Below are 72,089 nucleotides of genomic sequence, written 5' to 3'. Positions count from 1 at the left end.
TTGCATGTTAAATGTGACCTATTCCTAGATATTAAGTGGAAAGGGAAAATGCCATTTTCCTGTTTTGGAAAAGGAGAACTGAGATTTTCCCTGCTCATAGTCTTTTAACATAGGCTATTTTATTTATAATAATATGCCATTCTGTATTTACTGAGATCCACTGTGTGTAAAATTCATTTCTAGCTATTTTGGAGAACTGTAAAAAGTAGTAGTAAAGTCTCTGAACACGAAGAATTTATTTTATAATGGGAAAGAATGAACAATTTCATGTATCTAACATGCATGTGAAAGCATATGTGTTCTAAATTATATTCATACCTCAGTGTACATGTCTTACCTACACATCCACTGTTCCAATGATTTAGTAGGGAAGGTGGCAAACTATGGCCAAAAGACCAAATCTAGGAATAGGTCTGCTTTTGTTAAAGCTCTTAAACTAAGAATGGTTTTTACATTTTAAAAGGGTGGTGAAAAAGATAAAAAAGAGGGATATGTAATAGAGACAGTATCTGGTCCAGAAATTCTAAAATATTCATTTTTTGGCCCTTTAGAGAAAAATTTTCACTGACTCTTGATTTAGAGTAATCCATAAAACCATGAAGTTTTGCTAAATTACAGAGATGGTAACTGTCTGGGATTAGTGTGAGATTAATTGCAGGATGACCTCTAATGACATGGGGTGAAGCTTGAATAGAAATCTCTCATATCTGCACTGGCCCTCAAAGGCCTTTCTGTGTTTACATAAAAAATATGTATTTTGGGGCTGGCACTGTGGTGTAGCGAATAAAATGGCTGCCTGCAACACCAGCATCCCATATGGGCACTGGTTCAAGTACCAGTTGCTCCACTGCTATCGTGCCTGGGAAAATCAGCAGAGGATAGCACAAATAGCTGGGTCCCTGCCACCCATGTGGGATACCCAAAAGAAGCTTCTGGCTCCTGGTTTTGGCCTGCCCTGGCCCTGGCCTTTGTGGGAATAAGCAAGTGTATAGAAGATCTCTCTTTCTCTTTCTCTACATGTCTCTCAATTTGTCTCTGTAACTTTGAATTTCAAATTAATAAATCTTTTTTTTAAAGTACTTAATTAATACTCATTACTACAGGGCTTTTCATCTGTTTGATTTTCCAAGCAGGTGCATAATATCTCTGTCATTTCTGATAGTACAAACTACTCAAATTGAAGGAGCTGAGACAAATATACCAAATTGGTTTATTGATTCCAACTGAAATTACTTGAGGAGCTGTAGCTTCAAAAAGGGCCATTTGTCCTGTATTTTCCTACATACAGCAAGCCATAAAGATTCTTCTGGGAGGGCTGACCTCCACATACCCAGTACAGGATGGAGCCTTGGTCACCAAAGACTGGTAACTGGGGCTACAATGAATCTGAATAAATAAACTCATCTGAGTTATCCTTATCTTCTACTAGCTTCTACCTACCCCATATATATCTCTTAGTAATGTCCTAAGAACTAATAACCCCAGTCCTGATGTCCATTTGTGCTGTCATCCCTTCACAAATTTATTGTTCTTTGTCTAAAAAGTACAGAAAAACAGCATGCTTTGGTCATCTCTTTGAAGATCCTCATATACATATGAATTTAATAAAATGTTTATGCCTTTTTCTTGTTAGGAAGCTCTTCTATTAATTGGGTTCTTAGATCCAGCCCAAAGAGCCATGACGGACAGAAGTGTTCCATCTCTTCATCTCTTGCTTACAAAGTCAAATAACTAAACCTAGGTCTCCATTCTCTCTTCCTCAACACCATGCTAGTTTTCAATGTTTTAGCATTCTATTTATAAAACATGCCAATAGGACCTTGGGTTGCTTACTCAGTGGCATTTAACCTTCTATACTCAATTTTGTGGCTAGCACTGATTGAAGTTGCCATTGAATGTGACTGAAAAGGCACATATTTTCCCAAATGTTCTTTGATGTGTGAACCAGAAAACTGTCTTTTAATTCAGTGTAGCAGCTGGAATTTTGAGTATGGGACTCAACCATTTGGTTCATTTTCTTTCCAAAGCCTTTGCTGGGAAGCACGATTTCATTTATGCCTCAAAAGCATTCTTTGTGGGAATTTCTACTGGGTTGTCTGTGTGTGTCTGTGTATGTATGTGTGGTTTCATTTTCTCTATACCACTAGCACTCGCATCTCTAAACTGCTTGCCCAAGTACCTGTGGCAGGCTGGTATATTGGTTCTGTGAACATGGACAGAGAGTAGCATATATGAAGAGTCCTAAGGAGAACAAACATAGTACATTAATAAGACAGTGAGATAAGCAGCCTTGCTGGGCAGAGATTACTAATACGTCAATATAAGCAATTGCTGCCAGTCCATGGATTTGCTATTAGAGACAAGAGCAACCACTTAGATTTAAATCAGTTCACTGGCCTAAACATGTCCTCCAAATCACTGATTCAGGCATCTATTAGGCACTTGATCAAATCTCTGTTCAAAACAAACCTGTATGCTTTCAGTGACAATTTAAAGAATGTCTTTCATAGTCCAGTGTTTAAGACAGTCTCTGGCAAATTGAATGTACCAAATGCTTGTGAATCATTAAATGAATACTCTGTCAAATAGATAATAATTATGACAGCAATGGTATTAACATTTATTGAAAGTTTACTGTGTACCAAGCACTGAGTAAAATCATATTAGACCAACTTTTTCATTTATCCCAACACACCTAGTATTATTTAACACACCAAAGGCTAGGTTCTACTATTGTTCATGTTTACCAAATGAGGAAAGCAAGGCATAAAGAGTTTAAAGATAACTATATGCAGTTTTTGCCTACTTTTGGCTACTTGGTCATTTAGTGTTGAATGAAACAAAGAGCCTCATAAATCCTTTTTTTAACATTTATTTAATAAATATAAATTTCCAAAGTATAGCTTATGGATTACAGTGGCTTTTTCCCCTCATAACTTCCCTCCCACCCGCAACCATCCCATCTCCCGCTCGCTCTCCCATTCCATTCACATCAAGATGCATTTTCAATTCTCTTTATATACAGAAGATCAGTTTAGCATATATTAATTAAAGATTTCAACAGTTTTCACCCACACAGATACACAAAGTATTAAGTACTGTTTCAGTACTAGTTATACCGTTAATTCACAACACATTAAGGACAGAGATCCTACATGGAGAGTAAGTGCACAGTGATTCCTGTTGTTGATTTAACAATTGACACTCTTATTTATGGCGTCAGTAATAACCCTAGGCTCTTGTCATGAGTTGCCAAGGCTATGGAAGCCAACTCTGATCTTAGTTAGACAAGGTCATAGTCAAAGTGGAAGTTCTCTCCTCACTTCAGAGAAAGGCACCTCCTTCTTTGATGACCTGTTCTTTCCACTGGGATCTCACTCACAGAGATCTTTCATTTAGGTCATTTTTTTTTTGTCACAGTGTCTTGGCTTTCCATGCCAAAAATACTCTCATGGGCTCTTCAGCCAGATCCGAATGCCTCAAGGGCTGATTCTGAGGCTTGAGTGCTGTTTAGAACATCTGCCACTCTATAAGTCTGCTGTGTATCCCTCTTCCCATGTTGGATCGTTCTCTCCTTTTCAATTCTATCAGTTAGCTGCAAGATTTATACATGGGTATGTACTTGGAAATGGGATTTTCCAGAGAATCATTCCACTAGCCCTGAATTGTAACCAGTGACTAGAAATGGAAAACTCATCAAGAATTTGTGTGAAAACACACACACACAGAGATCATAAATCATAGGTAAAATCCATACTATATGACAGAATTGGGAGCTGCTGCCAAGGCAGTTGTAGACTCTAGATACTGGTATGTTCCTACAAAAAGTATCTTTTTTCTAGTTTACTAGGCAGTTAACTCAAATGGACTCAAACGTCATACTCTGCATCTCCTGTAATGAGCAGCAACTGAAATCTTTATCAAGATATTTTTGCCTTAGGTGGGTTGCTTGAACTCTGCCTCACACATGCATGGTTCAGACATTAGCCAGAGATTTGGGCCGAGTTACATGCAAAATTCAGAGTTCCTCTTATTGCACTTCTCCATCCTGTTTTTTTTTTTTTTAAATTTCCTTACTTAACAGCCACCATGGTCACTTAACCTCTGTTCCTTCTTTCATGAAGCCCGTGTTTTCTAACCCAGGTTTAGCCCCTGTTTTCACTGGACTGACTGTAGCCTATCCTGAGCAAAAAGCTGTAAAAGGAGAAACTTACCCCATCCCAGTTCCTACTTGCAGGTGTAGACTCTCCTTTACTATCTTTAGTATCTAGCATAGCCGGTAGTGTGTGTGTGTGTGTGTGTATACACAAATTTATATCTGTACATATTTATATCATGCTTGTCACATGTATTTAATGTAGCAGAGAGTGGGTGGGGATTTCTGCTACAGAGTAAAGAAACCTAACCTGAATTAAATTCCCATCATCCTGCCAGTAAGAAGTCTGCTTAAGTCCCAAACATATAAGGCAAGAAAAAATTGGCATGTTCTTTGAATTCCAAGTATACCCATGTAAACACTGAAGAAGAGAAAAAAATACTTTGAAACCACAGTACTTCTATTTTTTAATTAAAAAAACTTCTTTAGGGGCTGGCATTGTGGCCCAGTGGGTAAAGCTGCCACCTGCAGTGCTAGCACCCCATATGGATAACTGTTCATGTCCCAGCTGCTCCACTTCCAATACAGCTCTCTGCTATAACCTGGGAAAGCAGAAGATGGCTTTTTTTGGGCCCCTGCATCCACATGGGAGACCTGGAGGAAGCTCTTGGCTCCTGGCTTTGGATTGGCCCAGCTCCAGTTGTGGCAATTTGGGGAATGAACCAGCAGATGAGACTCTTTTTCTGTCTCTGCTCTCTGCCTCTGCCTCTCTGTAATTCTACATTTCAAATAAATAAATAAAAAATCTTTTAGAAAAAGAACTTCTTTATTGAAATATAATTCACATATTATGCAATTCATCACTTTCAAGCATACAACCCCATGGTTTTTAGTATGTTCAGAGTTGTACAACCATCATAATCAATGTTAGAAAATTTCTTCATCCCGAATAAGAAACACCATAACCATTACTAGTCATTCCACATTTCTTCACCCCTCCCCATTCTATTAGTTCTCAGTATACAACTGTTTTAAATGAACATCACTGCTTTTTTTTTTTTATCAAAGCTACTCATTGTCTAGAACGAATAAGACTCAACAGACAAGAACTGAAAAACAAGAGTGGTGTTCCGAATGAATGCTTTTACATATTCAAAGCTTGTTTGCCTGTAATTAGTCCATAAACTCACTGTCATCAAGGAAAAATTTATGTGAACTTTCTCTTCTCACATAAAATTCTACCTTTATGACTATTATGACTTCTTTGCCTCTTTCATGCCTTTCCCCGAAGTCCTTTGAAATCATGTAAGTGTATTTCCTCTATGGAAAGAGAGAGAGAGAGAGAGAGAGAGAGAGAGCGAGCGAGCACACAAGCACCTTTGATTTGTGGGATGTCTGATGTCGGGGAAGAGATTAGAGATCTGGAAAAAACCTTTGCTGGGTGAGTCAACAGTAGACAGAGGACCTGTGTGTGACTTGCTTCAGCCAATGCGGTCTGAATAATGGGAAGTGATCACAAAATCCCTCTATTTGTCCCCAAATCACAAGTTTATTAAGTAAAGCCAGAGATCTTTCCTTCACAAGTATTAGGGAATACATGTTTCTATTTACTTTATGCAACTTTGACTACAACTTTGTCTCCTGTATGATTTTCTATTTTTGTAACAGGAGTTTGTTAATTATTGAGGAGCACTGACTGCATTTCAATCCTCTCTCAATCTGAGTGATACTAATGAAAACAGAACAAACAGCACTGTAATCTATTTGGAAGGGTAAGGGATTATTGAAAAAATATTATATCAAAGCCAGGCAGGACTGGATATGATGTCTGATGAATAGTTTTATGCAAGCCAAAACAGATTCTGAAAGTACTGACCTTTTATATTAAAAATTATTGGTTTTTTTATTTCCTAGCAATCAAAGCTTTTTGCTTATTCCAAATAAATTGAATTGCTTCTTAAAATTCATGGTACTTATTGTATGTTTATCTTTCTTTGTATGCCTGAAGGAGAGATTGTCTCAGAATAATAATATAACTTTATCAGTGCTGGTCAAAGGAAGTTTATCATGCGGAAGGCTTTGACACGCATTTGTCAATAGATGGTAGTGCTCACAGTGATAGAGACTTGTCTACATCTTTCAATAAAGAGGTATAAATTAAATTACCAACACAGTAATGCATCAGTGACCGAATGTAGACAATTAGAGGTATTGAAAATCATGACAAATTGCTTTTGCAAAGGGTGTGCTGTTCTCCATTACTGTGAAGTTAGTAATTTTAAGTTCCTCACATCTGAACTTTCCTACTTATATGGGAAATGACCATATTGTTAATATTTTCAGATATGTGAAACTAACAGCCTTGAAAAAATTTAGTCAAAAAGGTAACTTATAAACTATTCTTTAAATGACTTCTATAAATTTAAGAAATTAAAATAACTTTTTTGCATACAAAAGGATGAAAGCCTTATTTTTATTTTCAGGAAATCATAAGAAATCATGAAGACATAAAATTATAGAATGTCAATTTCAATAAGGATAATATACTAAACAGAGTCAGAACTATTGATGTTTGCAGATTCACCTTTTAGACACACTTGGCAGAAATGAAAATATCAAGGTCACTTGATTTTCTCTATTTTATTAAAATGATTTAGCCAGATTTTTATCTTGGTAAACAATTTAAAAGTGAGATGATGTGTATAATTGAAATAAAAGCAATGAAGATAGAAGCAACATTTTCTCAATATCTCATCTTAAAATCACATTATGGATATGGAACGATAAGCTGCTTTTTTTTTTTTGACAGGCAGAGTTAGACAGAGAGAGAGAGAGAGACAGAGAGAAAAGTCTTCCTTTTCTGTTGGTTCACCCCCCAAGTGGCCGCTAAGGCTGGCTTTGTGCGGATCCAAAACCAGGAGCCAGGTGCCTCCTCCTGGTCTCCCATGCGGGTGCAGGGCCCAAGCACTTGGGCCATCCTCCATTGCCCTCCCGGGCCACAGCAGAGAGCTGGACTGGAAGAGGAGCAACTGGGACAGAATCTGGCACCCCAACTGGGACTAGAACCTGGAGTGCCGAGGCCGGCGCCGCGGCTCAATAAGCTAATCCTCTGCCTGTGGCGCTGGCACACTGGGTCTAGTCCCGATCGGGGCGCCGGATTCTGTCCCGGTTGCTCCTCTTCCAGGCCAGCTCTCTGCTATGGCCCGGGAGTGCAGTGGAGGATGGCCCAAGTGCTTGAGCCCTGCACCCCATGGGAGACCAGGATAAGCACCTGGCTCCTGCCTTCCGATCAGCGCAGTGCGCCGGCAGCAGCGCGCCGGCTATGGCAGCCATTGGAGGGTGAATCAACGGCAAAAGGAAGACATTTCTCTCTGTCTCTCTCTCTCACTATCCACTCTGCCTGTCAATAATAATAATAATAATAAACAACGATGTATTTATGTGTTTATCTGAAAGACAGAGAGAGAGAGAGAGAATCTTCCATCTGCTAGTTTACTCCCCAAATGCCCACAAGAGCGAAAGCTGGGCCAGGCTGAAGCCAGGATCAGAGGTGGCTGGACCACAATCACTAGGACCATCACCTGCTTCCTCCTGGTTACATTAGCAGGAAGCTGGATCAGAAGCATGTAGCAGCAGGGACTTGAACCCAGCACTCTGACATGGAATGTGGGTATCCCAAGGGAGGGTTGAACCTGCTGTGCAACAATGCCTGCCCCAGATAAGTTACTAAAAAAAGGCCTGGGCAACTGCTTGGTTCAGCAGTTAGGTCAATGCTTTGGATGGCGGCATCCCATATTGGAGTGCCTGATTTGAGTCCCAACTCCTCCGTTTCCAACAGAGCTTCCTGTTGATGCCTACCCTGGAAGGCAGCAGATGGTGGCTCCAGCACTTGGGACCCTAGCACCCACATGGGAAACATAGCTTGAGTTCTTGGCTCCTGACATTGGCCTGGCCCAGCTCTTGCTATTGCAGGCATTTGGGGGAATGAACCAGAGGATATAAGATCTTTTTCTGTATATATGCCTTTCAAATAAATAGATGGAAATAAATAAACAAAAATGTAAAAAAGTTTGACTATTTGGAGTGAATTCTATACTTATATTAATTAAAATTTTTTTAAAGATATGGCTATTTTTTGACAGGCAGAGTTATAGAGGGAGAGGCAGAGACAGAATGAAAGAGATATCTTCCAGCCATGGCTCACTCCTCAGATGGCCACAAGGACCAGGGCTGGGCCAGGTTGAAGACAGGAGCTTCAACCTTGTCTCCTAAGTGGATGCAGGGGAACAAGGATTTAGGCCATCAGCTGCTTCTTTTTCAGGTACATTGACAGGGAGCTGTATCAGAAATGGAGAAGCTGGGTCTCAAACCAGTGACCATATGGGATGAATAACCCACTGCATCACAGCGCCAGCCCCATAAAACTTCCTTCTCAGTATGGGACGTTGATTCCCCACAAACCATAAATGAAATGTATCCTGTGTGAGTAGAATATTTTTAACAGATGTGCATTTAGTTGAAAAAGTCCAACAGCACAAATAAAAACAAAAATGTTCTGGTTTTTAAAATTTACATCTTATACAGGTTTAAAATTTTAAAAATATTTAAAAGATACTAGTTATTAGTACTCAAACAGTACTTTATACTTTATGTATCTGTGTGGGTGCAAACTGTTGAAATCTTTACTTAGTATATATTAAGTTGATCTTCCTTATTTAAAGATAATTGAAAATGAATCTTTATGAAGAATGGAATGGGAGAGGGAGTAGGAGATGGGATGGTTGCGGGTAGGAGGGAGGTTATGGCGGGAAAAGCTGCTATAATCCAAAAGTTGTACTTTCAAAATTTATATTTATTAAATAAAAGTTTAAAAAGATACTAGTTATCAACCTATGCAATAAAGGGAATAGGTATACTAATTCTTCAAGATAAAAAACTGAAACTTAGAAAAGTTAAGTGATTTGCTCTAGGTCTAAATGCACATAAGAGAGATTCTTGGGGTTAAAATCCAAGATTCACTTCCCAAATTTCAGTGTCCTTCTATTAAAGTATTTAACTCATTTTTACAAATCATTATTTATGTATATGTCTATCTGTTGTATAAGACAGGGAACTCAATGATCGCATAATCCCCAGTGTTTAGGATAGCTCCTAGCTCATAGAAGGCACCCACCTTATGTTCACCGAGTTAGAATGGTAAGAATAAGAATTAAATTGATGAGCTGAAGATTATAACAAAATTATATCTCTGGAGCCGATGTTGCGGCACAGCAGGTTAATCTGCCACCTGCGATGCCAGCATCTCATATGAGCCCCAGTTCAAGTTTTAATTGCTCAGCTTCTGATCCAGCTCCCTGCTAATGAGCATGGGAAGACAGCAGAAGATGACCCAAGTACTTGGGCCCCTGCACCCACGTGGGAGGCCTAGACGGAGTTCTAGACTCCTGGATTCTGTCTGGCCCAGCCCTGGTTGTTGTGATCATTTTGGGGAGTGAACCAGCAGATGGAAGTTCATTCTCTCTCTCTACCTTTCAAATAAACAAATAAATATGTATCAAAAATATTTCTCATTTGTTAGCTGAAATTTATTTTAGTTGGGAAAATGCCAATTATATTTATCTGCATGGGCTTAGACTGTCCCAATACACGCTGATAAACCTAAAATATGCAGATCTATGCCTTCATGAAGCCATTGTAATTTCATTTTGCATATTATTGGCAATAGATGTTTTTCTGGTTTTCTTGTTCCTCATCCTCCTTATTCCCCTTTGGTGGGCTTCATGATCAATTTATTATCCTATCAGAAAATCATTCCTCTATTTGCATACTACAGTTCCACTTATTTTAGTGGGAAAGACTATCTAGTACTTTTCAAGCACAGGAGATAACTTATTATGTGTATATGAAAATCATTAGTCTTCCCTATAAACTGGCCCCTCGAAGCCACTTTAACTTTCATCACTAACTATAAGGTAGTCTTAGGTTGGTTGAGATTGAAACCTTTCATGTATGCTCACATTTACATCACATTGGTGGCCTCAAGAGAGTGAAATACACGCAATTCCATTTCCAAGGGTAAAAAGCTTTATCTAAAAAATAAAATCACAGTTCTAGCTACACAAATAGATGAGTCACAGCACACTGAGATACTGAAAAATACCAAAGAATGCTGTGGGAAGTTTTCTGCCTTCAAGGAAATAATGATCTGTTTAAAGAATTAAGATTCTCAAAATAATTAGCAAGCAATGCAGAACTGCACTAAATTATGTGGCACAGTATTCAAGTGCTACAGAAAATAAGGGCAAAGGAAGTTACTGCAGAGTACAGAAATCCCAGAAAAGAAGGTTTTTGCAGGACACCAGCTCCTACCCATGACCCTCTTTCCAACTCTAAACTGAACATATACAGACTACCCAGAATGCTTGCCTTAATAATTCATGAAGAAATAGTCATTTCAAGACCTTAGTCATTGTTGATGAGAAAGAAAATTATTATAGTCATCATGGAGAGCAGTATGGAGGTTCCTCAAAAAACTAATAGTTCTACCAATGACCTAGCTATCCCAGTTCTTTGTATATATCCCAAGGAAATGAAAACAGCATATGAAAGGAATACCTGCATTCTCACATTTATTGTAGCACTACTCATAATAGTCAAGATAGAGAGTCAACCTAGGTGTCCATCAATGGATGAGTGGATAAAGAAAACTTGGTATATATACACAATGAAATATTATCCAACAATAAAAAAGAATGGAATCCTGATATTTACAGAAAATGAATGGAACTGGAGGTCATGGAATTGCCTGAAGTGAGTCAAAAACAGAAGGACAAACACCTCTTATTCTCCCTCATATGTTGAAAATTTTTAAATCCATCTGAAAATTTATAATAGTAACTATTAGAAGCTGGGGAAAGGAGATGAGGAGTAGGGGAGGTGGAAGAGAGAGAATTTGGATAATGTGTACAGTTTGACAGAAGTAACAAGTTCTAGTGTTCCACAGTAAAGTGAGGGCAGCTATAGTTCACAGTAATGTATCACATACTGTACAAAGAACTGCCAGAGAGGAGTTGGTAGGCTCCAAACATAAAAAAGGCTAATTGCCTGATTTGATTTTTCTATGCTGCACATATATGTTGAAATATTGCACAGTGCCCTATAATAATGTTCACATTGAAAAGTATTACAAGGGGCCAGCGCTGTGATATAGAAGGTTAAGCTGCTGTCTGCAGTGTCAGTATGCTATGTGGGCACCAGTTCGAGTCCCAACTGCTCCACTTCTGATCCAGCTCCCTGCAGATGGCCTGGGAAAAGCACTGGAGGATGACCCAAGTGCTTGGGCCCCTGCTACCCATGTGGGAGACCCAGAAGATGCTCCTGGCTCCTAACTTTGGCCATTGCAGCCACCTGGGTGGCTCTCTCTCTCTCTCTTTCTCTCTCTCTCCTCTATTTCTGCCTTTCAAATAAATAAATATTTAAAAATTACTACATGTAAAATATTTAGAAAAATAAATCCCTTTCTCCTTGACCTTCCTTTGATTAACTCTTCTCACTTGAGTCTCTTTGATTTTCCCTTTCACAACAATACTTTTTTTAAATTTTTTTTGACAGGCAGAGTAGATAGTGAAAGAGAGAGACAGAGAGAAAGGTCTTCCTTTTTGCCATTGGTTCACCCTCCAATGGCCGCTGCGGCCAGTGCATCATGCTGATCTGAAGCCAGGAGCCAGGTGCTTCTCCTGGTCTCCCATGCAGGTACAGGGCCCAAGGACTTGGGCCATCCTCCACTGCCTTCCCGGGCCATAGCAGAGAGCAGGCCTGGAAGAGGGGCAACCAGGATAGAATCCGGCACCCCAACCGGGACTAGAACCCGGTGTGCTGGCACCGCAAGGCGGAGGATTAGCCTGTTAAGCCACGGCGCCGGCCACAACAATACATTTTTAGTACTCTGATTTTTTTGTTCATATACTTGTGTGACTGTGTATGTGCATGCGTGTGTGTATATTCCATTTTCAATTTGTTTAAGGTAGTAACACCTTTTTCCCTATTACATTTTCCACCACATTAATATCAGTCCTCCACAAATGAATCACTCCACTGGAGTCATTGGGACACAAAACTTCCTGCAACAGCCAGGCATTTGGGATTTGGAGAGAAAACCAGTAGATGGAAAATCAATCTCTCTCTCTCTCTCCCTCTCTCTCCTTCTCCTTCTCCTTCTTCTTCTTCCCACCCTCCCTTTCAAATAAGTAAATATTTAGAAAGCATATGCATATACATGTAAACACGTTGCCATAGATAGAGTTTGAAGCGTGTTAAAATAATTTTGTCTTTGTACAGCAATCCCTCAAAGTATAAATGAGGTTATATAAAGGATTTGTCCCCAAAATTAAACACTACCCAACCATTTTCTGTATCTCTTTTATTGATTAATTGTCATATTGATTCATTACTTTTTACATTTGAAAACAAAAGGCAAAAACTGTACTACATTTGAGAAAATGCTGTGTAGGGAGCAACCTACTGCAACTGAAAAATGCTTAATGCCTGTTATATTTTTTCTAGCGTTAGGGCAAAAAATATGTGAAGTAGTGAATTGTGTAATTAGCCTTTCAGTGAAACCTCGTATCTTTCATTAGTTGTGTGAACTTGGGCTAGTCACTTAGTTTCCTTAAGCTTCAGTTCCCTCATAAGTGAACATTGGATTAATAATGCATATTCCATCACTCAGGATTTGCACACATAGGCATATATCCAATAGAAATGCATACATTTATTTTCACAAAAATAAGGTACTAGAAACTTCATAGTAGCACTATTCCTAATAGCCCCAAACTGCAAACTGTTGAGTGTACACAGAAGAGTACATATTTTATGATTATATTACTGTAAAAATGTGAAAATCAGGAAACTAATATATATTAGAAGTAAGGATATTGGCTTCCTGGAATGGGGAGGGTTTGGGATGGAAAGGAAGAAAAAAAGATAGCTTTCTACAATGCTGATCATATTCTGTTTCTTGATCTGGCTGCTAGTTTCACAGATGCTTTCAGTTTGTGAAAATTCATAGAGATGTAGTTATATTTTTTTAAATTTTTAAAAGATTTATTTATTTATTTGAAAGAGTTTCACAGAGAGAGAAGGAGAAGCAGAGAGAAAGAGAGATCTTCCATCTGCTGGTTCACTCCCCAGTTGGCTGCAACAGGTGGAGCTGGGCTGATCCGAAGCCAGGAGCCAGGAGCTTCTTCCAGGTCTTCCATGCGGGTGCAGGGGCCCCAGGACTTGGGCCATCCTCCACTGCTTTCCCAGGCCATAGCAGAGAGCTGGATTGGAAGTGGATCAGCCAGGACTTGAACCAGCGCCCATACAGGATGCTGGCACTGCAGGAGGCAGCTTTACCCGCTACGCCACAGCGCCAGCCCCTATAGTTATAATATATTAATTTAACTGTATCTCAATTTTATTTTCATATTTTTTTAAAAAATCACTTAATATTTACCCCCAAATATTAACAAGAAAACTGAGTCAAATGACATTTATGAAAGTACTCAAGCAGATGCTATACTACATCAACATTCCTTCCCAATATGGTTTATACCTCCAAATATATTTCAAATGAGGCCTTTGTATCATCTGTATTACATTTTAATATAATGCAAGACATAATGAGGCTGTACACTAATATCTTTCCAAACATATTTGCCCTTTCTTCTGCTCCTATCCACAGACATTCACAAACAAAAAGGTGTACCTAATAGAGCTTCATCGTCAGGTTGCTATCAGTGAGTTGTTTCTTTCTGAAAATGCGTGCACACATAGCAACTATATAATAGTACCCATCATACACTAATAATGGGTGAACAGCAGCAGAATGGAGTTCATAATAGGACAAAAACAAAGTATAGTTCAGAACAGAAACCACTTTTTTTTTTCAACTGGCAAGAAAAATATTGCTTGAAATTGTGATTTGGCAGTCCATCTCAAAGAAAATAAGTTGAAATGACTTTGTGCACCATCAATTTACTGATCAGGGCCTAACGGATATAAACATTGTGCTGAGGAGTTATTTCCATCTCAGAGTGAACGGGGTATGCTGAGGGCTGATATAATCCGTAAGTCCTTTGAGTATTTACTGCAAATTGCCTTAAATTAAGGACTGAATAAATTTTAAAGAAAAGAATAAAACATGACTATTTTTATTTACCAGATCTTTATCTATTATAGTCAGTAGTTTCACTCTGACTTGGTCACTAATGGTAGGCAATATCTTTCTTATTGCATAACATCTATTGCTCCATCTAACTAGAGCACTGAAGCCAAAGGAAGGTCCTTGGATGACTGGGTTTTACAATAATAGCATTATTCACTGGAACTAAGCATTCTTAGTAATTATTATCATGCATACATAATTTAATGCTTGTGTATCCATGTCTTCGTAAAAATATTCATGGCAAAATTATTTTATGGTTCCTGGAATTACTTTATATTTACTTTTGTATAAATACAAATAACTACATTAAAGTTTGAAGATCAATGTTGAACCTGCTTTTTGAAATCTTAAATAATCAACTTTTCCCTACTGAAAGCAAAACTAGAAAGCATTAGAGGCCTATTATAATTGATTTTTCTTAGAACTGCAAAAATCTTTGTGGAGCAGCAAGAGAGACAAAGGGGGAAAAATCTAAAGTAATTATATATGACATTTCAGAAGATCAACTTCGGGCTGTCACTGTGGCATAGCTGGTAAAGCCACCGCCTGCAGTGCCAGCATACCATATGGGTGCCAGTTTGAGTCCTGGCTGCTCCAGTTCCAATCCAGCTCTCTGCTATGGCCTGGGAAAGTAGTAGAGGATGGCCTCCAAGTCCTTGGGGCTCTGCACCTGCACGGGAGACCTAGAAGAAGCTCCATGTTCCTGGCTTTGGGTCAACCCAGCTCTGGCCATTGCAGTCATTTTCAAGATTCTCTCTCTCTCTCTCTCTCTCTCTCTCTCTCTCTCTCTCTCTCCATGTTCCTGGCTTTGGGTCAACCCAGCTCTGGCCATTGCAGTCATTTTCAAGATTCTCTCTCTCTCTCTCTCTCTCTCTCTCTCTCTCTCCCCTCCCCCCCTCCCCCCCATCTCTTTGTAACTTTGCCTTTCAAATAAACAAATAAATCTTTAAAAAAGAAGATAGACTTGTTTATCTGGAGACAAAACACCAACTATGAAATCCTTCTTACCTAACTTGATGACAAAACTCTCTCAAGCAATAATACCATACTTTATGTCTATAAAATCAGACAATCATATTGAGTTAAATCCCAAAACAAGAAACAAATATTGATACTGATGAATTAAATGGAATTCAACATATTTGTACTACATTCCATGATCCTCCTAGACTAGCCTCGAGAACCTACATTTTCATATTATATTCTCCAATCATGGTTGATTTATTTATTTGTGTATTTATACATTCAAAAACAGAGAGAGGGAGAGAGAGAGAGATCTTTTGTCTGCTGGTTTACTCAAATGCCTACAATTGCTGGGGATGGGACAGGCTGAAGCCAGGAGACTGGAACTCAATCCAGGTCTCCCACTAGAGTTGCAGAACCCAAGAACCTGAGTCATCATTGCTACTTATCAAGGTGTGCATTAACAGAAAGCAGAAAGCAGAAGCAGACCAGGGACTCAAATCCAGGCACTGCAATATGGGATGCAGGTATCCCAAGTGGCATTTTAACCATTTGTGTCAAGTGCCCTCCTGTGGTTGATTTTATGAAGAATGTTAACAGCTGGAGAAGATACCCAATAACAGTTGTGATTCCCTTAAAAAGACTAATGTTTGTGAAGTGAGTGATGATATGGTTGGGCTCTTTATTTAAGGTTGTTCAAATGAATGTATACTAGGCAAAAACAAAGATCCTTCTCCTACAAGTAGAAGTGTTACAGATAACATAATTGAAGTCATGTAGTTCCAAAAGATTTGACACTTCAGAAATAATTATTCCTTCTATAATTCTACAGGAAGACATGCAATGTGGCCAGGGAGATTAGAGACAGAGTTTGTACTTTCTTCCCTATTTATTTTCACCACTCAAAAAGGACCTGGGCACATTACTAAGTGCAACCTTGGGACAACTGGTTTCTTCAGATCATATCCAATTTCTTTAACTCTTTCAATGAAATTGAGATTTTTTAGTAGCAGTACTTAACCATAGGTATATGAGTAGGTTTCACCTGGAATGTAAGATTGTAAATGTATGGTTTTTGTGTGTGTATACATCATCACCTAATTTCATATCAAGTGTGTCTCTGGTTTCATCAGATTATCAAAAGAATTCATGAATACCAGAGGTTTAAAATAAATCTGTTTTTGTGAGATTGAAAACATTGCCTAACTTATGCTTCTGGGATTTAAATCTATTGCATTCTCTCTACATCTTGATTTCTTCTCACTTTCTCTCCAAATGATCTTCTCTCTTTATTTGCCAATAGCATTCACTGTTAGATCCAATTCTCTGTATTTCTTTTCTTTAAGTAATATAAATTTATTACTTAGTATCTTCCTATCTTTGCTTTGAGAATCCAAATATAAAATTCTGGCCTCTGGTGTAGCGGGTTAAGCTGCTGCCTGTGATGCCAACATCCCATAAGGTTGCCAGTTTCTGTCCTGGCTGATCCACTTCTGATCCAGTTCCCTGCTATTGGCCTGGGAAAAGCAACAGCAGTGGGAGACCCAGAAGAAGATCCTGGCTCCAGGTTCCTGCCTTCAGTCTGGCCCAATCCCAGCCATTGCAGCCATCTGGGGACTGAACCAGTAATCAATCTCTCTCTCTCTCTCTCTCTCTCTCTCTCTCTGTAACTCTGGCTTTCAAGTAAATAAATAAATCTTTAAAAAGTCTCAAATAAGATAAAAATGCAGGAAACACGGAAGGCATTCAAAAACCAGTGTAATTAATTCCACCTTGTATTACTCACATATTTGACTTCAGGAGACCAAAGAAACAAAAATGGCTTACATTAAACTTCAGAATCTCAAGGAAAACATATTACTATATTTATCTTAATGATAATAGTTGAATCAATAAGTTCAGGTATAGAAATATACTATATTTTATAATATATATATATAATGTTTAAGACTAATAATGTGACTCCATTGCAATAGTTCTAGAAAGTTATCAGTTCACAAAATGTTATTGCTTCTGTAAATTTGTTATTTGAAGGAAAATTAAGAAAAAATGTCCTGGTTACTCCAATAGAGATATCTTCACAATTGAGAAAAATGTGGGTTTTTTTTTTGTTTTGTTTTGTTTTTTTTTTTTTTTTTGGCTTTCTGGAACTTGCTTTACAGAGGACCCAAAATCAAAAGTAAAACTCCACATCAAGTCCATGTTACCTAGAAAAGCCCTGATTAAATGGAGAAAAGAAGCAAAAAAACAAAGTGACGCCCAGTATACGTCTTGTTTCCTTTGAGAATCTCATTACCACAAGAGAACTATGATGCTCTATTGGCAAATGGGTAGCATGCACTCAAATTTGGTAGAGTATCATACTCAAATAATGAAAAAAAACTGGTAGAGTTTAGTGACAATATCTTTTAAAGTCTACTTAGTTATCTTAGGTTTCTATACCTGCCTCTGACTATTATTTAAAGAAGCACTTCAATTAATATTCCTTCTCAGCCATCTGCCACGTGTTTGGTCTGTGTGCACACCGGCAGTTGGTCAACCTCTGTGGATTTATTTTCGTCTGGCTGCAAGTTCGTACCCCATCTCCTCTCTGTTCTGTGCCTGTTTTCCTTACATTTTGGTGCCCTGTGTGAGTAGGGGAGCAGGGAATCAGCATCTTGCCCAAACCAGCCACTCCTGCATTCTCTGGGTAAGAGCTGTGATTCCCCATCCTTCCTCTGAACTTTCTTCTCTTCTCTGAACTTTCCTTTTTCACTGTCTCTGTCCACCTCTTACTTTCTCTTCCCTACAATCTCCTTTTCCCCTTCTGACCCGATGGCCCTTGGAGATGCCTCCCCACAACACTCACTCACTCCCACTTGCACTTTCTCCCTTCCCAACAAATTTATAGCCAAAGCCATTTACCAGATCTTATCACTGCATCCAACAACAGATCTCAGTCTCAACCCATCGGATTGGTAAGAGAAGACTCTGTCACCTCAAGCACGCTCGTAGGGCCTGGGGTGTTCAGTCAGGCCAGTTCAAGCCCCCTCCCCCCCGCCCCCGTAGGGCCTGCAGTATTCAGTTAGTTTCTTCTCTCGCTATCTCCTCTTAGAGGACTCAAAACTTAGGTTCTCCATTGGGGTGATTCTTTCCAGGGTATGCCCTGTGAAAGGATGCTCTTCCCCCAGACCATAATTTGCTTAATCCATGCATTCCAAATTCTGACTCCTTTCTGGCCTGCCTCTTAAAAGATCTGCACAAGCTATGCCTGAAGGGGGAGATAAAGCAGAGACAATTAAATACCTCTGCACTAATTTGGCTTTTTTGTCTCAAAATTCTCGAAGATTTTAATAACTTTGCACAGAGAAATGGAAAATGGTCAGAGGTCCCCTATTCCAAGCCTTTTTCCTCCTTCAGGATCAACTTTCCTCACTTCAAGTTCTCATGGAGGAAGAAGGCCTGGAACCTCCCCACCACTCCCTTCTCCCTTCCCACCTGAGAAGCTGGAGTCTTGCGAACACAGCTTTTCACTCATTCCATTCCCCCTTTCTCTCTAGCTCCTCCTCCTCTTCCCTCTCGCCAGCAGCAGCAGGGGCAGTTGCTGCCCCTCCATCCTCCTCCCCTGAACTCTTTTATCCTGTTCTCCCGAAAGAAGAAAAAAATCCCTCTTGGCCCTCTACCCCACTGTTCCTCTACCTCATCCCATCTTCTCTGTGATAATGACCTTCCGCCTAACCCCCCAGAGCCTCCATCTGGTGATTCCTCTCTGGCAGACCCACCTGATTCTCTACATCTAAGCCTTTGTCCTCCTCCAAGGTCAGCTTTCCTCCTTCCAAGCCCTCGGGCAAAAGAAAGACCTGGCGCCTCCTTTTCAACCCTTGACTTTTCCTTCTTCCACTCTTGCTCTTCCTGCAGGGATGCTGCCACTTCAGGAACATGACCCTCTACTCACTCTGCCTCCCTATCTGACTCTTCCCCACTCCCCCCACCAGCAGCCAAAACTATCTCTCTTCTCTTCCCAACCCCTCCCCCTCCTTTGTCCTGCTGCTCTCTCTTCTGGGTGCAGGATACTGTAAAAGCTAGCAGAATGTCTATTGCTCCAGAAAGCCCTGCACCTGGGACATTCCAAACTCCTAAGACAATACACTGTAAGCTTCACCAAGGACCATTTTTCACATCTTCTGCCCACCTTGTTAGGGTCCATGCAATGCTCTGCATCTCCCCCAACAAGCAGCTTAAGAAGAGTCTCTGCTGATCAAATGCAATGAAGCCTGACTTCAACACTCCCACCCCCACCCTCTGTCCAGGCAGGCAGCTCAACCCCTACTCTCTACCACCCCCCTTACTGTCCTCCCTAAAATAAAGTCTTCTCTAACTAGCTGCCTCCTCTCCATGAACCCTAAAATTCTAAAACCTATCATAATGAAGCCACATCTCACAAGAAGACAAAACCTCTGTTTCAGCCATCTCTAGTAATATATTTGGCAGGGGAAAACTCAAGGACAGCGGTAAGTCCTGAGCAACTTTTCTTTAAAAAGTGCTGCATGCATAGCCTTCTTCTATATTTTCCCCTGCCTTGTCTAGTGGCAGCCAAAATCTCTTTGCTAATAACTGAAACTGTTTTGTTGTTCTCTTCTATAATGCATTACACATGTATACACTGTATGTCTACATGGGAAAATTTATTAACAGATCTATTTTAATTGGTTTACATTTGTGTTAGATATTCAGGAAATATTTCCAACTACATGTACTCTTTTCTTAATTTATAGAAGGCATTGGACTTTTTGGTAAATTTTTTTCATTTTCATAAGTTGTTATTTGACAGTTAAAATTGCTTGATATTAATTTATTGACACTAGCAATATGAGAAGTCTGACTTGTTCTCTCATTTCTCCTCTATTCTTTTCAAGATGGGAAAAGTGATTCTATTCTAAAGACTCTCCATCAAGATGTATAGTTTGACCTTTAGACCTTACAGATGACAGTTTGGATAAGGTGGTCTTTTTTTATTTTTAAAAATATTTTAATTTATTTATTTGAAAGACAGAGTTACAGAGTTACAGAGAGAGAGGTCTTCCATCCGCTAGTTCACTCCCCAGATGGCCACAATGGCTGGAACTGAGCTGATCCAAAGCCAGGAGCCAGGAGCTTCTTCCGCATCTTTCATGTGGGTGCAGGGTCCCAAGGACTTGGGCCATCTTCTACTGCTTTCCCAGGCCATAGCAGAGAGCTGGATCAGAAGAGGAGCAGCTGGGACTAGAACTGGGGCCCATATGGGATGCCCGAGCCTCAGGCCAGGGTTTTACCCCGCTGCGCCACAGTGCCATCCCCAAGGTGGTTTTAATATTTGATCTTACATAGAGGACATAGCTTTCCTTACGGGTATCATATTATCTCACAGGAAGAATGCTGTCATAACATGTTTATGACCATACATTTCTAGCTCAGGCCACCCAGATTAGGGACAGGATTGAGCACCCCCTTGGCTGACATTCCTAAAGGCTTTCTCTGTGTTCTACTTTAACAGAGACCAGGAGAAAGTGTAGTGAGTGAGGCAGCAGGAACAACGTAAGGATAGGTGGTAGGCCAATTAACGGCTGCCATCAAGAAGACCCAACAAGAACAGTCCACCCCTAAATGGTGCCTGTTTTTGATATGAGGAGTTGGGCCACTGGGCAAGCAGCTGGCAGCTCTGGCAGCTCTGCCAGGAGCCAGAGCACTGGAAACAGCACTGCCCTAGGGGCTGAATGATTCCTGGGTCAGAACTGTAGAGCCTGTTGGCCCCATGCTAAAAAGCCCTTCACTTGGCCCAGCTTCCAAAATAACCACCACCAACAGGGGGACAGCCTAGGGTTAGTGCCAATCAAGGCAGAGCTGTAAACTTTCTTTTAGAGATGTCACCTATTCCATACTAACCTCCTATGCAGATCAGCTCCTCCTCCCAGGCCAGCTAAGTAATCAAAGTCCACAGGGTGCCTTTCGCAAGGAGGTTCACACCTCCCTTAGGATATCTCATCAAGTATCACACGTGAAGAGATAGCTAGGTCTGGACATCAAATATACCTGTCTAAGTCTTAATGCCTACCTGATTATTTTCAAGCCCCTCCTGACAGTTTCTGTTTGCCTCTCAATGAGCTAGTGAGCTAGTGCTACAGCCCCCTCCAGAGCCAACCCTCTGCTGGAACCCTGTCTTGACCACAGGTCCCTACTCCGCCCTTACTCAGCTTGAAGAACTCAGCTTCAGTCCTCATCCAAACCCCTGACAGCAGCCAGGGTTTCCATAAGCAGAGGAGGGAAATGAGGGAGCCCAAGACTAGAAGCAGGCCAGACTAACTTCATCCCACAGCTGCCTGCAAGCAAGTACACACTCAACAAAACAGGAGTGTTCTCTTTGGCAACCAGGCATACAGATAGGACACTTGCTTTCCTATTTCCCCCTTTGTCCTCATTTTGGCCATCTTTTCCACCAAGGGGAGTGTTTCTAATTTCTGCTTTTATCCTCATAATCACAGTGCTCCTATTCCTACCATGTATCATTAACATTTCAAAAGTCCTTACAGGAGCATATGACTGCTATATCCCAAGCCATCATGCAAGGACAACATAAGACTGCTCTTCTTCAATCAATCCAATCCCAAGTACAGATCCTCACCCCACTTCTATGTACTGCATCAGCAGGAAATAGCCAGAAACTGGTATCCTATCTCCTTATCTATACACAGAGTTAGGATTGATGGAACAAGGACATAACCCTCAGCCATTTTAGGTTGTTGTTATCCCTGTCTTCTTTCAAGAAACCAGTTCAGTTTCATATCCTGCATTCTTCCCCAGGTTTGGAAGCCAGTGGGCCAAACTTGAAGAGGCAGTATGGAGAAGCTCACCCCTATCTACTGCCCCTCACCCCTACCCACTGCCCCTCACCCCTACCCCTAGCCCACAGAAGATATAAAAAGGCCTAGCCTGCTAGGATCTGGGCCCTGTGTCACCTGTTCAGTCTGTGTGCACACGGGCAGTTTTTTGTGGATTTATTTTCTTTGAATAAATTCAATCTGGCTGCAAAAAAAATTTATTCCTTCTAATGATTCTTTCCAGTTCTTGAAAGTAAATCAGGATATCATAAACTAATGTATGAAGTATCATACTCATATATATTTGCCATTTTTATGTCTTTTATTTACTTATGTATTTGAGAGGGGTGTGGAAGAGAGAAGGAGAGGGAGAGAGAGAGGGAGAGGGGGAATAGAGAGAGAGAGAAGGGGGGGAGGACTCCCATCTGCTAGTTGTCCCATCTGATAGAACTCACCAAATTCCCACAGTAACTGGGCCTGTGCCAGGGTCAAAGTCAGGAGTGGGGAACTCAACCCAAGATTCCCACATAAGTGGCAGAAACCCTACTATCTGAGCCATCATTGCTGCCTCCCAGGGTCTGCATTAGCAGGAAGCTACAGTCAGGAGCCAGAGTCTGGAGTCAAACACAGGTACTCTGATGTGGGATACAGGAGTCTTAACAACTAGGCTAAATACCCACTCCTTCATTCACCATTCTATATTGAATATTTATAGTATATTTATACACACAACATGAGTTTAATCCAGTCCATGCTCACACCTATTTCACACAATCTAGTAGAGGATACATACATGTAAACAAATAATGACAGACATATAACCAAAGCATAGATGGGACAAAAGAACAGAGTTATTTTAATGACAATTAAACAATGAAATCTGGGGTATTCTCTGGGAATATCTCTGCTGTCAGCGAAGTTAACCAGCCCCATTATGAACTCCAGCTCTAAACTATGTGCATGCTTCTATTAAAAAATTTTCAATGCTGAACATAACTGTTTTATACATCTGTTTTCTCCCATTTGATTGTAGGCTGCATATATGTAACTAACTTTATTGAACACAACCTGACACAGAAAGCCCTGGAAGAATGAAGGGATAAACAACCACTTTATATAATAATACAAATAGTAAACTCAGTTTTTATTTTTTATTTTTTAAAAGATCTATTTATTTTACTTCAAAGTCAAAGTTACAGAGAAAGGAGAGGCAAAGGCAGAGACAGAGAGAGAGGTCTTCCATCCATTGGTTCACTCCCCGGATGGCTGCAATGGTCGGAGCTGCGCCAATCAGAAGCCAGGAGCCAGAAGCTTCCTCCGGGTCTCCCACGTGGGTGCAGGGGCACAAGGACTTGGGCCATCTTCCACTGCTCTCCCAGGCCGTAGCAGAGAGCTGGATCAGAAGTGGAACAGCTGGGTCTCAAACTGGCGCCCATATGGGATGCTAGTGCCTCAGGCCAGGGCATCAACCCACTGTACCACAGCACCGGCCCCTAAACTCAGTTTTTAGTAAGTATTTATTAGAGGGCAGATACAGTCCTAAGGTTTTTCTTTTCTTGTAACTTTCTTTTATTTTTTTAAGGTTTTTCTTGCCTTGTAACTTTCACAATAACCCTATGCATTGAAATTACAGTGTCCCCATGTTATGAATGAAAAACCTGAAGATAATAAATTTGCCTAAAATTCAATGTGTGAATCAATGTAATGTGACTTCAGAGCTCTTTTACATGTATATATACCATACTGTCTATTTTACAGTTCAGTATATAATTTTGTTACTAATCATTGATCTGTTTAAGATCAAGGAGGCCTTTTAAAAATAATAACTAGCATTTATTGAAAGTAGTTTATATTACAAGATCTTTAAATTCTCATAAAAGCCTTATAAAATAGGTACTGTTATTATCCAGGCTTAGAGAGGCTGCATAAAATACTTATATGTACCCACTTACTGAGCACTGAGCTAAGATTCAAACTTATATCTGTATATCCAAATAATTTCAACATTTCATCACCATATTATACGGCCAGTAAAGGAACCATCACAGAGGTATCAATATTTAGTTTTACTGTCAGAAAAAAGTTTCTCCACTGAAAGAGATAAACACCCTTGTGAAAAGGTCCCCAAAGAGACTTCTTTCATTACTATTAATTGTAAAGGCATGTTTATGAAGATATAACATATATTTAATCTTGCATAAATAACTTATTTATTAATGGATATAGTTTCCCCATCATTCCATCTTTTGTATCCATTCTGCATGCATTAAATAATTTATTCATTCATTCACCAAATAATTAGTGAGATCATATCATATGTCAAGTACTGTGCAATTAAGCAGATTTTAAAAAGTTTTTTCTTTGGGGGAAAGAAATGTATGTCAACAATTGAGAAATCTCAAGTATTTGAGAGCTATAATTAACTAGAGGATATCTTCTTTTTGTAACACCTAAATCATGATTTTTCCCTTTTTTTTCCTCCTCAGGGCTATACAATTCTAGTTTTAAAGTGATTTATAAAATTCAAATTCAATTCTTAAAGATACTTGTTTAGAGTATTACATTTTAAAATCCATATAGAGAAAAATACTCTAACATGTTATCTAAGAATAGTTTATTATTCTAGTTCATGTAGAACTGAACATTCTTTGGGCAGAAAATATTACTCCTGTCCTTGCTGTGTGTATTATGTTCAGGACTCATCTTTATTAGGACGTTTACCTGATGGGCTTAAAAAGGTTCCAGCATCCAGACTCACTGGAGAGTATCATGCTCTGGCCATGTAAGTACAGAATGCTCGTATTTATTCTTCCTCATTGTCCCATGTCCATGTGTCCTTTTAATAGACATTTATGCAACGTTGAGGCAGTAAACCTCCTATCCAGATGGCAGATCACTCTTTGAAGGAATATTTTCAAAGGTCTGTGCCCAACTGACAACAGTTTATTCCTTCCTAACATGCTTATTTGCACCATTGAGCAATAGGAGGTACCTAATTTGGGCAGCATAAACTTGGCAATTTTTGGATAATTGTTGGCTGATACAGCCAGTGATATATTCAATTTTATGACAAACCTCACTTTTATACTCTTGCTCAGGAGTTTTCTGGTACCAAAATGTAAGCCAAAACTGCTTCCATGTTCATCAGTCATTATTCTGAGCCGGAGAGTCCTTATGCTTTCTCATAAACAACATGAACAAGAAACAACTGAACCAATGATTAAGCAACCCTGTGCAGACAATTTTAATTCTATTGAAAACATATTTTTAGATAAGTGTACAAATTATAGGTGCATACCTCAGTGACTCTTAATTAAGTGAACATATCTGTGTAACCAACATTCATCCCAAGACAGATTATTGCCTAGAAACCTCACTTGTATGACTTGCAGTCATAGTCCTGGTATTACTGACTTATACCATTTATACCTTCCTTGTATATAAGCTTTGAAGGAGAAAACAAAACAATGTGTAAGCTTTTATGTCACTCTTCATTTACTCATCATTTTGTTTTTGTTTTTGATATTTATCCTTGCACTTGTGAATAGTTATAATTTGTTCTCACTGCTCTGTAATACGCCATTGTGTGAACATACCATGAATATTCATCCATTATACTGTTGGTGGGCTATTACTAATAGGGCTGCTATGAACATTCTTATTGATATCTTTTGCTTATGTTTTTGATCTGTTTCCATCTTATTATAATTCGGAGAAAATTATGAAGTGAAAGGAAAACACCCATCTGAAAAAGATAACCTATGTTGCCCCTGTTATTTGGGACCTGCTATGTGACTAATTGTATTTGGAATATAAACAACTCCCTCTGCCACGGTGCTTATCCTCGGCAACCCAAACTCATTGAGTAACTTAGCAAAATGGCCCCAAGACACTCCTGTTCTCATTTGAAAATCAACCAAATTGCAGTAAAGGATGAAAACTTAGGATAAATACATGCAAGTTTAAAGCCATATAGAACAGTGCAGCCAAAATATTCATTAAAATTACTCATGGACAAGAGATTTGCACTAATTAAAATGCCTAGTCACTGTAGAATGGGTTTAGAAAGATGACTGACTTAGTACCAAAAGGCTTCATTTTATATCTTTACATCAAATTTTTGAAATATTTTCAGTTAAGTAAGTAAAAGATAGAAAAACAAACCTTATAGAGAAACAAATAAAATATCACAGACCTAAGGAGATCCATTATCTTTAGGGCAGCATTTTCTATTGTATTTACGAAGTGGGGGCAATTTTTATCACTCTTGTGAAGGGACACTGAGCAGGTGCCATTTTATGAGGTATTAATTCTGTAGTGATTCCCAAGTATAGAATACACACACAAGGGTCAATTATTATGAGTCTAATATAAATGCTGTGAATAGGAAAAATGCAAAGTAGCATTAATATCCCCATTGCTCCCTTGAGCAGAGTTCAACTGTCAATTTTAGCCCTGAGGAGCTTGGAGACCACCAACACGGCCAGTCGGGTTTCAGAGTTGTTACATTAGGACAGACTTAGCTGAATATTTTTAATATAAATTTGAAAAACCTGTTCTTAATTTTAAAATTACTAAAATATATAAAATAAAAGATTGTTAAATATGATTCCCATAATTAAAATATATTCTAGATATTTCAGCATATTATCCTGAGATTTTTAACCTTCAAATCAAACTCTTCGCCAGTTAAAACCCAACATCTTGATGCTCTGACATGTATTTCAGGACTAATCATGGGTGATTTCATTCAGATGATATAAGATTCATATTCTTCTTTCTCATGAGCCCAGAACAATCAAAAATTTCTCCAAAACTGAAACAATAAATGTAAAATACTTAGCAGTATCATTACACATTTTGTACTAAAAAATGTTAGGCTTCATCTATCCTATGTCTGTATGATATTCATATATAAGATCATTTGCCACATACAAATAGGGCTCCAGATATGGAAAGAAAGTGGAAGTAGACTAATATTTATTGATCATCTAATATACTGAAGGTAACAAGCTCAATATTTTATATGAAGTAGCTTATTTAATCCTTTCAATAATAGCTCAAGTTATGATTTATTAAACTCTACAGATTAGAAAGTTGACACTCAGAAAGGTTAAATACCTTGACCAGTGTCACCCCCTAGTGAATGGTGGATTCAAGAATCAAGGTCACTATAAGCAACAATGAACTGATCAGCTCCTGTCCGGACTTTAGATGTACAATGTAATACTTTATCCTTTTTAGTATTTGTTGTTGTTGTTGTTGTTCTAGTACTAGTGGTTGAACTCAGTAATTAACACACAATTATTCTTAGGTGTTTAAATTTTAACTGAAAAGTGATCCCTGTTAAATCTAAGAGTGGAAAAAGAGAGGGAGGAGATGAACAATTTGGAACATGCTCAATCGGACTGGCCGCAAATTGATTTAATGCTATAACTAGTACTCAAACAGTATGTTTCACTTTGTGTTTCTATGTGGGTGCAAACTGTTGAAATCTTTATACTAAATTGATCTTCTGTATATAAAGAGAATTGAAAATGAATCTTGATGCAAATGGAAGGGGAGAGGGAGCGGGAGAGGGGAGGGTTGCGGGTGGGAGGGAAGTTATGGGAGGGGGAAGCCATTGTAATCCATAAGCTGTACACTGGAAATTTATATTCATTAAATAAAAGTTAAAAAAAAAGAAATGTGCCAGGGGATTCCAACACAATCCCATCAAGATGGCATGTACCAATGCCATCGCACTAGTCCAAGTGATCAATTTCAGCTCACAATTGATAGCTCTGATAGGTCCAAGAGTCAAAGAGATCACACAAACAAGACAAGTATCTGCTAATACTAACTGATAGAATCAAAAAGGGAGAGAAAGATCCAACATGGGAAGTGGGATACACAGCAGACTCATAGGATGGCAGATGTCCTAAACAACACTCTGGCCTCAGAATCAGCCCTCAAGGCATTCGGATCTGGCTGAAGAGCCCATGAGAGTATAGCAGGCATGGAAAGCCAAGATATCATGGAAAAAAAAAAGACCTAAATGAATGATCTCTGTGAGTGAGATCCCAGTGGAAAGAACGGGGCCATCAAAGAAGGAGGTACCCTTCTCCGAAGGGAGGAGAGAACTTCCACTTTGACTATGACCCTATCGGAATAAGATCAAAGTCAGCGAACTCTAAAGGCTTCCATGGCCCTGGCAACTCATGACTAGAGCCTAGGGAGATTACTGACGCCATGAACAGGAGTGTCAAATTGTTAAATCAGCAACAGGAGTCACTGTGTACTTACACCCCATGTGGGATCTGTCCCTAATGTGTCGTCTAAAGCCAAGTGATGCTATAACTAGTACTGAAACAGTATTTTTATACTTTGCGTTTCTGTGTGGGCACAAACTGATGAGGTCTTTACTAATTATATACTGAAGTGATCTTCTGTATATAAAGAGAATTGGAAATGAAAAAAAAAAAAAAAACAACCTGGTGTTAAAATGGAAATGGCATAGAAAATTAATTAATTTGAAAAAAATTATGTGGGATCTCTGTCTTTAATGTGCTGTACATTGCTATTTAATGCTATAATTAGTAATCCAATGGTAGTTTTTTCACTTTATGTTGCTATATGGGCAAAATGTTGAAATCTTTACCTAATGTATACTAAACTGATCTTCTGTATACAAAGAGAATTGAAAATGAATCTTTACATGAATGGAGGGGGAGGGGGAGCGGGAGGGGGGAGGGTTGCGGGCGGGAGGGAGGTTGTGGGAGGGGGGAAGCCATTGTAACCCATAAGCTATACTTTGGAAATTTATATTCATTAAATAAAAGTTTAAAAAAAAAACAAAAAGATGAAAAATATACATTTGAAAAGCAGTAGATCCAAATAAAATTTTCTATCCCATATTATTTTCTCAACATAACCTAACTTTTACTACTATAATAGAGCACTCAGAACTTTCCTTCAGTTGAGTGTAGCAGCATATTTTAAATGGAAATATAACCTTTTTGTAATATTATATTCAAATTATGTACTGGTAAAGTGAGTAACTGGATATTAATGTATTTGTGTAGACTAGTATCATATAATAAATATTGGATAAGACCAAGAAAAAAAAAAGAATCAAGGTCACATCTACCTGCCACAATCTACAATGTTGTTTCAGTGCACTACTTGACCTTTACTTTTTTTTCTTTACCTTTTCATTGTAAGGACTGATTCTGTGATAGCTGAGATCTTTAATTGCCTATAAGAATACTTTAAATGAAAATGCTTATGCTTATCTGCCAGTGCACCAAGCAGTCCTCCAAGTTCAAGGTCTCTAGTCTGTGCTGTTAAAAAAATATATCTTAGTATGAGTAATTTATAAAAAATAGAAGTTAGTTTTCTCACAGTTCTGGCGATTGGAAAATCCAAAATCAAGATGCCAGATAGTCTAGGGAGGACTGCTCTCTGCTTCCAAGATGGTACCTTGTTGCTACATCCTCTGAACAGAGATAATGATGTTTTCTCAATGGCAGAAGGTGAAAGGCCAAGTAAGAGGGCATGAAGCCTCGATTACAAGGGCCTTAATCTTATTTATCTAATGACTTAATCACCTTTTTAAAGGTCTTACCTCTTAATACATTCCTTTTAGCTTTTGTTTATACAAAAGCTGCAGCGGCCATTAGGGGATGAACCAACGGAAAAGGAAGACCTTCCTCTCTATCTCTCTCTCTCTCACTGTCCACTCTGCCTGTCAAAAAAATTAAAATTAAAAAATTAATATGGGAGCCGACACTCTGGCACAGCAGATTAAAGAACCAGCCTGCAGTGTCAGAATCCCACGTGGGAGACCCGGAAGAAGCTGCTGGCTCCTGGCTTTGGATCAGCTCAGCTGTGGCCATTGTAGCCATTTGGGGAGTGAACTACCAGATGGAAGACCACTTTGTGTCTCTACCTCTCTCTGTAACTCTTTCAAATAAATAAAATAAATCTTTTTTTTTAAAGAAATCTGGCTCCCTTAAAAGTGGCTGAATCTTCACTTGAAGGGCACTGATGACAAAAACTGGATTCTCCATGCCACATTCAGGTTGACCCACAGGGCATGTTTGCCTGGGTGAGATGGGTTTCCCATAGTAGGCTGCATGTGATTTTAGAAACTTCAGTGGGAGGATGGACACTGGCTTTGGAGTTCATTGTTTTATTTAGAAAGCTTTTATTTAAAAAATATAAATTTCAAAGGTATAGCTTTTGGAATAGAGTGGTTCTTCCCCCCATATCCGCTCTCCCATACCCACTCCCACCTAAACTCCTACTCCCTCTCCCACCCCATTCTTCATTAAGATACATTTTTAATTATCTTTTTATACAGAAGATCAAATTAGTATATACTAAGTAAAGTTTTCAACAGTTTGCACCCAAACAGAAACAAAAATTATAAAGTACTGTTGGAAGAAAAGTTTTACCGTTAATTATCATAGTATAACTCATTAAGGACAGAGGTGCTACATGGGGAGTAGGTGCACAGTGACTCCCATTGTTGATTTAAAAATTGACACTCTATTTTTATTTATTTTATTTTAAACTTTTATTTAATACATATAAATTTTGAAAGTACAACTTTTGGATTATAGTGGCTTTTTGCCCCCATAACCTCCCTCCCACCTGCAACCCTCCCATCTCCCACTCCCTCTCCCCTTCCATTCACATCAAGATTCATTTTCAATTATCTTTATATACAGAAGATAAATTTAGTATATACTAAGCAAAGACTTCAAACATTTACACAGAAATACAAAGTATAAAGTACTGTTTGAGTACTAGGTATACCAATAATTCACATAGTACAACACATTAAGGACAGAGATCCTACATGGGGAGTAAGTGCACAGTGACTCCTGTTGTTGATTTAACAACTGACACTCTTATTTATGACGTCAATAATCACCCGAGGCTCTTGTCATGCGCTGCCAAGGCTATGGAAGCCTCTTGGGTTCAGAAGCTCCGATCTTATTTAGACAAGGTCATAGTCAAAGTGGAAGTTCTCTCCTCTTCAGAGAAAGATACCTTCTTTGATGGCCCGTTCTTTCCACGGGGATCTCACTCACAGAGATCTTTCATTTAGGTCCTTTTTTTGCCACAGTGTCTTGGCTTTCATACCTGAAATACTCTCATGGGCTTTTTAGCCAGATCCAAATGCCTTAAGGGCTGATTCTGAAGGCAGAGTGTTGTTTAGGACATCTGCCATTCTATGGGTCTTCCGTGTATCCCATTTCTCATGTTGGATTGTTCTTTCCTTTTTAATTCTATCAGTTAATATTAGCAGACACTAGTCTTGTTTATGTGACCCCTTTCACACTTAATCCTATCTAGTAAGGTGGCATTGGTACATGCTAACTTAATGGGATTTGGAACCCCATGGCACATTTCTAGCTCCACCATTAGGGGTAAGTCTGAGTGAGCGTGTGCCAAACTGTATATCGCCTCAATTTCTTATTCCTACTTTTATTTATAACAGGGATAAATTTTCAGTTAAATTTAAACACCTAAGAATAATTGCATTTTAATTAAAGAGTTCAACCAATGATATTAAGTAGAACAAGAAAATAGCAAAAAAATAAATTAGTAAGCTGTTCCTCGAAAAGAAAAAATCATGTTATCTGCAAATAGGGATAGTTTGACTTCTTCCTTTCCAATTTGTATCCCTTTACTTTCTTTTTCTTGCCTAATGGCTCTGGCTAAAACTTCCAGTACTATATTGAATAGCAATGGTGAGAGTAGGCATTTCTGTAGGTACCAGATCTCAGTGGGAATGCTTCCAACTTATCCCCATTCAATAGGATGCTGGTCGTGGGTTTTTCATAAACTGCCTTGATTGTGTTGAGGAATGTTCCTTCTATACCCAATTTGCTTAGAGTTTTCCTCATGAAAGGGTGTTGTATTTTAACAAATGCTTTCTCTGCATTGATTGGGATAATCATATGGTTTTTCTTCTGCATTTTGTTAATGTGATGTATCACACTGATTGATTAGCCAATGTTGAACCATCCCTGCATACCAGGGATAAATCCCACTTGGTCTGAGTGCACGATCTTTCTAATGTATTGTTGGATTCTATTGGCTAGAAATGTATTGAGGATTTCTGTATCTATGTTCATCTGGGAAACTGGTCTATAATTCTCTTTCTTTGTTCCATCTTTTTCAGGTTTAGGAATTAAGGTGATGCTGGCTTCATAGAAAAAAAATTGGGAGGGTTACCTCTCTTTCAATTGTTTTGAATAACTTGAAAAGAATTGGAGTTAGTTCTTCTTTAAATGTCGGGTAGAATCCAGCAGTGAATCCATCCAGTCCTGGGATTTTCTCTGTTGGGAGGACCTCTATTACTGATTCAATCTCCGTCTTGGTTATGGGTCTGTTTAGGTTTTCTGTCTTCAAGGCTCGATTTAGGTAGGTTGTATGTGCCCAGGAATCTATCCATTATTGCTATGTTTCCCAGTTTGCTGGCAAACAACTCTTTGTAGTAATTTCTGATGACTCTTTTTATTTCTGTGGTTATCTGTTGTTATATTCCCTTTTTCATCTCCAATTTTATTGATTTGTGTCTTCTCTCCTTTTTTGGTTAGTTGGGCCAATGGTGTGTCAATTTTGTTTATTTTTGCAAATAACCAGCTCTTCGTCTTGCTGAACTTTTGTAATTTTTTTGATCCTATTTTGTTGATTTCTTCTCAAATTTAATTATTTATTTTCTCCTATTAGTTTTAGGTTTGGTTTACTGTAGCTTTTCTAGCTCCTTGAGATGCACTGATACTTATATGCAAGGTGACTATTGAAAAGTAATGACTATGCCCTGCCATTTTTCTAAAAATATTCCCATTTTTAATTTGAATTTCCTTTGAACTTTTACTGAGAGATTTTATTTTCTTCCTTTACCTTCTTTCATAGTGATGACAATGTTTCTATGTGCAACACATCCTTAAGCATCTCTTGCACGGCTGGATGGGTGGTAACAAATTCTTTCAATTTCTGTTTGTTATGGAAGGTCTTTATTTAACCTTCATTCACAAATGAGAGCTTTGCAGGGTACAATATTCTGGGATGATTTTTTTTCTCTTAAGACTTGGACTATATCTTGCCATTCTCTCCTAGCCTGCAGGGTTTCTGATGTAAAGTCTACTGTGAGTCTAATTGGAGATCCTTTGAAAGTAATCTGGTGTTTCTCTCTTGCACATTTTAGAATCCTCTCTTCATGTTTCACTGTGGTGAGTTTGATTACAGTATGTTGTGGTGAGTATCATTTCTGGTCATTTGTATTGGGAGTTCTGTATATTTCCTGTACTTGAATGTCCCTTTCACTCTCCAAACGTGGGAAGTTTTCTGCTATTATTTCACTAAAAAGACCTTCTAATCATTTTTCTCTCTCCATTCCATCAGGATCTCCTAAAACCCATATGTTGGGGTTTTTATTTATAGTATCCTGTAGATTCCCAACAGTGTCTTTTAGTTTTCTAATTTCCTCTTCTTGTCTTTGGTTTGACTGTATAATTTCTTGCACTTTGTCTTCTATGCCTGACATTATCTCTTTTGCTTCACCCGATTCTGTTTTTAAGGCTCTCCACTGAATTTTTTATTGGTTCTATTGAATTATACATTCATTTTGATTTCTCTTGAAGATCTCAATTTCATGTTCTATTGAATTCTTCATTTCATTTTTATTTTTCTTTAGGATCTCAATTTCATGGGAGAAATTTTCTTTCATATCCTGCACAGATTTCAGTAGTTTGTGCATTTTCTTCTGATTACTTCTATGTAATCTTTTTCCCCCACAGGGGATGGCGCAAACGCAGTCCCCCGTTGCCACAAATTATGCAGTTGAGTTTCCCACATTTGTGGAAATTGCAGGGGTCAGCACTTCCACAGTGCAATGGAGAGCCTTGTCCTGGGAAAACCACCTGCATGATCATGGTGTCTCCCCTGCCAGGTAACTATACTTCTATGTAATCTTATGATCAATTTTTTGAGTTCCATTTCTTGCATTTCTTCTATCTCATCGTCTTCCCAGTCTAGTATTGAAGTGTTGTGTCCTTTTGGGGGTGTCACATTGTCTTCCTTATTTTTGTTTCTTGGATTTGTGCATTTGTTGTTCAGCATTTGTAGAGATACCCATTGGTTTCTTCTTTTTTTTCTCTTGTGGTGGCTTTGATCATCGTACTATGACTCTGTAGAGAAGTGGAATGCCTGCTTTCAGTGAATCTCTAGAGGCTTGTAGTGGGTGTGACAGACAGTTCTGTTCAGTTCTCAAGGGATAAGGGTGTGCCTAAGGTGACACACCCAGGTTTGGCATGGTAAATCTCTTTTTTTAATCAGAAGGGAGGTAAATTCAGCTCAGCTGAGCTCCTCTCCTCAATGACCAGCGCTTGAGCGTTAGCCCCAGTGGGTATAATATTCATCTGCCCTTTCCTAAGGACCACATAAAAGATCTGTGAAGTCCTCAGTATAAGTTCAGATTCCCCAGCAATGTCTCTCATCAAGTAACCAGGAACCCTCGCATTTGGATTCTACCAGTGAGACTGCTCAAAATCTCCACCACACTGTGAGTCCTCCCACACACCCTCAGTTTTTTTCACAGTCCCAGTTCAGAAGATTCACAGTCACAAGCTCCTTGCCCCCTGTTAGTTCTCCACACCAGAGTCAGAAACCTCCACTTGGCTGCTTTCCAGGTGCAGACACAGGCTGCCACAGCTGTTACATATGTCCAAAATGGCGCCTGCTCTATTGGCTTCTTACAGGACACTGATATAAAGTCATTGGGGAGAGAGTATCATGCCCATCCCATTCTTTTTTATTTTCTCCTCTAGTTTGGCCGATATACTTTCCCCAGGGGGCTCCAAGACTTGTTCCCTAGGCTCTTCCTGCCATTTTTTTGCCAGTGGCTTGGTATGCTGTGGTCTGATCACACCTCACTTTTCAGCTCAGGTGCATAGGTTCCCAGCTGTTGGAGTCCCAAGCCATGGGTGCCCACGCCCTCCACGTAGGTCCACTGTGTCCCTCTAATTTCAGTACAGTTTCCTCTGCCATTGTTTCCCTAACTCTTACCTGAGACTACACTATCTTCACTTTTTTTTAAACTATCTCCTCCTGGGTTAGAGCAGTAAGCTCTCTCCCTACTCTGCCACCTTAGAACCTCCTCCAAAATGTTTTCTGGAGTTCAGTTGTAGGGTACTAGCTTTTCCAAACTGGGGATCCAGAGTTCAGTTCTATCATGAGTGAGGATCTGCTACATGGAAAACAGTTTCAGGACTACCTCTATGCAGAATTCAGCACATATCCCATGTAGCACTTCTTTTCCTTCTGGACTCACTCTGCCATTCTTGCGAATTCTTTGTATGCTACTAAGTGAAATAAGAATAATTATCGAGGGGGCTAGTACTGTGGTGTATCAGGTAAAAAGCTGCCGCCTGCAGTGCAGGCATCCTATATGAATGCCTGTTCAAATCCTGGCTGCTCCACTTCTGATGCAGCTTTCTGCCATGGCCTGGGAAAGCAGTAGAAGAAGGCCCAAGTCCTTGGGGCCCTGCACCCACTTGGGATACCCGGAAGAAGCTCCTGGCTCCTGGCTCCTGGCTTCGGATCAGCGCAGCTCCGGCTATTGCAGCCATCTGGGGGGTGAACCAGTGGGTGGAAGACCTCTCTCTGCCTCTCTTGCTCCCTCTCTGTAACTCTTTCAAGTAAATAAATAATCTTTAAAAAATGATAATTATTGATCAAAGTCTAATATGCCATATTTCTCATCTAATTACATCTTCTTTAATATTAGAATAAAACAGTTGCTAAGGCGTGGGATTTAGAGTAAGGGAGATATGGCCAAGTTCTGGCTCTGCCACTCACTAGCTATTCCACCTAAGAAAAATTTAGCTCATGTTTTTGAGTTCAATTTCCTAATGGATACTATAAAAGCAATAATTCAGAGCCTTGTTGTGAAGATCAAATAAAATGTTAATGGATAATCATTAGCATGGAGATAGCATACCACAAAGTGGTATCTCTTACTGTTTTAATACTGTCTATACACGCAGACAAAGAATTCTTGGAAAAGACTCCAGAGGCACAGGCAATCAAAGCCAAAATTCACAAAAGGGATTACACCAAATTGAGAAGCTTCTGTGCCTCAGAAGAAATACTCAGGAAAGTAAAGAGGCAACCAAAAGAATAGGAGAAATCATTTACAAACTATATAACTGATAAAGGATTAATAACCAGAATACATAAAGAGACCAAGAAACTCAAAAACAACAAAACAAACAACCCAGTTAACAAATGGTCAAAGGACTTAAAGGGAAACTTTTCAAAAGAGGAAATCCATATGGCCAACAGACACATGAAAAAATGCTCAGGATCACTAGCCATCAGGGAAATGCAAATCAAAACAACAATGAGATTTCACCTCACCACAATTAGATTGGCTTTTATCTAGAAATCAACAAACAACAAATGCTGGCAAGTTTGTGGGGAAAAAAGTATCCTATTCCACCATTGGTAGGAATGTAAACTTGTAAAGCCACTATGTAGCACAGTGTGGAGATACCTCAGAGATCTGAATATAGACCTACCATATGACCCAGCCATCCCACTCCTGGGAATTTACCCAAGGGAAATGAAATCAGCAAATAGAAGAGTAATCCGCACCACCATATTTATTGCAACTCAATTCAAAATAGCTAAAACATGGAACCAACCTAAATGCCCATAAACTGAAGACTGGATAAAGGAATTATGGGCTATGTACACTATGGAATACTACACATAATTTAAAAAATGAAATCCAGTCATTTGCAACAAAATAGATGAATCTGGAAAATATCATACTTAGTGAAATAAGTCATTTCCAAGGGACAAATATCATATGTTCTTCCTGATCTAGGAGAATAAATAGAGCACCTAAAATGAAATCTGCAGAAGTGAAATTGACACTTCAAGAAGAGATGACTTGAACTATCCTTTTCTTGACGTGGAGGAACAGTTTTGGTGTTTTGTTTGTTTTTTCTTTTTTTTCTCCTCATACTAATTTTTCAACTCTTTAACTAACAAAGTTAATCATATGTGTATAAAGTCAATTGAGGAAGGGTCTCAATAAGAAATAAGAGTGGAAATAAGAGAGGGAGGAGGAAGTTTGTAACTGTAAAGCTGCATCGTTCTGCATACATCCCTAAGGACTAACTTCTAAGGATACAGTTTAAAACTTGTCATGGGACCCACAAATTCCATTAAGCTGGGTTATAAAAATGTCATCTTAAGTGTTAAAGTGATCATATCAAGCATTAAAGTGAACATATAGATAGGATTAAGTGTTAAAATGACCATATAAATAAGATCAAGTGTGGAATAGTTATAGTAGATAGAATTAAAAAGGAGAGAATGTTCCAACATGGGAAACAGTCTATACAGCAGACTCATAGAATGACAATTGCTTTAAGTAACACTCTGACCTCAGAATCAGCCCTTAAGGCTTCCTGGTCTGGCTGAAAAGACCGTGAGAGCATTTCAGGCATGGAAAGCCAAGATACTGTGGCAAAAACATATTCTACCTGAAGGATTTCTGTGAGTTAAATCCCAATGGAAAGAGGTAGTCATCAAAGAAGGAAGTACTTTTCTATAAAGGGAGAAGAGAACTTCCACTTTGCTTATGGCCTTTTCTAAATAGTGATGGAGTTTGTGGATTTAAAAGGCATACCATAGCCTAGGCAACTCATGTCAAGAGCTGCCTCAGGTGGTCACTGACATCATACATAAGAGCTAATTGTTGGCTGGCTCCACGGCTCACTTGGCTAATCCTCTGCCTGTGATGCCAGCACCCCGGGTTCTAGTCCCAGTTGGGGCGCCAGATTCTGTCCCAGTTGCTCCTCTTCCAGTCCAACTCTCTGCTGTGGCCTGGGAAGGCAGTGCAGGATGGCCCAAGTCCTTGGGCCCTGCACCCGCATGGGAGACCAGGAGGAGGCACCTGGCTACTGTTTTCGGATTGGCGCAGTGTGCCGGCCGCAGCACGCTGGCTGCAGCGGCCATTTAGGGGGTGAACCAATGGAAAAGGAAGACCTTTCTCTCTCTCTCTCTCTCTCTCTCTCTCTCTCTCTCTCTCTCTCATTGTATAACTCTGCCTGTCAAAAAAAAGAGTTAATTGTTAAATTAACAATAGGAGTCACTGTGCACTAACACCCCATGCAAGACCTGTCTCAATGAGTTTAATATAATAGTTAGCTGCGATACTTGTTCTCAAACAGTTTGTGTGTGTGCATGTGTGTGCAAATTGTTGAAATCTTTACTTTCTATAGAGTTGGTCTTCTGTGTACAAAGTTAATTGAAAATGAATCTTAATTGAGAATGGGGCTGGGAAGGGAGGAGGAGGGGGGTTGGGAGTATGGGTGGGAGACCGGGTATGGTGGGAAAAAATTATACTCCTGGCCGGCGCCGTGGCTCAACAGGCTAATCCTCCGCCTTGCGGCGCCGGCACACCGGGTTCTAGTCCCAGTCGGGGCACCGATCCTGTCCCGGTTGCCCCTCTTCCAGGCCAGCTCTCTGCTGTGGCCAGGGAGTGCAGTGGAGGATAGCCCAAGTGTTTGGGCTCTGCACCCCATGGGAGACCAGGATAAGCCCCTGGCTCCTGCCATCGGAACAGCGCGGTGCGCCGGCCGCAGCGCGCTACCGCGGCGGCCATTGGAGGGTGAACCAACGGCAAAAGGAAGACCTTTCTCTCTGTTTCTCTCTCTCACTGTCCACTCTGCCTGTCAAAAATAAAAAAAATAAAAATAAAAAAAAATAAAATTATACTCCTAAAGTTGTACATATGAAATTTGTATTCCTTAAAAATAAATTTATTAAAAAAGAATTAGTGAGTATAGATTTTCAGTGTTTAATGTCTTTTCCCAGTTTTTTCCTCAAACTCACTGTTTCTTCTTACTGTACTTTTTCATTAATTTAATTTGTACATCCCTTTTTCTGACTGATTAGTTACTGAAAATTTATAATAAAAGATAAAAGGTGAAAAAAATCTTATATTCACAGATGATAAAGGATATATGAAAAAATGTTATGCTTAACTCTGGCTAGTAGGCTATAGATAACTGTAAAATTCTCTTTTCTACATTGATGGGGCCAGTGTTGTGGTTCAGAACATTAAACCACTGCCTATAACTCTGGCATCCCGTATGGGAATGGCTCATGTTCTGGTTATTCCACTTCTGATCCAGCTTCCTACTAATGTGCCTGGGAAAACAGAAGAAGATGGCTTGAGCTCTTGGGCCTCTGCAAATCATGTGAGAAACCTGGATAAAACTCCTGGCTCTTGGTTTCAATCTGGCCAAGACCTGGCCTTGTGGCCATTTGGGAAGTAAACCAGTAGATAGAAGATCTCTCTCTCCCTCACTTCCTCGCTCCCTCTCTCTGTAACTTTGCCTTTCAAATAAATAAATAAATCTTTTAAAAGATTCTCTGCATTTAATGTCTTGTAGCTCATGATTAGAAATTTTAAAATATATTTTTTCAGAATAAAAATTGAATATATATGTAAATTTCAAAAAGTTTATGGGAAATAGAATTCAAACGTAAGTTTATTTTGCACCAAAATAATCTTCCTTTTTATTCACTTTTTCACAAACTTCTTGAGGGATGCTTATATGTACTGTCCAGTAACTCAACTACTATGAAAACTATGGCAGGTAGAATAATGGGTCCTCCAAAGATGCCCATACTCTAATCTTCAGAAACTTTCGATATGCTGCCTTATCTGGTAAAAGGGATTTTGAATATCTGATTAAGGGTTTATTAGCAACCCTGAGATGGTGTGATTATCCTGGATTATTCAGTGGACACAAAATAATCAAATAGGGCTGGCATTTTTATATGGGTTAAAGCATCAGCATCACTTGTGATGCTGGCATCCCATATCATAGTGCTGGTTCAAGTCCAAGCTGCTGTATTTACAATCCAGTTCCCTGCAAATACACTTGGGAAATCAGCAGCAGATGGTCCAAATACTGGGGCCTCTCCTTCTCAAGAGGGTATCCAGATGGAGTTCCAGGCATCTGGCTTCATCCTGACTCAGACCTGGCTGTTGCAGCCATAAGGGAAGTGAACCTGTGGATGGAAGATTTTCTCCCTCTCCCCCTCTCCTCTTTCCTTTTTCTCTCCCTCTCCCTCTCCACTTCTCTTTCTCCCTCTCTGTCACTCTACTTTTTCAATTAAAATAAATAAATAAACCTTTAAAAAGGGAGAGAACCAATAACCTTTCTATACATAAATAATATCATATCTCAGAAAGAACTTGTATGATAAATCCTATTCACAACAGCTACAAAAAATTAAATACCTTGGAATAAGTTTAACCAAAGATGTCAAAGATCTCTACAATGCAAATTAGAAAACATTAAAAAATATATGACACAAAAAATGGAAAATCTTCTATGTTCATGGATTGGTAGAATTAATATCATCAAAATTTCCATACTACTGAAAGCAATTTACAAATTCAATGCAACCACAATCAAAACACCGATGACATTCTTATATTTAGAAAACAAAGATGCTAAAATTAATATGGAAACACAACAGACTCCAAATAGCTAAAGCTATCTTAAACAACAAAAACAAATTCATAGGTATCACAATAACAGATTTCTAGACATATTACAGGGAAGTTATAATCAAAAGAGCCTGGTACTGGCACAAAATAGACATGTAGAACAATAGAACAGAACAGAAATCCCATTAATTCATGCATCTCTAACCAACTAATCTACGACAAACAAGCTGAAACCAATCCCTGGAGAAAGGACAGTCTCTTCAACAATGAACTAGATCTATGACCTGAAACCATCACATTACTAGAGGAAAGCATCAGGTAAACTCTACAAGACATTGGCACAGGCAAAGACTTGTTGGAAAACATCCCAGAAGCATAGATAATAAAGAGAAAAATAGACAAATGGGATTAAATCAAGCGAAGATGCTTCTGTACTGTAAAGGAAATATTCAACAAAGTGAAGACTACTGACAGAATGGGAGAAAATATTTGTGAACTATGAATGTGATGAAGTATTAATATTCAAGATTTATAAAGAACTCAAGAGACTCAACAACAACAAAACAAACAACCCAGTCATGAAATGAGCAAAGGACATGTACAGGCAATTGTCAAAGGATGAAATACAAATGGCAAATAGACACATGAAAAAATGCTCAGAATCACTAGCCAACAGAGAAATGCAAATAAAAAAACGTAATGAAGTATCACCTCATCCCAATTAGAATGGCTACCATCCAAAAATGAAAAACAATAAAGTTTATGAGGATGTGGGGGAAAAGGTACCCTAGTACACTGTTGGTGAGAATGTAAACTAGTACAACCATTATGGAAGAGAGAATGGAGATTCCTCAGATATCTGAAAATAGATCCACCATGTAATCCAACCATCGTATTGCTGGGAATTTATCCAAACAAAATGAAATCAGCATATGAAAGAGTTGTTTGTATTTCCATGATTATTTCAGCTCAATTCACAATAGCTAAGATATGGAATTAACCCTGATATCCATCAACTGATGACTGGATAAGGAAAATGTGGTGTATTTACACTAGGGAATACTATTCAATCATGAAAAAAGAACTCATTCCTATATTTTGCAACAAAATGGATGCAAGTGGAAACCATTATGTTTAGTGAAATAAACCAGTCTCAAAAAGACAAATTCATTTTTCTCTGATATGTGGCACTTAATATAGAATACCAAAAATGTATAGGAATGAAATGGTCATTGTGGGATATGACTGTCATTTTTAGTCCTTATTATTATACTCTAGTTCAATTGTGGTCTTCCCACTTTTTTCTTGTTGAATATTATGATTGGTGGCAAATTAAGCCTGTGAATATAGAGTAGATTAAAATTATGTCTCCATAAAAACTGATGAAGAGAGAAGAGGGAGGTAAGGTGATTGGGGGGAGGAGGGCAGTGATGGAAGTGTGGTTGTCTTCTTGAAACTGTACCTATATAATACATAAAACACGTTCTTTTTATATTAATAATTTTTGAAAAATAATCTCCATAGCCAGTAGTCAGAAAGAAATGTGATGATAGAAAGGTCAAAGAGACATGATATATGAATTACACAGGAAGAGAGGGGTTACCTCTTCCTGTGTCTCCTTCAACAGTGAGGAAAAGTTTTCCTAACACCCCTCAGTTATGTATGAAGTAATTCTGAGTATGAAATCTAGAACCAAACTGACTGGGATCCAATCACAATGCTACCACTTAGTGGCTGTATTTAACCTTTTTATGCCTAATTTTCCTCAACTATAAAATAAAAGAAGTACATTTTGCCTATTTCAGCAAATCCAGTCCAGATCAGCCAAGCCAGGCCACATCCCCATAGCCAACTCATAAAATTTTGAGATAAGCAAATGATTATATTTTGTATTTACTCAGTTTTAGAGTGGTATGTTAGGTACCAAATATCAGTTAAGACTAATGGACAGAGTAAGCACTCAATAATTAGGCATCAATCACCAACAGTTGGAAGATTAACTAAGCAATCCTAACTATGGCTAGTTAGATCAGAGGCTCTCAACCCTAGTTATCGTGAAGCATCAGCAAGTAGCAGAGATGATTCTAGTGTGCATCAAAACGCTGGGCACATTTGACTTGGAGTAATCACTGAGAACAAATGGATCTTTGATATAAACTGTTGTGAATACTACATACATGATCACACAGCTGGTCACTGGCAGAAAAGTAACATTGGCTAGTTCTCCTGAGACTCTGTCTGGTGTTTTTTGCTATCATTCCATGCTGTGGGAGATCATGATACCCTCAGGCACTCACAACAAGTTAATTATTGGGCATATTGTCCAACAGCAAAGAGAAAATTGTTCACATTTTATTTGAGCTGCACATATTCTAAGGTAAAATATAAAATTTCAGATATCATTACTGAGACTTTTTCCTTTTTTCCTGCACGCCCAGCAGCTGGTTAGTGTTCAACATCAGATATAAAAAGTTAAGCTGAATAAACTGGAGGAAAACATTCTAGGGAAAGCAAGCTCAGCTTTAAAAAAAAAAAATGCTAAGTTTGCCGACTCAAAAGCCCAGGACAGCTTAATAAAATTGAACAGAGAAAAACCAATTAAACACTTTAAACTGCTATTCTGGGGCTTACCAAAACAACACAAATCAAAAGAAGAAATATTCAATTATTAGTAGCAGCTGGATTTTTGTGAAAGTTTATTCTTTAAGTTAGTTAAACTAAGTCCTCCCTCTTGCTGCTGTTTCCCAGAAAGCCAAATGATTTTTCAATTGTACTACACTGTGGTCTTGCCCATCAGGCTATTCAAAGAAATTCTAATGGCTTAATACCTAACTCTGAGCATCCACTTCTCTTTTCAAAAAACCTTCATGGCTCCCCATGGCCATTCAATATCCTTAACCTGGGCTACAAAGCCTTTTGCAATACGACCCTACCTCAAAGCTGTCTTACTTTCTCTATTACTCTCCCTATATAGTAGCCTGAGTTCTTGGCAAACTGTGGGGCTCATTGTCCTGTGCTTTCCTGCCTCCTTGTACTTCTGCACTGCTCCACACCCCCCCTCTCCATATGATCTCTCTGGTTAAACAACCTATATTTCAAAGCCAATCTCAAATGCCAACTTCAGGAAATCTCCATATTTTGTCCAAACTCATCAACCACAGACCACCTCTTACACCTCTTACACCTCTTTTTTTTTTTGAAGCTTAAAAATTTCCAAGAGGAGTTTTATTGATGGCTCTGGTTCATTCCCTTCCAAAAGACCAAATGAACAGTGGTAACCTTTAGATTTTATTGTCTTCGTAACAAAACAGAAGATGAAGATTAGAACTGGATCACTTGCCCCTTTCTCTTCTTATCTCCTCCCAATTCAAAGTGTTTACATCTCTTATTAGCCAACATTCTCTTGGATCTGCAGTTGGGCTCCACACACTCAAGCCTCAGCACAATCTTCTTTGTAGTTTTAGCCTTTTTCCGGAAAATCGGCTTGGTCTGTCCCCCATAGCCACTCTGCTTCCTATCATAACGCCGCTTTCCCTGGGCATACAGAGAGTCTTTGCCCTTCTTGTACTGTGTCACCTTGTGGGGCTGGTGCTTGCCACACTTCTTACAGAAGGTCCGGCGGGGTTATTTAATTTGCTGCAGCATGGCAGAATGCATATCAGAGGAATTGTGAATATTTCAGCTTGTGCTGGATGATTCTAAGAAAAGGCTGAAGGAAGTGGGGGCCACTTCTGCATTGGGTCCTGTCAGGAAGCAATGACCACTTGCTAAGTAGATAGCTTTATACCCTTTATCTAACAAGCAATATTAGAGCTTTCATTGATGACAAAGCACATACTAATCAGAATAGGAAGCTGTTTAGTCACTTTGCTATGTCAGGCGCCCTTGCCTCGGGGGTCCTGTCTGATCATTGTTTATATACTCTGTGTATTTACATACTGCTTTCATGCCCTGGGTAGTATTGGGGTTCAGTTGAGAACATTCCAACTCTCAAGGCTGTTTCACGTTCTTACTCTACACCTGATTGTGGCCACCTTCTCCTCACAATCTCCATAGTACACAGGTAAGGAAAACATCCCACAGATATATCACCATGGACCCTTGTAGGTTATTGTTCTTTTGTGTCCAGTTAACTCTTTAATTTGTTATAATTCACATTTTTAAAAAAGCTTGTTTTAAAAACACAGCATGTCATGTAAAAGAGGAAAACTTGGCATGACCAGACCTTGAGATCTGCATTAAAGGAGATAAGAGGATGTATGCCTTCTAGATACTTCTAGATACACTTGTTACCTCCAATTGGCCACAGTCTCAGCCATTCACACAATATAGCTTTGTCCACTTACACTGATAGCTTCACTCATGTTCCTTACTGCTGGTCCCTAAAATCATTTGAGCTTGAGATCTCTTCTTATTCATTTTTCATAGCTAAACATTATAAAGAACAGTAGAAAGGATGGAACAGTACGAAGGATAGGTCAGTGGGCTGTAAAGGGCCATAAATGAAACATTTTAGGCATTGAGGCCCAGTTCCATTTTAAATACTCAATTCTGGCATTGTAGCAAGAAAGTAGTCAGACAGATACCATATGTTTTCCCTGATCCAAGGTAACTAACAGAGTACCTAAAATGTAATGTATTGGAGTGAAATGGACATTTTGAGTCTTGATGATTGTTTACAGCCCTTGTGTCTTCCACTGATGAACAGTGGGTTTTTTTGTTCACAGTGTTTTTTGAACTCTTTACTTAGTGTAGGGTTAATTTCATGATCATTAAGCAAACTAAAAGTAGATATTTGTAAAAATTAACAGTGGGGATGGGAGAGCGAGGAGGAAGAAGTGGTAGAAGCATGGGCAGGAGAGAGGGTAAGTTGGGAAGTATCACTATGTTCCTAAATCTGTATATATGAAATACATGAAACTTACATAACTTAAATTTAAAAAAAAGAAAAGAAAGTAGTCAGAAATAGTCCATAAATTAATGAACTGGGTCCCAATAAAACTTGATTTATAAAGAACACAAGTGGTGGGTATGATTTAGCCCATGTTAAGGCTTATTCCTGCTTTTTGATCAAAAGCCAATGACTGTTGTTGGGTTTGCATTCTAATCTGTAAAATGCTCAGACTAATATTTGCTTTACATGTAAGAATGAAATTGCATGTTATGTGAAAAACTTTTTCAAAAAATAGGGAGAAGTTAGACTTAAAAGATACTATTAAATTTTAATTATTTGGGGAGCAACACTGTTTGTTTTCCTGCAGCAGGATTGTGGTACATATGCAAATGTGCCACCCAGATCTCCCTTTAAGGAAGGAGTTGCTGCCAAGCTTTGAGGATTGTGGTTAGCAGGAGGCCTCCAGCTGACAACTCCTTCGGAATTAGCCCTAGCTGCCATGAGCTGCCTCACTGAAAAGCACACTTTTGTTCTGAGCAAACCTCATGGTGAGTGAATGGGGCAGTGAAATAAAGGCTCATCCATCTCCACCTCAACTCCAGCAGGCAATATTCATTGTAGAACTCCTTCCAAGACTGGCAGAGACTTTGTGGAACCCACAGATCAGTTTAGCTTCTCTCTTTTCCCAATCAGGCTTCTTCCCCCTCCCTTCCACAAATTGATCTTCAATAAACGAGTACTCTGTATCATCAACTCCATTTCAGGGTATGCTTCTGAAGAGCACAACCTGCAAAAAGGATAATTTGAGATGCTACTATGTTTTTGGTTTTGTTGTTATTGTTGTTGTACGTCTCCTTTCTCCATTCCAAGAACATTGCCTTAGGATCATTTGTGTTCTTTAAAGACAATTCCCTGGCCCGTGCCGCAGCTCAATAGGCTAAACCTCCACCTGCGGCGCCGGTACACCAGGCTCTAGTCGCAGTCGGGGTGCCGGATTCTGTCCCGGTTGCCCCTCTTCCAGGCCAGCTCTCTGCTGTGGCCTGGGAGTACAGTGGAGGATGGCCCAAGTCCTTGGGCCCTGCACCCGCATGGGAGACCAGGAGAAGCACCTGGCTCCTGGCTTCAGATCAGTGTGGTGCGCCGGCTGCAGCGGCCATTGGAGGGTGAACCAACTGCAAAGGAAGACCTTTCTCTCTCTCTCTCTCTCTCTCTCTCTCTCACTGTCCACTTTGCCTGTAAAAAAAAAATAATAATTCCCTGTTCTGGTCAAAAACCCTTATGGAAGTATCTTGGTCTTTCTAAGGGTCTAGGTGGAGAGAGGAGCTGAGGGGGAAGTTGTTGACCTTGAGGCATGGTATCATTTTAGGAAATTCTGTAGGCTGCAAGACCTGCCTACCATAAAGGTATATACATAACACCCAAGCAAGACCTCAGACTAGAAGAATTAATGCAACTCAGAGAGGCTGGAATTGAGAAACTGAAGTACGGATGCCAGCAAAATTACTGGGTCAACATGACCTCTTCAAAGGAATATGTAGGTTTATACCATGAATAGGTAGTGGCCTGACGAGAGCTGAGAATCAAACTGAATTTAAATTTGGAAAAGTAATGTGAAATATCTTATACATATCAATTATTTACTAAAATCCAATCTGCCACATTCCCTTAAAATGCTTTCTGAATAATTCAATGATTTTGAGAAAATCAAAAACAAACATGTTCAATAATGCATTGATTTAGCAAGTATATGTTAAGTACCTGCTACATTCCTGGCATTCATGGTGATGAACAAAGTACATGAGGTCTACAGGTAGTTTGCAGCCACTTTGTCTTCTGCTGCCATCACTGCCCTAAGGCCAGGTATATGACCTAAAAGGAAGTTAATAGGGCCTTTGGGAACTAAAGGAGTCAATGTGGCATCTTGCCACTTCCTAGAAACTCCAGTTCATGTCAAGGCAGAAAGAATACCTTAGAGTCTCCCTTACTGCCAGGACATGTATTGTCTATCTGAAGGCTTTCTCGTACTGAAAGAACATACTCATCGTATGAGGTTCTGGTGTGTGGCATGTGATGGGGGAATCAGTTTGGTGTGAAATCAGTCTCTGGGAGTAACTCTAAGCCATCAAAGATAGGAGTTGGTGGATAAACACCTTTGCTTGCTTGCCTTTGGATGGGAAATCTCTCAGATGTGTTCTACCTGGAGATCCTCAGTAAGACATAGTCACAGTTGCCCACAGTAATAACGTGTTCATTGATAGGATCAGTCTTGACTTCCTTCCCTTTTCTACCTCATCCCCAACCCCCACCCCATTCCACTCATTCTCAAGATCACTTAACAAATCAATGACTTTGCTTAAATCCTTTTCCTGGCATTTGATTCCTGGAGAACCTAAACTAAGATTCCTATCACTTTCAGACACAATTTAGGCAATGGAGTGAGGACACCATGTCCACCCGAGAAGTGTGCACAGAGAAACCCTCATTGATAAATGTGTTTGTGTGAAAAGCAGCAAACCTCTAAGCTTTCTGACATATGGCTGAAAACAGCACATAATTTTCCTTTTCTTCCTACTTAAGCCTATTCAGGCATATTTTGTGTTATTCCTTTTTCTGCCAGCACTGCACATAATATTACACACCATGTAAGTGTTCAATGATGGAAATGAATTTCCTGCTTTAGTGAATAAATTCTTACTTGTAGCTAAGCATGCTTTTTAGGATCCTAGTAGCCATCCTGGTTCACATGCTAGTCACTATTTTATTATTTAGAGTGTGAAGGAATGGACTGTGTGGCAGTCTCTTGCTTGAAATAATTAAATGCTTCTAGTATTTCCAGGAAGTCTTTGGGACTTTTTGTGGAAAAGTTCCTGGATAACACACTTAAGCAAAGTCTGATGCAAAGATCAGCAAACATTTTCTGTAAAGAGCCTGACACTAGACATTTTAGGTTTTATGGCCAGATAGTTTTCATTACTATCACTGAACTCTGTATTGTAGTGCTAAAGCAGCCAGTGTCAAAACATTAAGAAATGATCTGAGGTGCAATGGACAGTTCAACCAGACAGAAAATCAACAAGGAAACAGCAAATTTAATAAACAATATAGACCAAATGGACCTAACAGCTATCTACAGAACTTTTCATCCTACACTTCAAGAAAATACATTTTTCCCAGCAGTGCATGTAACTTTCTCTAGGATTGATCACATGCTAGGCCATAAAGCAAGTTTTAGAAAATTCAAAAGAATTCAAATGATACCATACATCTTCTCAGACCACAGTGGAATGAAGCCGGAAATTAGCAATTCAGGAATCCCTAGAGCATATGCTAACACATTGAGACTGAACAACATGCTACTGAATGAATACAGGGTCATAGAAAAAATCAAAAGAGAAATCAAAAAATTTCTGGAAGTAAATGAGGATAACAACACAACATATCAAAACTTATGGGATACAGCAAAAGCAGTGTTAAGAGGAAAGTTTATACCAATAGGTGCCTACATCAAGAAATCGGAAAGGCACCAAAAAATGACCTATGAATGCATCTCAAGATCTAGAAAAACTGAAGCAAAGCAGACCCAAAAGTAGTAGGAGAAGAGAAATAATTAAAATCAGAGAAGAAATCAACAGGATTGAATCCAAAAAAAATTACAAAAGATCACCAAAATGAAGAGATGGTTTTTTTGAAAAAATAAACAAAATTGACGCAACATTGGGAGCGGCAAGATGGCGGAATAGGAAGGGAGCACATTGATAGTTCAACAAGACACACAGGTTAATAAAAGTGGAGATACTGCAGGGTCAAGGAAGAGTAGAGGAAGAAACAGCAGCGGAAACTCTTCCGGAACTAGTGATTCACAGTGGACCTGCGTGGAGAGCGTGGGAGCCCAAGTTCGGGACACCAGCGGCAGACTCAACACACCAGCGCTGGAACGTGAGGTGAGCCAAACCTCAATAGCCCGAGACACCAGCGGGCAAGCGGAAAGAGGAGACTAGAGGGAACGAGGCTTGACACTCCGTGGGGAAAAATTCACCAGGCTAACTAGAAGAGAGAGAGGAAAAAAAAAAAGTGACCGATACGGACACGAGTTTCTCTCTCTCTGCTCGCCCCTCAAAGGAAAGCAAGACAAGGAGCAGGCGCCATTTTGGACATACGCCATAAGCAGGGCGACCTTAGGTCTGCACTGGCCCTGAGCCTAGCAGAAAAACCTGACTCTGGAGGGAGGGGTGAAATAACAGGAGATTAGGATCTAACTTGGCAATCCAGTGGGAGACTGCAGGAGAATTGGAGCCCACACCGAGGGCAGCAGAGATTCCCTGTGTGGTCCTTGGGAAAGAGCTTCCAATCTCTGGCTCCTGTGGGTATATCATTCGCCTGCTAACTACCTCCAATTACGTTCAGCTGTGCGGAATTACTTCCCATTTGAATCAAAAAAAAAAAAAAAGAGAGAGAGAGAGAGAGAGATTTACCACGCCTAACCTGGGAGTGTCATCTTTGACACACCCTCAACCCTGAGGAACCAAACACAGCTCTCAGTCCACACTTATCTCAAGCCTCTAAGGCAACACCGAAAGCAGACAGACCACTTAATATAGAGCCATAGTGTAACAAGAAAAAACACCACAGTGAAGAAACCAAATATCTCCAACATGCCATACAACAAACGCAAAAACCGAGGTAACAAGAACAAGGAAGACACTATGACGCCCCCAAATGAAAAAGACACCCCAATTCAAGATTATGAAGATGATGAGATCGAAGAAATGCAAGAAGCGGATCTCAAAAAATTGATAAGAACATTAAGAAGTTCTCAAAAACAAATTCTTGAACTACAGAAATCCTTAATGGACAAGATAGAAAATCTCTCTCGTGAAAATGAAATATTAAGGAGGAATCAAAATGAAATGAAACAACTAGTAGAACATGAAACTATGATAGTGACAAAAAACCACAATGAAATGAAGAACTCAATAGATCAAATGACAAACACATTAGAGAGCCTTAAAAACAGAATGGGCGAAGCAGAAGAGAGAATATCAGACTTAGAAGACAGAGAACAGGAAAGGAAACAGGCAAACCAAAGAAAAGAAGAAGAAATTAGAAATCTAAAAAATATTGTTGGGAACCTACAGGATACTATTAAAAAAACCTAATATTCGGGTTCTAGGAGTTCCTGAAGGCATGGAGAGGAAGAAAGGATTAGAAGGCATTTTCAGTGAGATACTAGCAGAAAATTTCCCAGGTTTGGAGAAGGACAGAGGCATCTTAGTACAGGAAGCTTATAGAACCCCTAATAAACATGACCAAAAGAGATCCTCACCACGACACATTGTAATCAAACTCACCACAGTGAAACATAAAGAAAACATTCTAAAAAGTGCAAGAGAGAAACGTCAGATTACTCTCAGAGGATCTCCAATTAGACTCACAGCAGACTTCTCATCAGAAACCCTACAAGCTAGAAGGGAATGGCGAGATATAGCCCAGGTACTAAGAGAGAAAAACTGCCAGCCCAGAATATTATATCCTGCAAAGCTCTCATTTGTGAATGAAGGTGAAATTAAGACTTTTCATAGCAAACAGAAACTGAAAGAATTTGTTGCCACTCATCCTGCCCTGCAAAAGATGCTTAAAGATGTGTTACACACAGAAACACAGAAACATGGTCACCAATATGAAAGAAGGTAAAGGAAGGAAACCTCAGAGCAAAAGATAACAGGAAGCTCGATTTCTCTTTGACATAGAATTAAACTCTGATGCTCTGTTAAAGCAATGTGTTAAAGTAATCTAAAAACAAAAAGCAATTCAAATCAATTGGCAACCTACAAAAAGAGTTAAAGATTTTAAAAGCTATTATTAAAATTGCTATATTGGTCTATTATGCTATGTTATATGTGTGTACATATTGTATGTCCACATAGGAAATTTTATTAAGAGTTTTATTTTAAATGGCTTATAGATAAGATTGTCCATAAATTTAAGCTGCTAAAATCAATCAAAGATACATTTTAATTTGTGTGACCTGAATCTCTGTATCATGTTTTAAACTTGTTGGTAGAAAGAAACTAAAAACATTTTAGATGGTTGTGCTTAAGTTTACTGGCTAAACAAACTACACCATGTTAGATATTTAAGAGGTGTTTTCAAATGCATGATTCTTAAAATTTATAGAAGGCATTGGACCTTCTGGTAAATGTTTTCTTAAGTTGTTATCTAATGGTTGAAACTGTTTGCTAAGTATTCATGTGATATTGCTATTGTCAGCAAGCGATCTAGGACTTGCTCCCTCATTTCTCTATTCTAAGCCCAACTTGTTCTTTCATTTCTCTATTCTCTTCAAGGTAGGAAACTAATTCTATTATAAAGGAATCTGTAGGACGTACAATTTAATCTTTAGACCTTATAAAAGAGATGGCTAACATTTTTCTGTAATAGCATAGCCAAAATAAGAACTTAAATAATAATCTTATAGCTAGATTCACTTCGCCATCAGCGAAGTAAGCAGTAAGTAGAAAAAACCTCCCTTTCAGACCAAAGGGAAAGAAAGTTTTAAAGTGAGAATATAACTTTCCTCATGGGCATTGTCTACCTTAGAAAAACTACTACAGAACATGCCTGTGACTATAGACTTGTAGTTCAGGCCACCGAAGATTAGAGATGGGACATGGGCACTCCCTTGACTTGCATCCTCTGGTCTGCTTTAACACAAACCAGGAGGAAAAGAAAGCTAGGCATCAGAAGCAATGGGTGGCAGGCCTATTAATGGCTGATCTGTACAGTGATCTGCCCTCAAGGAGACCCAACAGGCCAGTCCACTGCAGTGGCTTTCAATGTGGTAAGCCTGGGCTTCAGCAGAAGTCAGCTTGTGAAGAGCCCTGGCAGCTCTGCCAAGAGTTGGGTCACTGGAAATGGACCTGCCCTGGAGTCAAAGGATGCCCAGGTCAGAGCCACAGATCTTATTGGCTCTAAGCTGAAATGCCCTTCACTTAGCCCAACTTCCAAAGTGACCACTGCAGCTGAGGGTATGGTCAAGTAGGGTCAGCAACATTGCAGGCAGAACTGTAAATTTCTTGTTAGAGATGCCACCTGCCTTTACCTGGCCAGCTCTCCTCCCAGGCCAGCCAAGTAATGAAAGTCAACAGAGTGCCTTCCCCTAGGAGGTTCACACCTCCCTTAGGATATACCCATGTGAAGAGATAGATAGGTCTGGGCCTATGAATTTACAAGGCCTAAAGCCCACCAGATTATTATCAAGCCCCTTCTATCAGGTTCTATTTGCCTCTCAATCAGAAAACTTAATTGTAGCTTAGACAGCACCTTTCTTAGCTCCTCTAATAATGACTCTGTCCTTTGTTCTAGGCCCTGTCTAGCACACTTGGGCCTCATTCCTTTGTAATCATAACCTCTACTCTACCACCAATGGCTCTACTCCCAACCTGTGTGTACTGATGGTCCTCTTCCCCACTTAATGCTGTATAATTGTTCAAACCTGGTAAATGCCACTCTTAGGATCATTGGTTACTATCCTCACTCTGTCTTTTATGACCTTGTCTAAATATGATCAGAGTCGGCAAACTTGGAAGGCTTCCATAGCCTTGGCAACTCGTGACGACAGCCTAGGGTGGTTACTGGCACCATAAACTAGAGTATCAATTTGTTGGGTCAACAACAGGAGTCACTGTGCACTTGCTCCTCATGTGGGATCTCTGTCCTTAATGTGCTGTACATTGTGATTTAATGCTATAACTAGTACTCAAACAGTATGTTTCACTTTGTGTTTCTATGTGGGTGCAAACTGTTGAAATCTTTATACTAAATTGATCTTCTGTATATAAAGAGAATTGAAAATGAATCTTGATGTGAATGGAAGGGGAGAGGGAGCGGGAGAGGGGAGGGTTGTGGGTGGGAGGGAAGTTATGGGAGGGGGAAGCCATTGTAATCCATAAGCTGTACACTGAAAATTTATATTCATTAAATAAAAGTTAAAAAAAATTGACGCAACATTGGCCCAACTAACTAAAAAAAGAAAAGACACAAATAAATAAAACAGAGATGAAAAAGGAATGTAACAATAGACACCACAGAAATAAAAAGAACCATCAGAAATTACTACAAAGAGTTGTATGCCAGCAAACAGGGAAATCTATCAGAAATGGATAGATTCCTGGACACATGCAACCTACCTAAATTGAACCATGAAGAAACCATAGAAAACCTAAACAGACCCATAACTGAGACAGAAATTGAAACAGTAATAAAGTCCCTGCCAACAAAGAAAAGCTCAGGACCGGATGCATTCACTGCTGAAATCTACCATATATTTAAAGAAGAACTAACTCCAATTCTTCTCCAACTATTCAGAACAATCGAAAAAGAGGGAATCCTCCCAAAATTTTTTTTTATAAAGCCAGCATCACCTTAATCCCTAAGCCTGAAAAAGATGCAGCATTGAAAGAAAATTACAGAGCAATATCACTCATGAACATAGATGCAAAAATCATCAATAAAATTCTGGCCAATAGAATACAACAATAAAAAAATATTCAGGATCACTAGCCATCAGGGCAATGCAAATCAAAACCACAATGAGGTTTCACTTCACCCAGATAGAATGGCTTACACACAGAAATTAACTAACAGCAGATGCTGGCAAGGATGTGGGGAAAATGACACACTAATCCACTGCTGGTGGGAATGCAAACTGGTAAAGCCATAATGGAAGACAGTTTGAAGATTCCTCAGAAACCTGACTACAGCCCTACCACATGACCCACCCATCCCACTGCTTGGAAATTACCCAAGGGAAATTAAATTGGCAAATAAAAAGAGCTGTCTGCACCTCAGTGTTTATTGCAGCTCAATTCACAATAGGTAAGACCTGGAATCCATCTAAATGCCCATCAGCAAAAGACTGGATAACGAAATTATGGGATGTGTACTCTATAGACTATACAGCAGTTAAAAAAAAATGAAATCCGGTCATTTGCAACAAAATGGAGGAATCTGGAAAACATCATGCTGACGAAATAAGCCAGTCCCAAAGGGACAAATTTTATATGTTCTCCCTGATCTGTGACAACTAAGTGAGCACCTAAAATGAAACCTGTAGAAGTGAAATGGACAGTATGAGAAACAATGACTTGATCAGCCCTTGTCCTGACTGTCGAGGAACAACTTACTACTTTATTCCTTTTAGTATTTTTTTGTTCTACTTAATACCATTGGTTGAACTCTTTAATTAACAGACAATTATTCTTAGTCGTTTAAATTTAATTGAAAAGTGATCCCTGTTAAATCTAAGAGTGGGAATAAGAGAGGGAGGAGATGTACAGTTCAGCACATACTCAATCAGACTTACCCTTAATGGCAGAGTTTGAAACGTGCCAGGGGATTCCAATTCAAGCCCATCAAGGTGGCATGTACCAGTGCCATCTCACTAGTCAAAGGGATCAGTTTCAGTTCATAATTGATCACAATGATAGAATTAAGTGTCAAAGGGATCACATAAACAAGACTAGTGTCTGCTAATACTAACTGATAGAATTAAAAAGGAGAGAATGATCCAATAGGGAAAGCGGGATACACAGCAGACTCATATAATGGCAGATGTCCTAAACAGCACTCTGCCCTCAGAATCAGCCCTTAAGGCATTCGGATCTGGCTAAAAAGCCCATGAGAATATTTCAGGTATGAAAGCCAAGACACTGTGGCAAAAAAAAATGACCTAAATGAAAGATCTCTGTGAGTAAGATCCCAGCCATCAAAGAAGGAGGTACCTTTCTCTGAAGAGAGGAGAGAACTTCCATTTTGATTATGGCCTTGTCTAAATAAGGTCGGAGTTTGTGAACTCAAGAGGATTCCATAGTCTTGGCAGCTCATGACAAGAGCCTCGGGTGATTACTGACATCATAAATTAGAGTGTCAATTGTTAAATCAACAACGGGAATTACTGTGCACTTACTCCCCATGTAGGATCTCTGTCCTTAATGTGTTGTACTATGCGAATTAACATTAAAACTAGTTCTCAAACAGTACTTTATACTTTGTGTTTCTGTGTGGGTGAAAACTGTTGAAATCTTTATTTGGTATAAACTAAATTGACCTTCTGTATATAAAGATAATTGAAAATGAATCTTGATGAAGAATGGGATGGGAGAGGGAGTGGGAGATGGGATGTTTGTGGGTGGGAGGGAGGTTATGGGGGGAAAAGCCGCTATAATCCAAAAGCTGTACTTTGGAAATTTATATTTATTCAATAAAAGTTTTTTTTTAAAAAAAACTTCCTTAGACAGAAAAAAAGAAACAGTGAAAATGAGAACAACATATGTTCTATCTTCCAGTGAATCTGACAACCTCCCTTTTTTCTTTTGGTGTGTTTGGCCAAGCATAATACATATGGAGCAGATGTTATTTCTCTCTGGCCATGCTAAGGCATGAGAAGATCTCTTAGGGATGCAGTTCATGAACTACAGTGTCCTTTCCAATAATTAAGTGACACTTAAAGTGGTGTTGGTTAGTAGTGTAAATCTCATCAAAGTTGGGGCTTAAGTTTTCTTTCTCAATGGATATTTTCGTATTACCATCACTGTCAGCTCCAAAATTATGGCCTTTTAATAGCCAATGTCTCAATTTTGGCAAGCTGAGTTTCAAATCTCTCCTTTTCCTTTTCAAAGTTTGCTTGTTGAAACCAGCCTAATGGGCATCATTTCTGTGTGTGATGAAGTAGGCACTTATTGAGCTATAAACCTGTGAATTTATGCTTATGGGTTTCTAGAAGCAACTTTGCCAGAATCCTGTGAAATTTGCTCACAGTTCATTGAGCTCTGGCTGGATCTTGAATTATATTTGATGCCTCAAACAGAAAATAATATATGTCACATCCCATAACGATGTTCTTCAGTTTTGGGAATCATGGATTGCTCTGACAAATTCTCTCTGTCGGTGCTGAAGTAACCCCTTGGATCCTGCATCAGAAAATTTGAAGGTGCCAGTGTGCTTTAGGATTAATTTATTTGCAGGAAAGTATACAAACGAAAACTCAATGTACTTTCATAATCTTAACAACCATGGAACCAGCACCCAGATCATTCCTACCACCGTAGGAAGTATTAAGATTACTTCTCAAAGTAGAGGTCAGTTCTTTTCTCTTTCCATACTTTGCATAAATTAAATTAAACATGTATGCTCTATATCTGGATTATATGTGGGACTCATTTAATCCCTTTTGTTATATAGGTATAGACTGCTCATTTTTATTAATGCATTTCATTGTATGAGTGTTTCACAATTTATTTAACCATTCAAGTATAGATAAATATGTGTGTTAGTTTTCTTTAGAGTAACTCTAAACAGCTTCTGTGAACCTTCTAGTACACATTTGTGGTACACATGTACATATTTTCTTTTGGGTATTTACCTAGGAGTAGGATTTCTGGGTCACCATTTTAAAGTGACCAAATCATTTCATTAAGTATGAGAATTCCAGTTATTTTACATCCTTACCAACACATTATTTTCTTTTCATTTTAATCAAGATGTGGCAATTTATTGCGACTTTAATTTACATTTCCCTAATGACAAAGGAAGTTCAGCACTTTTTCCTATCTTTATCAGTCATTTGGATATCTTTTTTGTCAAGTATCTGTTCAAGACTTTTGTCCAGTTTTCCATAGGACCAACAGTTTTCCTATTTAATTTTTGAATTTAGTTTCTGAATATGTAATATAATTGCATGTTCAAAAATAATTTTTAGAAAATGTTACAAAATACATCATTCTCACCTTTGTCTCAGATTAAGCCTGGTTCACATTCCTCTCTCCCTAAAAGGGAACACATTTTATTAGGGTTTTTTTTGTTCCATTATTTATTGTTTTCCTAAACTTTCAAGGGTCCTCTATGGGTATACTCCTATTTATATGTTTAACAAGTTTTCCATGGAAATGAGCAGAAAGTCACAACAGTACCCCAATGTTGCATAAGTTTTGCCCTGGTAATGCTACAGAAACAGCAGTAGATGTGATATGTTAGGTACAGTCACAGGACAACAGCCAAAATTTGCAAATCAAAGCTGATATGAAGACATGATGTGCACATGTTATTCAATATGATTGTTTTGTCAGGAACAAGCAATTGAATCTATTAAACAAAAAGCTTAAAAATAAATATTCAAGCTATAAACAGGCTGTTCATCCTCTAGGCTGTGAATCCTTTGAACAGAAAGATCTCTTTAAATTGTAGAACTTACATAAGCAGGAAAGTATGATTTGCTATAGAAATGCTGACTTAACTGATACTGGGCTCCTTACTTCCTAGTTCTTTAGTTACTAGTAGTAAGGTAGACACTTAGGGAGGCACATTAACTCTTTTGAGCCACTTGGGTAACATTATCACACAGAAAATTAGCATAAAAGAAGATTGCTTTTTCTATAAATGTTCCTTTTTGCAACCTTGCTTAAGTGCTAAAGTTCTACTTTGAAGCAGAATCTGTATAACTTATTCATGAAACTTTGGAATTCTGTGTGTGAGCAGTGTTGTAATGGTCATATGTCAAACTTTAGGAAAAAATCCTCAAGCACTCTAGAAGAGTTGATTTACCAAAGGTGAAATGTGAAAAGAACATATGTCCCATTATGTGAGGTATGTAATGTACTGAAATTCATAGAGACAGAAATCAGTATGGTAGTTACCAGAGCCTAAAGAAGAAGGGAATGGGAACTTGTGTTCAATGGGTATAGAGTTTTGGTCCAGGAAGATGAAAGGTTCTGGAGATGGACAGTGAGGATGGTTACACAAGGATATGAGTGTACTTAATGCTATTGAGGTGCACACATAAAAATTGTTTAGACGGCATATTTATATATTATTTTTCCACAATGAAAAAGAAAAATATTTTAAAGTAGTTTCAGTTCTCATAGGCAATTATTAAAAAAACAAATTTTTTCAATTTTTTTTATTTAGTAAATATAAATTTCCAAAGTACAGTTTATGGATTACAATGGCTTTCCCCCCACATAATTTCCCTCCCACTCGCACCCCCCCATCTCCCGCTCCCTCTCCCATTCCATTCACATCAAGATTCATTTTCAATTATCTTTATATACAGAAGACCAATTTAGTGTATATATTAAGTAAAGATTTCATCAGTTTGCACCCACACAGAAACACAAAGTGCAAAATACTCTTTCAGTACTAGTTATAGCATTACTTCACATTGGACAACACATTAAGGACAGATCCCACATGAGAAGTAAGTACACAGTGACTCGTGTTGTTGACTTAACTTATGGCGTCAGTAATCTCCCTAGGCTCCAGTCATGAGTTGCCAAGGCTATGGAAGCCTTTTGGGTTCGCCGACTTCGATCTTATTCCGACAGGGTCACAGTCAAAGTGGAAGTTCTCTCCTCCCTTCAGAGAAAGGTACCTCCTTCTTTGATGGCCCCGTTCTTTCCACTGGGATCTCACTCACAGAGATCTTTCATTTAGGTCTTCTTTTTTTTTTTTCCAGAGTGTCTTGGCTTTCCATGCCTAAAATACTCTCATGGGCTCTTCAGCCATATCCAAATGCCTTAAGGACTGATTCTGAGGCCAGAGTGCTATTTAGGCAAAAAGTGATCCCTGTTAAATATAAGAGTGGGAATAAGAGAGGGAGGAGATGTACAATTTGGGACATGCTCAATCAGACTTGCCCCAAATGGTAGAGTTAGAAACGTGCCAGGGGATTCCAATACAATCCCATCAAGGTGGCATGTACCAATGCCATCTCACTAGTACAAGTGATCAATTTCATTTCACAATTGATCACACTGATAGGTCTAAGAGTCAAAGGGATCACACAAACAAGACTAGTGTCTGCTAATACTAACTGATAGAATCAAAAAGGGAGAGAACGATCCATCATGGGAAGCAGGATACAGAGCAGACTCATAGAATGGCAGATGTCCTAAAAAAACAAAGTTTAACTTGTAATTATTTATACCTATAACTGTAAAGTTTTCCTTCATATTGATCTCTCTCCAGCTAATGTCATTTTGAACCTTAACTATGCCTGATAAAACTAAAATTGTTATTGTTTGGGAGTTTTGAGGCTAATTTTGATGTAACAGTCCTCCCATTGTCAATATAATATTTTTATATTTCAGATGTACATGCAGCACTGTTTTTCTTATATGTAGCCTTTTGTGTCTGATTTATTTATTTGAAAGGCAGATTTACAGAGAGAGGGGGAGAGACAGACAAAGAGTTAGAGAAAGAGCTCCCATCCACTGGTTCACTCTCCAAATGGCTGCAAAGCCAAGGATGGTCTCTCATATGGGTGGCAGGGGCCCAAATACTTGGGGCATCTTCTGTTACTTTCCCAGGTGCATCAGCAGGGCACTGGATCAGAAGTGGAGCAGCAATAACTTGAATTGGTACCCATATGGGATGTCGGTATTGCAGGTGGCAGTTTAAACTTCTATGGCACAACACCAACCCCCACAACTATTTTTCAGCTGTTATTGATTCGGAATACCTGAATATAAAATTTAAAAAAATTAAGAATACATTTAATTTATTAAAAAGGTTAGATTTTAGATAAACCACTTATAAGTAGTCATATTACAGTTCTATTCCATTTTTAAGATTTTTATTTATTTGAAAGACAGAGTTACAGAGAGAGGTAGAGACAGAGAGAGAAAATGGTCCTCCATCCACAGGTTTACTCCCCAAATGGCCACAACAGCCAGAGCTAAGCTGATCTGAAGCCAGGAGCCAGGAGCTTCTTCTGGGTCTCCCATGTGGGTGTAGGGACCTGCACACTTAGGCCAACCTCCACTGCTTTCGCAGGTGCATTAGCAGGGAGCGAGATTGGAAGTAGAGCAGCCAGGACTCGAACCAGCTACCATATGGGATACCGGTGCTATAGACTGGACTTTAATCAGCTGCACCACAGTACCAGCCTTAACAGTTCTATTCTGTGAAACAGCACAAAATTTTCTTGATGGCCTCTCAACACATGGTACACATGTGGGAAAGACCTTAGACTTACATATACTAGGAACAATCACAGGCATGGGTATACACACTTAGAGAATAATATTTGGTCTTTGAGATTTGGGTTCTACCATGGAGTATGTGTAAGTTCATACTTTGCTAGGAAGAGCATCTTAATGCCATTCCACACAAGAGACAAATGTCCTACTACTGCTAAGTCAGAGAAGCAACTTAATATAGGTGTAGCCATGTGGTTCCAGGGTCAGTGTTGAGGCACAATAAGTTTAGCTTCTGCCTATAATGCAGGCATCCCATATCAGAATGCTGATTCAAGTCCTAGCTGCACTGTTTCCATCCAGATCACTGTTAATACACCTGGGAAATCAGCAGAAGATGTCCCAAGTACTTAGGCCTCTGCCACGCACTTAGGAGATTAGTATGGAGTTCCAAGCTCCTGGCTTCAGTGAACCAGCAGATGGAAGATTCATATTCATTCATTCTTTCTCTCTCTCTCTCTCTCAAGTAAATAAATATTTTTTAAAAATTATGTGGTTATAATGTCAACAGATAATACACAAATGTGACAACAGTTCAGCTAATGCCAGGTGCCATACAACAGAAGAAACAATCTCTTGGTAGTTATTTGGGAATCTGAGATATATGTCAAATTTCTTGAGGTGTATCTGATAGTGTTTTAAATATCAACCCTTACTGATTTAATAAAAACTAAAGGCAAATAACCACTGAACTCAATTATTTAAATTTATAGCATAGTGTGCTTTTATTATATACTGATAGAGATTTGTATAATGTCATCTATGTAGTAAGTAAATTAACAAATATTTTTAGCCACTGGAAAATCCTTAGTTACATGTAAAATCATGTAATAAATATTATAATCATAAAATTTTAACACATTCCATAGTTTTCACACTGTATATCAATTTACAAATTTAACTCCCTATATTAAACAAGGCACTCTACTAAGCTAAGCTGTATCTAAAATTTGTGGGCCCAGAAAAAGTTATAAATCAAGCTAGCAAAGGAAGAATATATGCCTGTTTTCTTATCTTGAGTAGTAAAGAAAGATCTGGTCTTTGACATGGCCCATCTTTTCTCTCCTCACCTTGTTTCTATACCACCAGGAACCACATACATTATGCATGTGAACATTCTGCCCACATGTCCAAACTCCATCCCCCATTTACCCACCCTCTCTGGATACAGCCATTCCTTTATCAATCCTCAGATCTTAGAGTACACATACCAATAGAATCTACCCTCTAGAAAAGAGGTCCATTCATGACTTGGATTTCAAATGTGGTTTAAAACAAACGTGAGTTCTAAGTGGATCACTCACTCAGTTGGTAGAGGACCAAAGCAGTCCCTCAAAAGTACAGGAATGAAAGCAGGATTTCTTCTTATCTCATTCGAACACTGTTAGGTTGCCAGGTACAATAGAGAACACAAGGAAAGCAGCAGCAACAACAGTAACAAGAGAGATTCCAGCTCTCATACAGCTTGTCATTTAATTGATGGAATAAGTTTCTTACAAGAGTGAGCACAACTGTCTGATTTATCTTACAAGGACATTAGAGGGAAAGGCTTAAGGCAACTTTAAATACATGGAAATGGGTATTTTAGGAGATACCAGCAGGCAGCTTCTCTTTGGAAACTCCCTTGATTCTACACCCCTTCATTGCATCTCCGTCTATCTGGCAGTCAGATATTTCCTCATTAGAGCTCCCACAACACTCTGTGCTTGCCTCCACTTCAGTGTACCATCTCATGGTAATGCCATGTGTTTCTGTGAGTTATTCACATCAGAGGAATGAGGGCTATAGTGAGGCTGTCTCTGTGGTTGTATACCAATGCCTAAGAGAATAAATGAACAAAACTGATATTTTACTAATTTCAGCAGGGACTGAACAGTGACCAACAATAATTGCTGTTTTTAAAGTCTCCTAGTAAATCTCATCCATGGAAGAAAAGATGAATCCCAGTTACTTTTTCAGCTTTTCCATCACTGTTGCAAGCACAAAACTTTGTGTTTACTCAGAGCAAGTCCTAATGAAAAGGAATATATTTAATCTTACCATTACATGAGCATATCTACATGCACCTGGAAGAACCGATATTTCTAAACCTTAAACAACAATACTTCTTCACTCTTGAATCTAGCTCAGATGCACTGATATACTAATGTCAATATATGGAGTTTCACCATTTTGAAAGCAATTTATTATTCTTTTTGTTGCTCCTTGTCTTCTTTATTCTTTTCCCTATTAGTACATCTGAAATAAGGACAAGAAGTCTTTTTACAATTGTCTCCCCCGATTTATAGAAAGAAAATCATTTAAGAATAATTATTCTATAACAATAAAATCATTATATAACAATAAATAAAATGATATATTCATACAAGTAAAGAAGAAATGCCTATTCTAGCAATTTTTTTTCTTTTCTTTTTCTTTTTTGACAGGCAGAGTGGATAGTGAAAGAGAGAGACAGAGAGAAAGGTCTTCCTTTTTGCCGTTGGTTCACCCTCCAATGGCCACTGCGGCCGGCTCATCACGCTGATCCGAAGGCAGGAGCCAGGTGCTTCTCCTGGTCTCCCATGCGGGTGCAGGGCCCAAGGACTTGGGCCATCTTCCACTGCCTTCCCGGGCCATAGCAGAGAGCTGGCCTGGAAGAGGGGCAACCGGGATAGAATCCGGCGCCCCATACAGGACTAGAACCTGGTGTGCCGGCGCCGCAAGGTGGAGGATTAGCCTGTTAAGCCACGGCGCCGGCCTATTCTAGCAATTTTTAAAGAATGTCTTGAAATACCACCTCCAGGAAACATTGTTAGTATTTAAAAGGTAGAAGAAGGGAGTATGATTAACTACCTTTGAAACCACTAACCAAACTTAGTCTAAATAGATCTCTGTTCTGTAGGATTTTTCAGACCTCCCAAAATTTTAATGTATTTTTAAGCCTGAAAATGGGCAAAATTATAGTGTGCAGAATTTCCCAAACTTGTCATTTGGGGGGAAAATCTTAATGAAATGTCCCCATAGAACAATTTGTGTACTCCACATGCCTTGGGAAATACTTCTGTACTCAACAACACAAATACAAGATATACTTAACAACTACATCAAGATTATTAAATTATTTTTGTGAAGGACCACATAGTATTTCAGGCTTTAGATGCCATATCACACAGTCTATGTTGTAACGACTCAATTTTGCCTTTGTACTTTAAAAGTAGACATAGACAACCGGTAAGTAAATTGGGAACTGTTGTTTTCCAATAACACTGTATTTACAAAGGCAGGTAATGTGTTGAATTTGGCCAGTAGGCCATAATTCATCAGACTATAACATAGATTACGATCAGGGAGTGAAGAAGTGGGTGGAGGGTAGGAAAAAAGAAACCTCTAGAACAAAATACAGGGGCCAGCACTGTGGCAGGTAAAGCCACTGCCTGTGATGCCAGCATCCCATATGGGCACTGGTTTGAGTCTCGACTGCTCCACTTCTGATCCAGCTCTCTGCTGTGGCCTGGGAAAGCAGGAGAAGATGTCCCAAGTCCTTGGACCCATGCACCCACATTGGGGACCATGAGGTAGCTCCTGGCTCCTGGCTTCGGATCGGCACAGCTCCAGCTGGTGCAGCCAATTGGGGAGTGAATCAGCAGATGGAAGACCTCTGTCTCTCTCTTTCTCTCTCCCTCCCTCTCTCTCTCTCTCTCTCTCTCTCTCTCTGTGCTCTCTTTCTCTCTCTCTCTCTCTCTGTGTGTGTGTGTGCCTCTCCTTCTCTCTGTGTGTAATTCTGAATTTCAAATAAATAAATGAGTCTTTAAAAAATGAAAAATACAGATATACAGACATGAGGGAAGCAATTTTTTTGAGACAGGGAAGAACAGAGTGCCACAGAATAATATACTCATAGAATGATTATGGGCATATACACACACAAACATGCACACACACAAAAGAAATACAGTTAACAGTGGTAGAAAGTGTAAGTAAAAACAAATGTCAATATACTGATTATATTCTACAGATTTTTTTTATTTCTTATACATGGATACATGGAAGACTTTATAATAAGTTATTTAAAGTATTTTGACTTGGAGCAGGCATTTGGCCTAGCAGATAAAAACACCAGTTAAGAGGACTGTGTCTCACATTGGATCTCATTACCAGTCCTAACTCCTGACTCCTGCTTCCTGCTAATACAGATCTTAGGAGGCAGTGGTGTAGGCTGAAGTAATTGGGTTTCTACCACCCTTGTGAGAGACCTAGATTATGTTCTTGGCTCCTAACTGTTGTAAGGCATCTGGAGAGTGAACCAGTGGGTGGAGGAACCTCTGTCTCAGTCTGTATCTCTGCCTCCCAAATTGTATACATATTGAAACATATATACACATATACACACATATATGTGTGTATATATACATATGTGTGTATATATGCACACACAGTCTATGTTGTAACTACTCAATTTTGTCTTTGTACTGTAAAAGTAGACATAGACAACAGGTAAGTAAATTGGGAACTGTTGTTTCCCAATAACATTGTATTTACAAAGGCAGGTAATATGTTGAATTTGGCCAGTAGGCCATAGTTTATCAGACTATAACATAGATTATGATCAGGGAGTGAAGAAGTGGGTGGAGGGTAGGAAAAAAGAAACCTCTAGAAAAAAATACGGGGGCCAGCACTGTATACATATATGTGTATATATGCACACACAACCAATTTCTAAAATTTACTAGCTAAATCCTTGAAATCCCCTCTTTGCCTCTTCGGAAAATTCAGAAAATACTGAATTTTCTATTCTGAAAAATAGAAGATGTTACATTTTATTTTATAGAGAAAAACTGCTCTATTTTCAGATAATATATTTTAAAATTTTATATAAGGTATATAAATTCATACATAACAGATTTGAGAGCATAGTGAAAACAGCATCTATTTCTTACTACCTATAAGACTTTTGCCATCAAAAACCTGCTAAACCATTTTGAAAGTTCAAACTGTGGCTCTAACAGAGGTCACCTTGGGGACTTGGTCTAATTAAATGGAGGACCACATTGAGCCTGCAGACCAGAACATCCTCATCTACGAACTAAACATCTCACAGGGTCCGATTTCCTTTCTTGAATCAGGGAAAGAACTACTAGAAAAACACATCTTGACTGACAAAAACCTTACTGAGATACTTTCAATGTCACAAACTTCAGCTAGCATTTGTTTTGCATTGGTTGTCTCTCTGCTGTCAGATACAAACAAGGTTTTCAAGGACATCTAGATTGTGAAAAATTTTAGCAAATTTAGTCTTGCCATTTCAGTGAAGAGGGGGAGAAGAAGGCTTTTACTAATATGAGAGCTTATTGCCCATCACATTTTCCTTTCCATAAGTGTTGATTCTTTCTGATATGTGAATAGTCCTGAAAGTTATACTTGATGATAAAATTATATTTTAAGTTATTTCATTGCTGGGAAAATTGTTTTTCTGTAACTGTGGAAAGAGTGTACAGTCATTTTATAGTGCTTCACAAAACAGCAACTTTGAGTTTGAAGATCATCTCCACTAATTGTGTACAAGTATATATATTTGCTTCCCGTGCAACCTCACAAATTTCAAAATTTAAGGACTGCAAATAAGACCATTTTTTACTTCTCAGTGTTGAAATACTGCTGGCTGGAAACCTGATATGTTTAGGTTTACAAACTAAGGAAAATATCACTATAACCAAGAAAAACTTTAAAAAATTTGACAATTAACCCCCAGTCCTGAATCCATCTTAATAGTCAGTGTTGTTAAATCTATTGCAAGGATTCTAAGTTGTCAAAGTTGAAAGAAACTTTAATAATCCCCTAAGCCAAGTGCCTCCTTTTGCATAGAAGAATAGTGACTTGTACAGGTTCTATGAATAAGTTGGAGAAGAGGACAAACTCCAATCCTATAGCTCCAGGATCCTTTTCCATGCTCTTGTTACACAGCTCCCATGTTTTCACATCTCCATATTCCATATTCTTCCTCCCACAGTTAAATCCACTCCTGCACTTAAAAAGCATTTACTGAACACTTATAATGGGGCAAATATCCCTTGATGCTAGGGTCATGAGGATATTTTTCATTTACAAAAAAAAGATATACTTCAATATACCTTGAGATATTCATTAAGAAGAATATCCAAATAAAGAAGAACATGCCGGCGCCGCGGCTCACTAGGCTAATCCTCCGCCTTGCGGCGCCGGCACACCGGGTTCTAGTCCCGGTCGGGGCACCGATCCTGTCCCGGTTGCCCCTCTTCCAGGCCAGCTCTCTGCTGTGGCCAGGGAGTGCAGTGGAGGATGGCCCAAGTGCTTGGGCCCTGCACCCCATGGGAGACCAGGAGAAGCACCTGGCTCCTGCCATCGGATCAGTGTGGTGCGCTGGCCGCAGCGCGCCAACCGCGGCGGCCATTGGAGGGTGAACCAACGGCAAAGGAAGACCTTTCTCTCTGTCTCTCTCTCACTGTCCACTCCCTTGACTTGCATCCTCTGGTCTGCTTTAACACAAACCAGGAGGAAAAGAAAGCTAGGCATCAGAAGCAATGGGTGGCAGGCCTATTAATGGCTGATCTGTACAGTGATCTGCCCTCAAGGAGACCCAACAGGCCAGTCCACTGCAGTGGCTTTCAATGTGGTAAGCCTGGGCTTCAGCAGAAGTCAGCTTGTGAAGACCCCTGGCAGCTCTGCCAAGAGTTGGATCACTGGAAATGGACCTGCCCTGGAGTCAAAGGATGCCCAGGTCAGAGCCACAGATCTTATTGGCTCTAAGCTGAAAAGCCCTTCACTCAGCCCAACTTCCAAAGTGACTACTGCAGCTGAGGGGATGGTCAAGTAGGGTCAGCAACATTGCAGGCAGAACTGTAAATTTCTTGTTAGAGATGCCACCTGCCTTTACCTGGCCAGCTCTCCTCCCAGCCCAGCCAAGTAATGAAAGTCAACAGAGTGCCTTCCCCTAGGAGGTTCACACCTCCCTTAGGATATACCCCATGTGAAGAGATAGATAGGTCTGGGCCTATGAATTTACAAGGCCTAAAGCCCACCAGATTATTATCAAGCCCCTTCTATCAGGTTCTATTTGCCTCTCAATCAGAAAACTTAATTGTAGCTTAGACAGCACCTTTCTTAGCTCCTCTAATAATGACTCTGTCCTTTGATCTAGGCCCTGTCTAGTGCACTTGGGCCTCATTCCTTTGTAATCATAACCTCTACTCTACCACCAATGGCTCTACTCCCAACCTGTGTGTACTGATGGTCCTCTTCCCCACTTAATGCTGTATAATTGTTCAAACCTGGTAAATGCCACTCTTAGGATCATTGGTTACTATCCTCACTCTGTCTTTTATGACCTTGTCTAAATATGATCAGAGTCGGCAAACTTGGAAGGCTTCCATAGCCTTGGCAACTCGTGACGACAGCCTAGGATGGTTACTGGCGCCATAAACTAGAGTGTCAATTTGTTGGGTCAACAACAGGAGCCACTGTGCACTTGCTCCTCATGTGGGATCTCTGTCCTTAATGTGCTGTACATTGTGATTTAATGCTATAACTAGTACTCAAACAGTATGTTTCACTTTGTGTTTCTATGTGGGTGCAAACTGTTGAAATCTTTATACTAAATTGATCTTCTGTATATAAAGAGAATTGAAAATGAATCTTGATGTGAATGGAAGGGGAGAGGGAGCGGGAGAGGGGAGGGTTGCGGGTGGGAGGGAAGTTATGGGAGGGGGAAGCCATTGTAATCCATAAGCTGTACACTGGAAATTTATATTCATTAAATAAAGGTTAAAAAAAATAAAAAAATAAAAAGACCTCAAAGCACTAATCATAAAAAAATAAATAAAAATAAAATAAAATAAAATAAAATAAATTAAAAAAAAATAAATTTAAGAAGAACATGAAGGAAAAGAAGTGGGTTAGAATTAAGGAAAAGTTGATCAATAAGAATATTTCCCGGGGCTGGCATTGTGGCACAGTAGGTTAAGTCACCACTTGATATGCTGGCATTCCATATCAGAGTGCCAGTTTGAGTCCCAACTACTCTTCTTCACATACAGCTCTCTGTTGATGCACCTGGGAAAGCAATGGAACATGGCCCAAGTATTTGGGCCCCTGCACTCACATGAAAGACCGGGAGGAAGCTCCTGGTTCCTAGCTTCAGACTGGCCCAGCTCTGGCAGTTGCAGCCATTTGGAGAGTAAACCAGCAGATGGAAGACCTCTCTCTCTCTCTCTCTCTCTCTCTCTCTCTCTCTCTCTCTGCCTCTGCCTCTCTGTAGCTCTGCCTTCCAAATAAAATGAATAAATCTTAAAAAAAATAAAAGAAATAGGGAACAGTACTTCAAAACATGTGTGGAGGAATGGAATTAAAAGATAAATTTAGGCCGGCGCCGTGGCTCAACAGGCTAATCCTCCGCCTTGCGGCGCCGGCACACCGGGTTCTAGTCCCGGTCGGGGCACCGATCCTGTCCCGGTTGCCCCTCTTCCAGGCCAGCTCTCTGCTGTGGCCAGGGAGTGCAGTGGAGGATGGCCCAAGTGTTTGGGCCCTGCACCCCATGGGAGACCAGGAGAAGCATCTGGCTCCTGCCATCGGAACAGCGCGGTGCGCCGGCCGCAGCGCGCTACCGCGGCGGCCATTGGAGGGTGAACCAACGGCAAAGGAAGACCTTTCTCTCTGTCTCTCTCTCTCTCTCACTGTCCACTCTGCCTGTCAAAAATAAAAAATAAATAAATAAATAAAAATTTAAAAAAAAAAAAAAAGATAAATTTAGAGGCTGGCACTGTGGTGTAGCAGGTAAAGCCACCACATACAGTGCTAGCATCCCATATGGGTGTTGGTTCAATTCCTGGATGCTCCACTTCTGATCCAACTCCCTAACTCCCCACTATGGCCTGGGAAAGCAGAAGATGGCCCAAGCGCTTAGGCCCCTGTACCTACAAGGGAGACCAGGAAGAAGCACCTTGCTCCTGGCTTCACATCGACGCAGCTCCAGCCAATGTGGCCATCTGGGGAGTGAACCAATGAAAGGGAGACCTTTCTCTCTGTCCCTCCCTCTCACTGTCTGTAACTGTACATCTCAAATAAATAAATAAAATCTTTTTTAAAATGTGTATTTAATATATACTAGTTTAATTTTAATTTTCAGTACTATCAACACTTTCAATGCAATTAAATATTTTGACAATATATTTTAAAGACTTTATTGTTTTCCTTAGTATAGGTATAGCATGATCTATTTACACATATTAAATATTTTCAGATTTTACTATTAAAATATGCTATGTCTCTCAGTCTCATATATATATATTTTTTTCTACATATAGTTATTTCTTTAATACATGTTCCTTGATGCAGCTCATCTATTTGAACTTTTCAGAGGACACTGAAAAGAACTTTGGTAACTTTCTAAATACTTCATTGATATTCTGATTAAAATTGTAGTTTAAATTCATAAGTTATCTTTTGTCCAGCTGAAATCTCTGTATATTGCTTTTTCTGTTTTTTATTTATTCAATTATTTGTAATTTAAGATATTGTAATTGCTCTTTATTTTTGTAAAAGTAGAAATAAAATTCTTTTAACTTTAAGGTAAACTCTTCCATGTCTTACTAGGCTTCAGAGTTTTCTTTAAACATATGATAGAAATTATTTACTCTAATAACCTCCACTGTATGCAAAGATTGTATGCATGTGCTCCCTACAGTACTTCTCTGTCAACCCAGGAATCACTAGGTGACTTTTTAATTTGGAAATTATTTTAAATGATACATAAAACTGTACATAGTTATGTATCATGTAATGTTTCAATACATATATACATTGTATAATGTTCAATCAGGGTCACTATATTGATGTTCTTAAGCATTTATCATTATGAAAACAGTCAAATCCTTTCTTCTAGCTTTTAAAATATATACAGTATAATGTCATTAGCAATAGTCATCATACTTGTACTATAGGGCACCAGAACTTATTTCTTCTATCAAACAGTGATAAAGTACTCATTCATCAATCTTTCCCTTTCTCGCCCTCTAATCTCCTTCCTCCAGCTCCTAGTAATCAAATACCTCCTTTATTGGTATACTTTTTATTTGGTTTTTCATCTTTTGGGTTGCTATAGCCATCTTAGTAAAACATAGTCCTACATTCAGACCGCTTTCTGTTTTCACTTGCACTTCTGCATTTTTTAATACTTTATCCATCTAGGCCCTAGGTAACAAAGAATAGTGCCCAAGTATGGAAAAACAATTCTATCAGTGGACTGCATCTGGGACTTAATACATCTTCACTTCTCTACTTGAATCTTCTTCTTCTTCCTCTTATTGCCTTCTCTGCTTCTCCCCTCCCATGCAAAACAAAAAAACTACCTTTTGAATTATATTATCTTCCCCTTTCCCTGTGAATTTCTCAGCTTCTGTAATATTCTAGTAACTATGCTCCTAGATATGTTCAAGTAGATAAAGAGATCTAGTGGGTTCAGAGGGTGATAAATAAACAAAGATCACTTTACTTGGGCATTCCAAAGGCTCCTGGATGACTTATGCATGACTACTTTTGAATCAGAAGCCAACCTTTGATCAAATTTTCTGTGCATAGGGAAATGAAGTCATATAGTATGACATATGGCTAATTATGCTTTGGCTACTTCTGGGAAAGTGGATGTGGATACAGCAGGAACTAATATTGTGATGTTAATGAAGGATCTTCTTCTATCATATTTTGGGTAAGTACTATTGTTTTATAGATATAACTTTCTATAATTAGTTTGTAACCAGCTGCTCTGTTGAGATTTATTATTATCATAACAGTTTTTAAATTTATCCCCTTAGTTTCCATTTAGGCATTTTCTTCACACCATGTTTTTATCTCTTCTATTTTTTTATGTATCTCATTTATTTCTCTTAATGTATAGCACTGGATAGATACCCCAGGAAAAAAAAAAAACTGAAACACAGCAGGATTGGAAGTCATCCTTGTGTTTTTCCTGAATTCAGTAGGATTGCCTCTGTGTTCAGTATTTAATGTGGTACTGGCTCCTGAGTTGTGATATACTCACTTTATCCTATTGTGGAAATAATTTTTCATTTCTAATTTACAAATAATTATTATTCAAAAACAGATGTTGAATTTAATAACATCTTTTTGGGCATTTAATGAGTTAATTATTTGGCTTTTTTCTCTGCACTAATTGAAAAAAAATTTACATGAGAGATTTATCAATTCCTTTCATCTGTCTGACTTCATTGTTTTCTTTGTTATTCTTCAGAAAACACATAGGTACATTTGTTTATCCAATTAATTTTTTTAGTCAAGGAGAGTTTTATCTTTCTATTCTTATTTCATACCTTATGACTTTCATGCTTTCTTGCATGTAATTTTGCCAAGTGTGGGAGGCCTTCCAATTACTCCCCACCCCATAACAGAATTAGACATCCCTTTTAATTGCCATGTGATTTTCAGAAATGCCCTCTGATAAGGCAGAGGTGTGGGTACACGACTAGATTTGGGCAATATAAGGCCAATGTACTGATTATA

General features: G+C 39.0%; 1 protein-coding gene and 1 non-coding gene across 2 annotated transcripts; both read right to left on the bottom strand.

The window, feature by feature from the left end:
- Positions 1–33,894: 33,894 nt before the first annotated feature.
- LOC133753933 (U1 spliceosomal RNA) lies at positions 33,895–34,057 on the bottom strand. The gene has a single exon (XR_009865161.1). It is a non-coding gene; the product is annotated as a U1 spliceosomal RNA (small nuclear RNA).
- Positions 34,058–43,843: 9,786 nt separating this feature from the next.
- Positions 43,844–44,264, bottom strand: LOC133752846 (large ribosomal subunit protein eL42-like; the record flags this gene model as incomplete). The annotated part of the gene is made up of 1 exon (XM_062183134.1): positions 43,844–44,264. A coding segment is annotated over one exon (303 nt), but the record flags the coding sequence as incomplete, so codon positions are not given.
- Positions 44,265–72,089: the final 27,825 nt, after the last annotated feature.

Source organism: Lepus europaeus, chromosome X, assembly GCF_033115175.1.
Source record: "Lepus europaeus isolate LE1 chromosome X, mLepTim1.pri, whole genome shotgun sequence".
Classification (NCBI taxonomy): Eukaryota; Metazoa; Chordata; class Mammalia; order Lagomorpha; family Leporidae; genus Lepus; species Lepus europaeus.
This window is presented reverse-complemented; position numbering and strand designations above follow the sequence as displayed.